This window comes from Tenrec ecaudatus, chromosome X (genome assembly GCF_050624435.1).
Source record: "Tenrec ecaudatus isolate mTenEca1 chromosome X, mTenEca1.hap1, whole genome shotgun sequence".
Lineage (NCBI taxonomy): Eukaryota > Metazoa > Chordata > Mammalia > Afrosoricida > Tenrecidae > Tenrec > Tenrec ecaudatus.
This window is the reverse complement of record NC_134548.1, coordinates 99,316,514-99,388,602: the sequence shown is the minus strand read 5'-3', so window position 1 is coordinate 99,388,602 and position 72,089 is coordinate 99,316,514. Positions and strand designations below refer to the sequence as shown.

The 72,089-nt window shown below is 37.7% G+C and overlaps 1 protein-coding gene and 1 pseudogene across 1 annotated transcript; one reads left to right on the top strand and one right to left on the bottom strand.

The window, feature by feature from the left end:
* Positions 1-28,156: 28,156 nt before the first annotated feature.
* On the top strand, positions 28,157-29,412 carry NAP1L3 (nucleosome assembly protein 1 like 3; the record flags this gene model as incomplete). Its single annotated transcript, XM_075538408.1, is given in 7 exon segments — positions 28,157-28,218; positions 28,220-28,487; positions 28,489-28,663; positions 28,666-28,781; positions 28,783-28,832; positions 28,834-29,141; positions 29,144-29,412. Coding segments are annotated over 7 exon segments (1,248 nt in total), but the record flags the coding sequence as incomplete, so codon positions are not given.
* Positions 29,413-50,129: 20,717 nt separating this feature from the next.
* Positions 50,130-52,651, bottom strand: LOC142434493 (putative ATP-dependent RNA helicase DDX5; annotated as a pseudogene).
* Positions 52,652-72,089: the final 19,438 nt, after the last annotated feature.

Below are 72,089 nucleotides of genomic sequence, written 5' to 3'. Positions count from 1 at the left end.
TATTATCCATACAGTCGAATACCTTGCATGGTTGATAAAATACAAGTAAACATCTTTCTGGTATTCTCTGCTTTCAGCTAAGATCCATCTGTCATCAGCAATGATATCCCCTGTTTCATGTCCTCTTCTGAATCCAACCTGAGCCTCTGGTAACTCCTGTCAACGTACTGCTGAAACCATTGTTAGATGATCTTCAGCAAAATTTTCCTTGCATGTGATATCTATGATGTTATTAAAATAATTTTAGCATTCAGTTGCATTACCTTTCTTTGGAATGGTACAAATATGGATACATGGATTTCTTCCAGTCAGTTGGTCAAGTAACTGTCTTTCAAATTTCCTGTCATAGACAAGTGAATGCTTCTAGTGCATCATCAGCTCACTGAAACATCGCAATAGGTGGTCCATCAATTCCTGGAGTCTTGTTTCTGGCTAATGTTTCAGTGCAGCTTGAACTTCTTCCTTCAGCACCATTGGTTCTTCCTCATATACTACCTCCTAAAATGGTTGAATCTTGACTGGTTCTTTTTGGTACCGTGATTCTATGTATTCTTGCTATCTTCGTTTGATGAATCCTGCATTGTTCAATATTTTACTCAGAGATTCTTTCGATATTGCAAATCAAGGCTTGATTTTTGTTTCTTGAGTTATTTCAGTTTAAGATGTGTTATCACTTCTTGGTTTTCTAACACTACACTAGGTCTTTGTACATTTCATTATAATATTTTACTTTGTCTTCTATAGCTGCCCTTTGAAATATTCTATTTAGCTCTTTTACCTCATCATTCATTCCATTTGTTTTTTCTACTCTATGATTGAAAGGAAAGACTCTGAAATTATGCCAGAGTGTCTTCTGACATCCACTTTGATCTTTTATTTCTTTCCTGTCATTTTAAGGACCAGGTATTCTGTCACTAACATCAATATGCCAAATCTATTCTTGTAATGTTCTCAATATTCAGGTTGGATAGACTCAAGGTCATATTTTGGTTCTCATGGATTTCTTTTAATTTTCTTCAGCTTTATCTTGAACTTACATATGAGCAATTGATGGTCTTTTCCACAGTCACCCCAGGACTGGCTTAAGCTGCTGATAGTGAGTTCCTCCATCTTCTTGTCTCACAGATGCAATCAGTTTGATTTCTGTGTATTCAATCTGGAGAAGTGTACATGACAAGTCACCTTTTGAGTTGTTGAAAAAAGGTATTTCATATGAACAAATTATTAGTATTGCACATTTTTTCATTTGATCACCAGCTTTATTTCTATAACCAAGATGATATTTTTCAATATTGTTCCTTCCTCATTTCCACCTTTGCATTACAATCACCAATAATTATCGACACCTCTTGATTGCACATTTGATCAATGTCTGATTGAAGTCATTGGTAAAATTCTTAAATTCCGTGATCACTAGCTTTTGTAGCTGGGACCTAAAGTTGATTAATAATTGTATTGTTTGAATTCCTTTGACGGTTACTAGGTAGCATCCTATTTAGAGCATAGTACTTCAAGATTGATTTGAAGTGTCCTTTTTGATAATAAGTGTTATGCCATTCCACTTGATTGTGTCTATCCTGCCAAAGTAAATCCTATGATTTCCTGAATCAAAATGCCCAACACCAGTTCGTTTCATCTCAGAAATGCCTAGAATATTGATTTTATACATGCCGTTTCACTTTTGATGACTTGTCATTTTCTCAGATTCATACTTCATACATTCCGCATTCTGACCATTAGCAGATTTCTGCAACGGTTTCTATTTGAGTCTTGCATCATTAGCCAAGGAAGATCTGAAAGGTTCCTCTCTCACACGCTTGTAGCTGACTTACATCATCCTGGTGTATTCCGCTCCCAAAAAGCTGCTCTTCCTCAGTCACATTTTCAGTGTCTCCCAATCCAAAGGACACATCCTTCAGGTTCTGCTTCCATTCGTTAGGCTTCCAGTATCTGACAATGTTTCAAAGCTGTGCATAAGATTTTCAGAAGCCACTTCCTTTGAAATTGGCAGCCAATTACTTCTCTGTTTATTCTTCTTCTGGAAGCTATTCTGAAATATTTTCACATTGGGTGAGCCTATTGGCATTTGAAATACCAGTGACATAGCTTCCAGCATCACAGCAAGACACAAGTCACCACAGTATAACAATCTGATAGACAAATTGTGGCTTCAAGGATGGGCACACATGAAAAACATAGCAATGCTAACTGATGGTCATGAAATTAAGGAGCCCTTAATTGAGTCGGTGCTGGCACTGACACAATGGTAGTGAGTTTGTTGTTGTTGTTTGGTGACATAGTGTATTATGGGTTGGGTTGCTAATCACTAGGTCAGCAGTTTGAAGCTGTCAGCCTCTCCTCGGGAGCATAAAGACATTTTCTACTCCCGTAGAAAGCTGTTGTTGTTAGGTACCATCACGTCAGTTCTGACTCATAGTGACCTTAATATGTCCGATCCCGCACCATCCTCACAAGTCTTCCTATCCTTGATCCCATTGTTTCTTCCATGATGTTAATCTAATTGAGGGCCTTTCCCTCTTTAACTTCCCCCTTTACTTAGCAAACATGAGATTCTGTTTGTAGCAATTACAGGCTTAGAAACCCACAAAAGCCAAGTTCACTCTGTCCATCATGTCACTACGATATGACAGTGAGGGTTTTGCTGTTGTTGTTGTTTGTTTGTTTTATGTAAGTTTGTGAAAAGTATGTTGTTTTCATTAGTTACCAAAAGTTGATTAAAACTCACTCCATTTGTGCAAAGTAAAACAGTTTCACAGAGTTTTCAGGGCTGCGATCTTTCAGAAGTAGCCCATCAGTGCTGTCTTTTGATCACCTCTGGGTGTGTTTAAACTGGAGCCATTCTGCTCAGAGTGAAGCCTATGTGCAGCTAATAAGATATTTACATAAATCGTTATCTTACTTTTTATAACAAATCTATAGAGTAGTTACTGTCATTAATATTAAATGTTCAAAAGCTAATTATGGTTAAAATACCATAGAGATTTAAAAAAGAATTTTAATGAGTAACTTAAGATCACACCCTCAGATCTATCAAAAAGGGGGTTCTTCTGCTGCCTGGGATACTTAAATTCCTAGGATATTTTTCACTAAATTGTGACTTGGATAGATTGCCTTGTGCATTGAGCTCTGACCTCCCAGTTTCTGGCACCTGACCAACAAAAGTAATTAAGCATATTAGAAGTGATTAAAACCATCTTTTTTCATTAAATGAGTTTGTTCTAGTATGCTTTATATGTTCAAGGTAAGACTATTGTGTAAGTCAGAGGAGCTTGAGGAATGGTGTCCCCAAAACTGCTGACACCATGAGAACAGGACACAAACTATAGCCAGAAAAATGTAAGAATAGGCATGGCTGTAACTTGATTCTAGTTCCAGCAACTGTGTCCAAGAACACATTCACTTTTCTTTATGAAATATGATATAGTAAAGAAGTTAAGAATTTCGCATCCAAAGTCAACCCATCTGGTTTCAGTTGAGCTCTTCCAATTATAAACTATATGACCTTGGATAAGTTACTACAATTTATTATACTCAATGACTTGGATGAAAATTAAAATTAAATGGTAAAAAGTAAAGTAATTGGCCATAAACGGACTACTGATTGCTAAGAAAAGTAGCTATCAATGGACTACTGATAGTAGATTCATTGGCTTGAGCCCAGAGTCATTTAAATTAGCATCTACCACCTGAGAAACTGAAAGTGAGCAATAAAGTTATAATTTTCCATTGACAGTTAAGGATCCTTACTATAGTAGTAAAAATGGTTTTGAGAATGATGATGATAACAAATGCACAAATGTGCTTGACACAATGGATGTCTGTATGGATTGTAATAAGAGTTGTACAAGCCCCCAATAAAATGATTTTTAAAAAAGAATCCTTTCTACAAAATGCTTAGGATAATTTCCCATTATAAAATAACCTGATTCATCTGTGATAGTTAGAGTCTATGTCAACCAAACAGGGTTAGTGCATTCTTAGTTGTATAAGTGTTAAGCATGTGTATGATTTTATTATATTGGTTTGGAGATTATGAATGGTTAAAGAATTGTGCAAAAGGGTCACATTGACAAGGGATGATTTCTGATGGTTAGCGTCTATATCACTAGATACTCCTAGGTCAACATAGGGGTGGAGTCTAACCTATCAATCAGGTCACACCTGATGACAACTTCTTGGGCTGTATCCTTTTGTATAAGAGAGAGACCAAGAAGAGTCCAGTTCTCTTTGGGCCTTCAACTTCTGCTAGAGCTGCATCTTGCATCTGGTTCTGCAGTCTCCTGATACATTGCCTGCCCATCTCATGAGCCATCAATGAACTACTCATAACAGATTCATTGGCTTGAGCTTAGATTAATTTATTTTTGCAACCACCAGCCTGTGGTCCCCGTCTGATTCCTCATCCTGCTTCCTGTTCATCGGCTTCTGCAGCTACATAAGACAGGAGAAACTACTTCTACAACTCTGTTTATAATATAAATTTCTTTCTATACACACATATACAAGCTCTTCTAGAGAACCCAACCTAAAACAATCATAATTTACTCCAAAATTTTCCCCTAAACACAAATTATTAACATTTAGCAAAAAGTTCTTTGAATGTATAATGATGTATGAAAACATGTTTTAATTGTAGAATTATTTATAGTGATAAGTACCTTAAATTAGCTAGATTGTCCATCAACAAGGAAAGCTTGAACTTCCCCAATATGTATAAGGACACTGGCTAAATGATGTCTAAAACCCCTTCCAGCTCCAACCAGGAAAAAGCTTTCAAACAGTTGTTATTCAGGTTATAAATCATTACTCAATCAATAAAAAAGTAAACCTATGATATTGATATATATTTAAAATTAAGTCACAAATGCATATTGCTCTAAACTTAACCAACACATAAAAGTAACTTCTAATAAAAAAAGCTGTTAGTATAATGAGCAGATCTCATTATTTAATAATTTTCTTATATTATAAGATACAGAAAACTAATTTTATTCAAATTTTATACTCAGCACTTCCTAAAGTTAAAAAAAATTGGGACAACTGGATTCCACAAACCTTTGTTTGAATAAAGTTACACTCATATTTCAAATCATATATAAAAATAACTCCCAAGACTAACAGTTCTTCAGGGACACAGGAGAAGGGGAGGTGGGAGAAAGGAAGGCGGCGGTGTCAAGCAACCCAGGGACAAGGGAACAACAGTGAACTAAAATCAATGGAGAAAATGGTGTTGGGTGACTAGTGGGGCTTAATCAAGGGCAATGTAACAGCAAGGAATTACTAATCCCAAATGAAGGTTGAACATGATGGTGGGACAAGAGGAAAGTAAAAGGAGATAGAGGTAGGGGAAAGAACTAGGATGAAAAGCACATTTATAGGGTCTAAATATAGGCATGCACATATATAAATATACTTATATATAATGATGGGGAACTAGAACTATGTACTTATATCTATGTGTTAAGAATTAAGGTAGCAAATGGACATTGGGCCTCAACTCAAGTACTCACTAACACAAGAACACTTTTTTTCTAAAAATCTGGAATTCTTTGATGCTCACCTTCCTGACATGATCGCAGAAGACAAAATGGATGCATAAGCAAATGTGGTTTAAAAAAAGACAGTTGGTGGTGCCCGGCTATCAAAGAATATAGCATCTGGGGTCTTAAAGGCTTGAAGATAAACAAGTGGCCATCTAGCTCAGAAGTAACAAAGTCCACATGGAAGAAGCACACCAGCTTATGGTGGGATCAGATAACAGGCATCTAAGACTCAGAACAAAATGATACCAATGTGATTGAGGGGTGGGGTGTGTGTGTGGAGTGGAGATCCAAAGCCCATCTGTAGACAATTGGACATCCCCTTAAAGAAGGGTCATAAGGAAGAGATGAGCCAGCCAGGGTGTAGTATTTTTTTTCCTTTTTCTGCTCCCCGTAGTGTGTAGTATTACATTGATGAAACATACAACTTTCCTCTAGTTCTTTAATGCTTCGTCCCCCCTCCCCTACTATCATGATCCCAATTCTACCTTACAAATCGGATTGGACCAGATCATGTTCACTGCTACAGATAAAAGCCCAAAACACAGGGAAACCAAGATAGATAAACCCCTCAGGGCCAAGAAAGATAGATAACAGGAGGATAGGAGAGTGTGGGGGGAGAAATGGGGAATCAATCACAAGGATAAATATGTAACCCCCTCCCAGTGGGATGAGCAACAGAAAAGTGGTTGAAAGGAGACAGAGGATGATGTAAGATAATCTATAACTTATCAAAGGTTCATGAGAGAGGAAAGGAAGGGGAGAGGGAATGAGGAGCTGAAAAGAGCTCAATTAGAAAGAAAATGCTTTGAAAAGGATGATGGTAACATATATACGAATGTGCTTGATACAATTGATGTATGGATTGTTATAAGAGGTGTAAGAGCCCGCAATAAAACGATTTACTTTGAAAAAAATACATACTTTGATAAAACATTGTGAAGGCAAGAAACCCTGAAATTGTTTCTTCTGCTGCTTTTTTCCAAACCATTTTATTAGCACATCCTCCGGACATCATCCCATTGAGCCATTCAACCATAATCCATTTTACTGTTTCTGCTTTTGAGAGTCGTAACTACATTCTGGTGTAGAGAAATTGCCATTGGAAAAACTGACAATTTTGGTTCTTGTCAGCATGATTAGAAACAAAATTTAAAAGTATTACTGGGGTGTTTTTATATCTTTTCATATCTCAAAACAATATCAAAATCTACTGGGTTTTGCCATTGAAGTGAAAATAGTGAAAAATTGGTTTTAAATGGGAAGAGTGCAACTAAACTTTTCTCTTGAACTGTTATAATTTTTATGTAATTTTACTGATTAATTTGTATTTGCAAAATTAAACAAACCCTCCAAAAATCCCCCAAATCTGAATAACAAACAGCAAAACTATTGTGCCTTCTATTTCTTTGATTTCATTCTTGACAATTGTTTAAAGAAAAATAACAAAAACAAAAACTCTAGATTAGTTTTATTAAGATTAGAGTATGTGGGGGATTTTATAGCCCCTCAGTGTCTAGCTTTTTATTTTCGTATTTGTTATCCCTTACTCTGAAATTGGGTCTCAAACTGGAATGCCATGGAAGCCCAATGCTTCTATAGGGGTCTTCTGACCTAAATATTTCAGTAATTGCTTCAGTCTCTTTTTTTGGTATCTCATCAGACTCCTAGCCCATATGAAGAAATGTGATTTTAATTGGACGTCACTGATATGCTGCAGTGTCTGCTAATTTGTTTGTTGGTTTTCCCTTTAATTCACTGTCATCTGAAAAGTTTGCTGTCTTGTTCTGGTTCTCTTTTGTTGATGGGTATACAGTGCATGTTGTTGGATGGACAATTTTTATTAAAATATTTTTGTAAGAAAATTTAATCTGGAAATTTTTAAAGTCACCTGAAAATGGGGAAAAAAAGAAAAAGACCGCCTTAAAACACTTCAGAAAGGGAAACAAGTTAAATCCAAAGTAGAAGAAAGTAAAATAACAAAAATAAAAACAAAGATAAATGAAATGATTAAAAAGAAGTCAATAGAGAAAATCAATGAAACAAAAGCCTAGATTTTTGGAAAGGTCACTAATGTGGATAAACCCATGGACATATAAATAGGAAAATCATGGCAATGAATGTCCAGATGTGCTTGACACAATGGATATATGTATGGATTGTGATAAGAGCTATAATATCCCCCAATGAAATGATAAAAAAGAAAAAAATTGACCCCAAACTTCAAGACATTCATTTTTGACAGTAGATTTACTTGATATGGAACAAAAATTACAAGTTACAAAAGAATATAATAAATGAACCAGACCTCATCTAAATTTAAAACTTCTGTTCATGAATGTACTTTAAGAAAATTAATAGACAACTTACTGAGTGGGAGAAAGTATTTGGGAACTATATATCTGATAAAGCTTGAATATTTATAATATTAAAAAAAGAAAAAAACAACTATGACTCAACAACAAAAATAAAATAACCCAAACAAAAATTGGGGAAAAGGTGCAATAGACATTTCCCCAAATAATATATACAAAGAAATAATATGCAGATTAAAATACTCAATTGTTAACGGTCATCAAGGAAATCAAAACCACAAGATACCACTTCACACCCATTAGAAAAGTTATTACCAAAAACAAACAGAAAATAACAAGTATTATCAATTCTATAGAGAAATTGAAGTTCTCCTGCAATGCTGATAAAAATGGTATAAGTCACTGTGGAAATCAGTTTGGTGGCACCTCAAAATATCAAGTCTAGAATAAACATGTGATCCAGAAATTCCACTCCTAAATATGTACCAAACAACTAGATAGCAGAGACTCATGCAGATATTCGTAAACCAATGTTTATTGTAGTATTATTTCACAATAGCCCAAAGGTGAAAATAACTCAGGTGCTATCAACAGATGATTGCATAGATAAATATGGTATTTCTGTCCATACAATGTAATATTATTCAACTGTAAAGGGGAATGAAGTTCTAATATATGCTATGATATTACTGGACCTTGAAACCATTATGCTAGATGAGAAAAGCTAGCCACAAGACAAATATTGTATGATACCATTTATATGAAATATCTAGAATAGACAAAGGCATAGAGACAAAAGTTTACCTAAGGGTTTCCAAAGTTTGGGGTAAGAAAGGGATGGAGAAGTGCTTAAGACATACTAAATTTTTGTTTGGAATGGCTACAGGGTTTAGAAATTGATAACTGTGATGATTGTACAACGTGGTGAAGATAATTCATGTCCCTAAGTTGTAAATTTTGAAAATTGTTAGAATTGAAAACATTATATATATTCACCACAATAAAATTACAAATACCAAATATTATTAAAAGATGAGTTAGAATAAAGTTTAAGTTCTTTTAAATTGTAAAATTTTAAAGAAATTAATTTTAGTTTGAAAAATCCTTTTATTGGAGGCTCTCACAGCTCTTATAACAATCCACACATCTATTGTATCGAGCAATATGTTGCCATCATCATTTTCAAAGAATTTTCTTTCTACCTGAGCCCTTGGTATCACACCTCTTTTTTCCCTCCCACCTTCACTTTCTCACCCTCATGAGCCCTTGATAAAAGATAAATTATTGTTAGTTTCATATTTTACACTCTCTGCTGTCTCCCTTAGCCCATGTTTCTTTTGTTCATCTCCCCCTTGATCATTGCAATCAGTCCCCTGACTGCTGGGGATACAGTTAGCTCTTCCAGGACTTGTCTGTCAATATGTAGTACTATAGTAGATTATATTTGCTGTGGTCCTGGAAGCTTTGTCACAGTAATTCAAGTACCAGCAGAGTTAATCAGGGTGGAAAGGTTTCAGTAGTTTCCAGACTAAGACCAGCCAGGAAGCAGCAGCAGCAGCAGCCGATCACTTCTGAAAGGTTAGCCACTGAAAACAAGTACATAGAGTTACTATGCATTGAAATCAACCGGAAGGTTTGTTACTGACAACAAGATAACTCTTGGCAAAGGCTACTGTGCAAATTGGATCTGTTAATAGGAGCTTTAGGAAATGCCTTCAAGGGAAGGTTTTTTTTAATATATTTAAAGCCAAGGTAGTAGACTTAGAAATGGAAGCTGCAACCAGTGTTTTGTGTGCCAGGAAATTTGGATTTGAAAAGGTACGTAATAGAACTTTTAGGAGACTGAAGGGGGGGAAAAGGCAACTTTGACTCTTTGAATCTCAAGCATGCAATTTACCTTGTGAATGCACCTAGAGAAGGTCTAGGCCCTGGAGACTTCTTTACCCTCTAGGACTGAAAGTTAAAGGTAACCAACCTACAGGTATCCTGGACCCACTTGTTTAGTCTAACTGTGGTAAAGACAGCAATGGAGAGGATGGTTGAATCTGGCAACTTATACCTGGTTCACAAGGACTAGAGGAGGGATGAAAATGGGCTGGTTAGTATGAAGTTAAAGAGTTGGTCAAAACCTGACACTATGGCATGGCCTACCCTGAGGATACTAGAGTTTTCAAGCATTTACAAAAGGGTCCATGGTATGAAGTGGAGGGAGTCATGAAGGAAAAAACTCTGACTTGCCCATTATCTTAGCTTGGAATGGCTAGGACTGAATGGATCAGAACCTGACCAAATGAAGATAAGATGCTTGACCCTGTTTGACCTTGTGAGCTAGTGCACGTTGCTGATGACTTGATGGATGGGCTCCCCTGATTTGAATTTGTGTATGGATACAGAAAGACAAGGTTCCCACTGGAATAAGATTCTTCACATCAAAGAACATACTTATCGCCTCAGAGCACTGGACTGATAAAAAGAGGCATCATAGATATTGGATACCAAAAATTGAAGGAGATAAGGGCATGAAGTGGCTGGCTTACAACCTTGGATTACACACATGGGTGGGAGAAGATGTTGATAAATTTGTAAGATTAGGGTGTAGGTGTTCACAAAACTGCAGTTATCAGGCATAGAATGCCTTTGTTTTATTCACTTAAAATGTTAAAACTGGGCTGGTACATTTTTTATTGTACGCATTTTAATTTTATCCTGATGGGCACAAATATTATTTTATTATTGATTTTGTTTAAAGATTATGTACGGTTAAAGAGTTGGGTGCAGATATCTCACTGACAAGGAGTAATCTGTGGCAGTTAGATTTTATGTCAACTTGAAGATAAATGAAAGCGTAGGGGGTGAATCCAACTTGTCAATCACGTCACAGCCTGATGATTTCGCCTTGGTGGTTTGGCCTTCTTATAAGTGGGGAAACTAGAAACCTCCCCCTCTCTCTGCCTCTTTAACTTGTAGCCTCCTAGGATTCTTCCTGTCTCTTTCAGCTTCACAGCAACACACAAGCCACGACTTGTCTGTCAATGTGTTGTACTGTGAAGGCTTGTGTGTTGCTGTGAAATTGGAATCTATGTCACTGGTATTTCAAATGCCAGCAGCATCACCCAACGTGAACAGATCTCAGAGGAGCTTCCAGACTAAGAGCAGACAACCAAGGAGGAATTGGTTGCACACTTAGGAAGAAGTAACTACTGAAAACTTTATGCATAATATTGAAACACTGTCAAACACAAAAGACCTAATGGGTGGAAACAGAGCATTACCATACATAGTGCTGGAGGACGGGTCCCTTGGATTACAAGGCCCTGGAAATTTGACTGAGGGGGAGTTACAGTCTCAAAGTCGAGCTGACCATGGTGGCATGATTGGAGTAAAACCAGTGGGAGTGGAACATTTGGGAATCTTCATTTGTTGTTGGAACAAAACTCAAAGTAAGAAGAAGGAACTGCAACATGTTATTAATAATCAGAACTTGAAATGTATGAAGTATGAATCTAGAAAAATTAGAATTCATCAAAAATGAAAACGAATGCATAAAGATCAATATCCTATGCATTTGTGAGTTGAACTGGTTGGATATTGGACATTTCAATTAGAAAATAATATGTTGTATTATACTGAGAATGACACCATCAAGAGGAAGAGTGTTGTATTCATTGTCCAAAAGGACATTCCAAGGGCCATTTGAAGTACAATGCTGTCTGATAGGATTTTATCTGCTCTCCTTCAAGGGAATCCAACCAATATGTTATTCATATGTATGCATCAACCACAAAAATTGGTGATAGATAAATTAAAGAACCAACATCTTCCATCTGAATTGATCAAACATGCCATCAAGATGCAGTGACAATTATTGGTGATTAGAATGCAGAAGCTGGAAACAAAGAGGAAGGAACAGTGGTTGAAAAATTTCTACATGATAAAAGCAAAGCTAGAGATCGCATGATAGAATTGTGTGAGACCTGAAGGCCTGTATCTTCTCATTATACTTAACAACTTGTTCATAGCACATACCTTGCTTCAACATTCTAAAAGACTTCTCCATAAAAGTTCATCCACATGGACTTCTCCAGATGGAATCTACAGAAATTAAATTGACTACATCTGTGGGAAGAGATGCTGGAGAAGCCCAATATTAGCAGCTAAAGGCGAGCCAGTTTGAAGCTGATTGTTTTAAAATATCTTGAGACCAAAAACACAACTTTGAATTTATCCTATCTGAATTTCAAGAATAGATCTGCTTCATTGAACGACAATGACAGAACATCTGATGAGTTGTGGGAGGACATCAAAAGATTGTTCAAAAAGAAGCCAACAGGTCACTAAAAATACAAGAAACAGAAAAGTTCAGTGTGGATGTCAGAAGATGATTTCAAACTAGCTGATAGTTGCAGTGTAGCTCAAGAAAGTGAAGGAAAGTTGAAGTGAAAGAGCTGAATAGAAAATTTCAAGAGCAGCTAGGAATGGAAAAGTCAAATATAAAGAGATGTGCAAACATTTAGTTAGAAAACCAGAAAGGAAGAACACACTCAGCATATCTAAACTGAAGGAAGTCATGAAAAAATTCAAGCCTTGATTTATAATATTCAAAGATTCTATGAACAAAATATTGAATGTTCATTGAAATGTTTCCACAACCCAATGTAGCACTGGAATAACTCACTCATCGATGGCAGAAAATTTGGAAGAGAACTACTTGGCCTACTGACTGGCATAGCTGTATATTTGTAAGCATTCTAAAGAAAAGTGACCTGACAGAATGCTCACATTGTAGAACATTGGTATCACATACAAGTAAAAGCTTCCTGAAGATAATTAAACAATGCTTCCAGCAATACATTGACAAGGAGCTGTCAGAAGTTAAGGCCAGATTCAGAAGAGGACATGAAAAAGAATGCCATTGCTGATGTCAGATGGATCTTGACTGAAATCTGAGAATATCAGAAATATATTTCCTAGTGTATTATTGACTTTCCCAATGCATTTGACTGTATGTATCATAATAAAGTATGGATAGCCTTAAGAAAATGGGAATTCCAGAACACTTCATTGTTCCCATGAGGAACTTGTATATGGATCAAGAAGCATGTGGGTAAACAGAGCAAGGGGCTACTGCTTGGTTTAAAATCAGGAAAGATGTGTGTCAGGGTTGCATCCTCTTATTATATTTATTAAAGCTGTATGTGAAGCTAATAATCATAGAAGCTGGAAGAATCTGGCATTGGGATTAGAGGAAGGCTTATTCATAACGTGCAGTATGCCAATGCCACATCTTTCTCTCTGAAAGTGAGGAGGACTTGAAATGCTTGCTGATGAAGGTCAAGAATTGCAGCCATCAGCATGGATTATAACTTAATGTAAAGAAGACCAAGCCCCTCACAATTGGACTTATAGGTAACATCATGATAAATGGAGAAAAGATTGAAGTTTTCAAGAATTTCTTCTTACTTCAATACACAATCAATGCTCATGGAATCAGCAGTTAAGAGACCATATGATGCATTGCATTGGGTAAATATGCTACTTAAGGGTTCTTCAGAATGCCATGCAAGGATAGGCGCCATGGAGTCAATCCTGGCACATAGTGACCCTATGCACAACAGAAGGAAAGATTGCACAGTCTCTTGGCATCCCTATCAATGTTTGTGTGCCAGAGCCCATTGGTTCAGCCATGATGTCAATCCATCACATTGAGGGCCTTCCTATTTTTAGCCACCCTTCCATTTACGAAGCATGATTTCCTTCTTCAGGGATTGCTCTCTCTTGACAACATGTCCAGAGTACATAAGAACATGTCCAGAGTACATAAGAACAATCTGCCTGTCCTTCTTCCCAAACAGATTTCATTGTCCTTGTAACACTCCGTGGTACTTTTGATATTCTTCTCCAGCACCACAATTCAAATGCATCAGTTTTTCTTCAGTCTTCCTTATTCAATAGCTAACTTTCACATTCATATGAAGCAGTCGAAATTACCATGTTTTGGGTCAGGCACACTTTTATCTCCAAAGTAAAAGCCTTGTTTTCAATGCTCTAAAGAGGTTTTGTGTAGCAGATTTGCCTAATGCAACACGAAGGGAAATGAAAAGGAGGAAGACCGTCAAGAAAATGAATTGGCACAGTGGCTGCAACGATAGGCTCAAATATAGCAATTGTGAGGATTGGGCAGGATCAAGCAGTGTGTCATTCTGTTATACAGAGTGGCTCTGAGTTGGAACCAACCAGTATTCTAGTCGCTGAAATGTAGATAGTCACATGCTGGCAAACCTCAAAGCAGAACTTTTCGATTTCTTGATCTGATTTGGTTTGTAGCTATCTGTTCTTTTCTCTTAGCTATTCAGGAGTAAAGGTGAAAAGCTGGGGAAGATCTAACTGCTGTAACTTTCTTATAATAAAATCTTGTTATCCACAATCTACTTCTCATTCCCTCACAAATATGTCTAATAAATTCATATTTACTAGTCGGGTGATGAAAATCAGTACACAATGTAACAGAATATACAATCGCAAAATAGTTCCATCTGTAAGAGCAAATTATTTTTTACACAAGTGAAAAGGAAATTCAGCGAGGGAAATGCTACCCCAAGGTCATGGATTTGGAAGTCAATTTAAAACTAACATATATTTGTCACATTTTTCTTAGCTTTTTAAAATGTGTCTTAGTTTTACAGACATCATTCAGCAGCAGCAAATGCGTGTTGTTTAACTTTGTACTATGTATCTAACCCTTTTTCATAAAACCATTTCAGTCTAAAAAGTTTTCCCATATATGAATACTCCCCCATCTCAATAATATGTTTATGTTATCATTCACTAGTTTAACAATACTATTATTAGACTTATCAAAGTCCCCTTTGAGGTTACTCATATTATCTCTCAAAAAGCTGATAATATTGTCACCAAAGTGGAATAGGATATATAGTTAAACCGGTATATGAATAGATTCTGAGTTTATGTTTAACCATAAACCCTAACCTGACAACAGTTCATTCTTGTATGTGGCCCTGCTTGATGCTTACCCCAATGAAGGGATCACTGAAGATACGGGTGCTATAGTAAAGGGTGGTAAATAAATTAAATGGTCCCAGGATAGCACCTGGGATATTTTAACAAGAAGCCACTTAAGTGAGGTGTCAGCTAAACCCACCCTGAAGAAGCACCACTCTGTGTGATCCAATGGTTTTAAATAACACAATCTAAGATCAGAGGAAGGGATTGGGTTAGAGCTTAAATTCTGAGCACTCGGTTTATAGAAGGCTATGGATACTGGTGAAAGCCCAAAGTCCTTGTGCAGAGTTCCCCAGGTCGATTAAGGTTTCACGGAATTGACCAGGGATAAATAGCTTTGACCTCAGATAGAGTCTATCAGAAAGTGAATCAATACAGTTATAAGTAGGTTAAAATATAACATTGTGCCATTTGCTTTCTGTCTTCACCCATTTTAAATTAGTTCTAGTTAGTATTTCTGCTTTCGTTTGGATTGAGGTTTTTCTGGGTTTTATTTTATTTTTGTTGGGGTACGATTTTCTTTATATAACCTCCAGGATAGGTAAATCCACAGAGACAGTGACAGGATTAATAGTTTCTTAGGGTTATGGCAGGGGAGACTGGAGGGAAATGGGGAGCTAATAAGTTCAAAAATGGAGAAAATGCTCTAAAACTGATTCTGGTGAAGATTGCACAATTCGTTTTAATATACTCAAACTACTTAACTGTACAATACATCAATTATATGTCAATAAAGCTGTTATATGCCAATTTTAAGGATAAAATAAAGTAAAAATTAACCAAAGATTTTAATAGTTTGCCAAGGAAAACATATGGATGGCAAATAAATACATGAAAAGGTGCTCTCCAACATTAATCATTAGGGGAATACAAAATAAAACTATAGTGAGATACAACTAAAACCTAGTTGAATATCTGAATTTATAAAGAATATACATAACAAGTGTTCTTACTGCTGGTAAGAATGCAAACTTTTACAATAATTTGGAAACGGACAGTTCCTTTGAAAGTTAAATGTATAGCTACCATATAGGATCCAGACATTCCTCTGATACATATTTACTTATCTAAATGAAATTCAACAGAGATCCATAAAAACACAAATGTTCATGGCAGTTTTACTCATAGCAATCCCAAACTAGAAACAATACAATTTTCTATCAATACATTGTGGTATATAAATATAATAGAAATCTACCTTATTTACATCAAGTAGATTATGATTCACTGGGTTTTTTAGGCTTTGTAAATTTTTATAGAAAGAGAAACCCTTATCTGCCTCCCAGAGTGTCTGGTGGGTTTGAACTGTCAACTTTGTGGTTAGTAGTCCAATGCTTAATTTAAATGCCATTAAGGCATTCAATTGCTGTTGATAGGTGCCACCGACTGGATTTTTGAGTACTAGGTGCCTATTGTGACAGAGTAGAAGTGCCTACAAGAATTTTCTAGGCTGTAATCTTTGCAGGAGCCCTTCACAGAGTTGTTTTTGGGTTCAAACTGCCAACCTTTCAGTTAGGAGCTGACTGCTTAGCCTTTGTGCAACCAGGTCTCCTTAAACAATAAGCAGGTAAAAGAAACAACTCTTGAGAAATGCACAACATAGATAAATCTCAAAATAATTATGGTGAGTTAAGAAATAAGCAAAAAGAGGGGGGGAAACATCATGCAACCTATTGGAATCAAAAGTATATCTACGGTTACATGGAAAGAGGTTGAAGGTTTATAAAGAGTCATGAGGAAATTATTTGCATGATGAAAATATCCTTATCTGGAGTGTGGCAATATTTCACAGGCATTTATATGTAGTTACTAAAACTAATCAAGTTGTACATGTTATGTATGGTTTTTGTATTTCAATTATACACCAGTAAAGTTATTAGAAAAAAAAAGAAATCAAATTTTGTATTAAAAAACTTGACTACAAACAAACAAAACAAAAATATATATTTTTACATATGCTCTCATAAGGAAGCATTTGCAAGGTTTTAAGAATCTACAACTTGGGTGAGAAGGAAGACAATCTACAGAAAAAGCAGGTTTGTTTTTTGAAACGATGGAAGCAGGAAAAGACACTGAAAGGTTACAGCTTGAAAGAGTTACAGACAACAGAGGTAAATATTGTTATGCACAATTCTGAAATAACTGCCATCTACCTGTAGATACACGGATAGTCATGCAGGCTGATGAGGTGTGGGAGGGATAGTGGGCAAATATCCAATGTATATATAGATTTGACAGAGGATATATACATTAACATATGCATATGCACATAGATATACATACACATATTTAACTATGCTGCAAATACATCCATGAATGTGAATATGGTGAAGTATACAGGGACAAAGTTATGAACATGTCTTAGTCATAACCGAATATCTTGAGAGAATGAATAGCTGTGCCTGAGGAATCAGGGTCATTGTCTCTGGGGACACAAAGGTCAATTGAGATAACAGAGCTCAGCACATGTGTTCTACATGCTACTTTGTTGAGTAGCAGCTGGTGTCTTAAAAACTCTTGAATGGCCATGTATGCTGCAAATATGGTTTTCTTTTCATCTAGAGGAAAGAAGAGTGATTAAAATCAAGACACCTGGAAACAATTACTCTATGGACTAGTAGATTATACTAGTATCAGTCTCCAGGATCCTGACATCATACCATCTGTTCTGAAAAAGCAGCCAAAAAATGAGCAATAAACTTAAAATCATATAAGAAACCAATTTATTTGTTGAATAGTGGTGGAATTAACCCCACCCCCACCCCTAACCCATAGACTATGAATATTTGTCATCCTTCAGGTCTAAAACTAAAATCACTCATGTAACTTAATTTTCAGTCAAACAGTACACATATCTATAAAGAAAACAATAGCACTAGTTATGTATGCCCACATCAGAATACTAAATCATTTGATATCAAAGGGGCAATATCTACGTAAGGATAAAATGTAGAAGGATTAGGAAAGAAGAAAAAATGGAAATCAGAGGCACCGGAAGGTGGGATAAGTGAATTATACTGAGAAGATTACAATGAATGAGATAAAACAAGATGTATATGAATGTAAAACTGACTGCTCTGTATGACTTTGCTCAGTTACGATTAAAAGCATTTTTAAATGGCAGTATAGCATAGGAGCTCTGATGGTGTAGTGGTTACTTGTGGGAAAAATACAGGACTTTCTACTCCCATAAACAGTTTTATTCTCAGAAACCAGGGGGTCACTATGGTTCTGCAATGACAGGGTGGCAGCGAGTTTGTTGTTGCTGCTGTTGTTGTTATAGCAGTATTATATTGTGTGTTTATATGGTGTGCTGGCCAATATGTGGAAGAGTAGATATGCACTTACCAGGGAAGGTGTAAACAGATGTCCAAAAGTCAGGTTTAGCCTGAGAATATCAATATATTCTGTGTGAAGCATCATTGTATGTAGCATTATAAACACTTAGTTCCAAAATGAATATGATAAAAGAATAGAAAAAGTGCACAGTACTATACAAGTATTTTATATATAGTTTTAAATAGTTCAGGTGTATTGTGCCAACCTGACTGATAAACACATGTGGGGTTAATTGAAGGGTGGAGAGATAAATGGCACGGTGAACCTCGCCTTACTAGTTTTCAGGTCTCTTGCTTTGTGATGGTTGGACCAGGGTGCAGTTGCCTTAGCCAGTTCCCTGCTTCAACTGGCAAGGCTCACTTCCTGAAAGACAACTCTGAGGAAAAGCCACATGGACCTACCCCAAATGCAACCCTGGGTGTTTGAGAAGCCATGGGGTTCTGGAGCAGCCGTGTGGAGATCCCTGCCAGTGCTGAGATGTTTACACGTTCACTGATTTGGCTTTCCTCCTGTAGTCGGCATCATGGTGTATTTTGTGAGATTGAGGAGGACTTTGTAGATCAGTGTTGGACATATGGACTAATGTTGGACTTGTGGGTTTGGAGAGCATTGTGTTGGGATGCTTTCTTAATATAAGCTTGCCCTTTATATAAAACTCTCTCTTATACATATGAGTTTCTGTTGATTTTGTTTCTAATGTCCCCAGACTAACACATAACTTTATGAAGAAAATAAGAACTTTTACTTATATATGTAGTATAAAATATAAGATACAATGCAAATGTTAAATCTATTATATGATGAAAATGATTTTGTTTTAGTAACATACTACAATAAAATAAGTTATCTAATAGACAAATCAACTAAAAAATATAGCAAGTTACTAGGCAGCATAGGGCAATGCATACACATAAAAAATAGAGCACTGTAGTTGGACAAAGTCACCGATTTCCAACTATTTTCATAGTCGATAGCTAGAAAAATACTTATAAATTGATAATCAGAATTTTTCAATAAAATTATATCTTTATATGTTAGCTTAAATATTTTTTTCTCTTTGTACCAACGCAAAATTTTCTATGGTGAGTGATAAAGCAGTGATGCTTCAAATCATCCGGTAAAGCATTTTACAATGAAAATGACACTTTAGTCACCTTCGACTAATATGATCTTATCAATGAGGAAAATTTTCCAAGGAAAATAAAACCCTCACTGTGACAAAATGCACATTTGGGCAGGGTGGGGGGGGGGTCTACATTTTCTCATATGAGAGAGAACAGAGACCATTTTAAAGTAATCATATCCCTTGCCTTTGAGTCGATTCTGACTCATAACAGCCCTGTAGGACGGAGGAAGAAAAATGCATCTGGATTTTTGAAGCTGAGCATCTTTACAGGAGCAGAAAGCCTCTTCTTTATCCTGCATCACTGTGCAAAGAATAAAAATGTGAATAGTAGTGATTACCTCACTGCTATTTTTAAAAATCATTTTAATGGGGTCTCTTTCAGCTCTTGTAACATTCCATACATCAATTGTATCAAGCATATTCATACACGTTGCCACCATCATTTCCACAACATTTTCTACTTGAACCCTTGGTATAAGCTCCTCTTTTTCCCCTCTCTCACCCACCCTCCCATCCTTGTGAATCCTTGATCAATTCTATATTGTTATTATTATTTTGTATTTTACACTGTCCATTGTCTCTCTTATCCCACATTTTTAGTCTTTGAGTATCAGTGTTGCTTTTGTTAATTTGTCCCTCATGTCCATTCCATTTCACAGCAACCCTGAAACCCCTTGGGGTTTCGAAAGTAGATTGCACTTACTTCTCTGTGCAGCAGCTGGTGGGTTTGCACTGATAGCTGTTCAGTTCACAGCCGAGAGTTGTAACCACTGAACCACCTGGGCTCCTTGGATTTCAGTTTACTGCTGTTGGATGCTTGTTTTTGTGATTTTTTTCACTAAGCCTATACCATATTGACAACATAGAAAGTTATTTAAAAGAAAAATAAATGTCTAATTAGCAGTTTGCAGAAAAATTGGGGATGAATAGATAAAAAATTATTCAGAATGATATGCAAGCAATTTACTTTATATGCTCGAGGTGAGAGACAGAGATGATCAAATATAACATAGTAGAAAAATGGCTAATAAAAATAAAATTTTGAAAATGAATCTCTAACTAATTGCTGCTTCTTTAATATTGATTATTGGTGGTACAAAATTTCAGTGTATATGAAAATATTAAAGTACCATAAAAGATAAATACAACCAATACCAAAATATTCACCATTGTTAAGAGATTGTTCAAAGACAGTTGATTATTTTGTATGAAATCATTGTCATCTTAATGTATTTTGCATGAAATATATTATTATATTAATAACACCAACATTAATAATCCATAATATATAATTATTGTATAAAACATAATATTATATCATGTTGTTATTGTTAGGTGACACCAAATTTAGTTGACCTACAACAACCACACACACAATAGAATGAAACAATGTACAGTCCTGCACTGTCCTCACAATTGTTCCTATGCAGGAAACCTAAGATGCAGCCAAGGTATCAATCCAACTCCTTGCGTGGACCTTCCTCTTTTTCTCTGCCCCTTCACTTAAACAAGCATGATGTCCTTGTCCAGAGACTGGTCTCTCCTGACAATCTCCAAAGTATTTAGGCAAAGTCTTGCCATCCTTGCCATTAAGCAGTAGCGTGGCCATACTTCTTCCAGGACAGGTCTGTTTCTACTTTTAGCAATACATTGTACTATCAATATTCTTCTCTAGCGCCACAATTAAAATGCGTCGATTCTTCTTGGATTTTCCTTATTCAATATCCAATTTTGCATGCATATGAGGCAATGGATAATACCATGGCTTGGGTCAGGCACATTTTAGTCCTTAGAGTAATGTCTTTGCTTTTCAATATTCTAAAAAGATCTTGTGCAGCAGATTTACCTAGTGCAACTTGTCTTGATCTCTGTACTGTGGCTTCCATGAGCATTGATTGTGGATACAAGTAAGACAAAATCCTTGACAATGTCAACATTTTCTCCCTTATCTTAATGTTAACTTTTGGTCTAGTTGTGAAGATTTGGGTCTTTACATTGTGCTGTAATCCACACTGAAAGCTGAAATCCATGATCTTCATCAATGAGCACTACTATATCACATAGGTAAACTGATATACACACACCCATATACATAAATGATTTGGAGGGGTACCCCTTCATATGTTGGCCTTCAGCTAACATAGATGATAGATAGATAGATAGATAGATAGATAGATAGATAGATAGATAGATAGATAGAGATAGATATTTGTATACACAAAGAAACTTCTGGAAGTATATGCATACAAATACTATCATTCATTGGTTAATAATATTTGTATTTTGACACAAATTGATCAAAATAAATAACATTAAGAAGTACACAAGAATAATGATGAATTTGGTAAAATCTGAGACATAAAATTTACAATGACAGTAATAAAAAAAACACAGGTGTGGTTGCAAAAATAGATATGTATGCAAATATTTGTTTCATAACAACCCTATAGGGCAAAATATAATTGCTTCTATTGATTTCTAAGACTGTAAATATTTATGGCAGAAGAAAGCCTCATCTTTCTCCAGCAGAGTGGCTGGTGAGTTTGAACAGCTGACCTTGTGATTAGCAGCCCGATGTATGTATAGACAATAGGTTTGTTTTTTGTGTATATATATATATATATATATATATATATATATATATATATATATATATATCAACTCACTGTCAGCCAGTCAATTCCAACTCATAGGTAAGCATATATGACTATAAAGGTATGCGTGTATGGGTGTTTCTGTAGACAAATGTATATACATGTACACTAAGTATGCAATCAAAGGAGAGATATTTATGGATACTACTTGCTAGCTATAACCATGCACCTTGCAGGATTGAGTTAATACTGGGTTTATGGACTAATGACCATAGTATCATGGGGTAATTTGCTCAATTGGCATAGCATAGCTCATAAAGTTAATGTTACCCATCTTAGCTTGGTTAGTCACATCTGGGGTCTTAAAAGCTTGTGAGTGGCCTTTTAAAATGTAATCATTGATCTCTGCATGTCTGAAGCAAAAGAAAAAGATGAAAACTGAAGATTCAAAAAATAATAATCTATAGGGTTATAGTCTACTATGTTGATGAGAATAACTTGATGGTACTTGGTTATCATTACTGATCACCCACATAAAGAAAAATAAAACCTTAAATTTCTGGAAAAGCCCAAAACGTACTGGACCAGAAGAGTCTAGAGGAACCCCAGAGACTATTGCCCTGGGATAGACTTTAAGATAAGAACTTAAACCACTCTCAAGTGGTCATCTATCAGATAGAGTGGTTCAAAAAAGAAATAATAACATCTGTGAATAGTTTTCTCCATATATATATATATATATATATATATATCTGATAGCTGAAGGCCAACATATGAGGGGGTACCCCCCTCAAAATCGGAAAAGGTTTTGTTGGCTGACATATTCATATTACACGTTTTTCCCACTAGGCAAGCATCTGGTAACTCCCTCTGAGTTAGTGCACCCTGTGGCATCGTCTGGAAAGGTCTCTCTGATCACAATTAATTTTTTGTAATAGCAGTTTTGTTCAACCTCATTTTTTGTGATGGCTGATTCCAGAGAACAGTGTGCAGCTTTGAAATCCTTTTTTCTTGCTCAGGAAAATTGCCACCATGACTGTTTTGATGTTGAACACAGTTTATAAAGACAGCATTATGTATGAGTGCTTTTCTCATTTCAAAAAAGGTGAAATATCAATTGATGATAAACTTCATTCTGGACATCTGTCAACTTCCCAGATGGTTGATAATGTCTACAAATTTGTGCACTTGTGCTTGAAGACTGACAATGAACCACTGAAGTGATGAGTAAGTTATCTGTACCTTCTTGGAGCTTGGTTCAGTGAATTTTAACAGATGATTTGGGAATGAGAAGGTCGCTGAAAAATCTGTGCCTCTGGTTCTGATTGGCCAAAAAAAAGAGTGTCCAGTGGAAACAAGCTGCATTGTGAAAGAACAGCTCCAAAGCGACCCAGACTTTTTTCCCAAGGTCTTTACTGGTGATGAGACATGGAGCTATTCTTATCACCCTGAAAATAAACATCAATTAATCCAGGAGAAGATGCCATAGTCACATTGACCCCCAGAAGCTCATCAAATGAAAACAAAGATCAAGATGATGCTCATTTGTGGTTTTTTTAAAATTTGTTTGTTTCTGATGTGAGGGGGATAGTGCATTTGGAGTTCATTCCACCAGGTCAGATTGTTAATCAAGCTTTCTATTCAGAGGTTCTTAAAAGATTGCAAAACAGCGTGTGACCAAAAAAAGGCTTGATTTGTGGTAGATGTGGGACTGGTTTGGGCACTACAACAATGAACCTGCTCATGCAGCCACCTGAGTGTACCAATTTGGGGCCCAAACCAGCATGACTCCCTTGCCCTAAGCACCTGACTCACCTTACTTGTTCCATGCAACTTTTCTTGTTTCAGCATATGAAGAAAGATATGAAAGGACAACGATCTGATAACGTAGAAGAGGTGAAGAAAAACTTGTGGGAGGTGCTCTAAGCCATCCAAACAGATGAGTTCGAAAAATGTTTCCAAGAATGGGATTATAGATTTGACAAATATATTAAGCATTATGGAGTCTACCTTGATGGTGATAAGGCTGTTTTGTGAAAACAAACACATAGCTTTGAAAAAAAATCTGTGTATTTTTTGGGGTGGCATCCACTTGTATACCCAAGACCAAAGTTGAGAAGGTGAGGAAGGACAAGGAATCTATATTAAAAGAAATAGGATGACCAAAATAGAAATAATGAGAATGCGGATGCATTGTGAAAAGTGTAAGCAATGTCACTGCATTATATGGACAAAAGTTGTGAAATGAACATTTAATTTGCTATGTAAATTTTCTCTAAAATTGTAATGAATTATTACTTTTTAGTTTTTATTTTAGTTTTAGTCATTTTATTAGGGGCGCATACAACTCTTTTCACAATCCCTATATATATCAATTGTGTAAAAACATTTTTACATTCATTGCCCTCATCATTCTCAAAATATTTGCTCTTCACTTAAGCCCTTGGCATCAGATACTCATTTTTTCCTCCCTCCCCGCTCCCCCTCCCCCATGAACCCCAGATAATTTATGAGTTATTGTTTTGTCATATCTTGCACTGTCCGATGTCTCCCTTCACCCATTTTTCTGTTGTCCATCCCCCAGGAAAGAGGCTAGATGAGGATCCTTATAATCGATTCGCCTTTCCACTCCACCCTCCTTCCACCACGACCCGATATGGCCACTCACACCACTAGTCCTTAAGGGATCGTCTGTCCTGGATTCCCTCCCGATGTTACCAGTTCCTGCCTTTACCAGTGTACATCTTCTAGTCTAGCCAGAGTTGTAAGGTAGAATTGGGATCATGATAGTGGGTGGGGAGGAAGCATTTAGGAACTAGAGGAAAGTTGTATGTTTCATCATTGCTACACTGCACACTGACTGGCTCATCTCTTCCCCACAATCCTTCTGTAAGGGGATGTCCAATTGCCTACAGATGGGCTTTGGAGCTCCACTTTGCACTCCCCCCCATTCACAATAATATGATTTTTTGTTCTGATGATGCCTAATCCCTTCGAAACCTCATGATCGCATAGGCTGGTGTGTTTCTTCCATGTGGGCTTTGTTGCTTCTGAGCTAAATGGCCACTTGTTTACCTCCAAACCTTTAAGACCCCAGACACTATATCTTTCGATAGCCAGGTACCATCAGCTTTCTTCACCACATTTGCTTATGCACTCGCTTTGTCTTCAGTGATTGTGTCAGGAAAGTGAGCATCATGGAATGCCAGTTTAATAAAACAAAGTATTCTTGCATTGAGGGAGTACTTGAGTGGAGGTACAATGTCAATCTGCTATCTTAATACTAAATCTATACATATATGCACATAAATCTGACATCCTCATAAATAAATATATTTACATATGTACATGCCTTTATTTAGACCTCTATATATCCCCTTTGCCTTCTAGCTCTTTCCTCTATATCCTCTGACTTTCCTCTTGTCCCACTATCATGTTCAGACTTCATTTGGGTTTCAGTAATTCCTTTCGGTTACATTATCCTTGGTCACACTCTACCAGGCCTCCTACACTGTCCTCACCACCGATTTGGATCACTCGTTGTTCGTGTCCCTGGGTTTGTTAACACCACTTCCTTTCCCCAACTTCCCCCTTTCATATGTCTCCCCAGAACTGTCAGTCCCATTGCTTTCTCCTTCGGATGGTTCATCCAGCCTATCTTATTTAGACAAACCTGCGGAGATAATAGCATCCACAAAAACAAGACAGAGCAAAAAAAGAAAGCAAAATAACAGCAACAACAAGCTAATGACAAAAAAACAAAAAACCACAACAAGAAAGAAAAGCTTGTAGTTAGTTCAAGGACTGTTTGTTGGCCTTTAGGAGTGTTTTCCGGTTGAGTCTGATGGGGCACCAAGCCCTGGCCCCTAAAGTCTATTTTTGGTACTCTCTACAAACTTCATTGCTTTGTTCCCCTTGCTGTTATGCTGCATGCCCTTCGTGGTTTGCCTCGATGTGGTGGGGTCAGATCAAGTGGAATTCCCACTGTGTTCCCAGTGTTGTCCCCTGTAGGGCTATGGGTCAGTGAGGGATGTTGTGGCACATAGTGGGGCCAGCCATATGGTCTTCTCTGTGGATTGGCTGCTCTCAGTGGGAATATTCTCAAGGTTTCGTGGGCCAGGATGTGCTCCACTCTCTCTTCCTCCTCTTTCATTTGCTCCCTTGTGCTCTTATCAGACATGTCTCTCTCCTTGAGCTTCAGATTCAGTGCTATCCTCTGAAATAAATTCTTCTGGGTGGAGAGGCAGGTGTCTACATAGTTGGGACTGGGGCTGGCCCCTGAGACCTCTCCTCTGGTTCCCTACTCCATGCTGGCATGTTGCATTCATATCTTGGAGCACTGGGTTGAAGTCTGGTCCCTCTTTCCCTGTGGAGATATAAACAATATCCTCTCTTTGGGTGGGTTAGTGCCCTGCTACCCATTTCTTTTCTTTTTCCTTCTTCCCCCCTCCTTTTCCGTTGGCTACCATGTGTATCCCTGGATTTGGTCTGGCTCGTGCCACACTACCTGGTCCTCACCCGTGGAGTGTGTGTATACAGGAGCTTTTCCCTATGCTCCTTTTGCATTTAATTTTTAAAGCATATCTCAGCGGATTCATGTTGTACTTGTCCTGTTTGCTTGGCTTACTTTGCTTAGCATGATTTCCTCCAGTTCTTCCCATGCAGCGATGTGCTTCATACGTTTATCACTGCTTTTTAGTGATGTATAGTGCTCGATTGCATGTATGTACCCCTGTGATTTTTTTAATTCAAACACAGCTGAGTAATTTTTGTCATTCGTAACAGCGGGCTAAATATTTTCCTTACCTTTCAATGAAATGTAAACACTGTTCTTGTTAGTTGTACCAAGGGATTTGTTCCATTTATTCTGTAGTAAAAAATAATCCTGTAACTAGAAATGGTATATTTGTGTTTAACTTCATTTTGCAAACATTTGTTCAAATATCACTGGACATGTAAACTATAAGTTGGCATGGCTAGAATTGTAGTGTTAGAAAAACTTGTGGAAGATGAGTGTAAAGTATACACTGGCAGAATATGCACATAAATGCCCTTTCCTGTTCTGCTATTCTTTCCCCCCACCTGTTATTCTTTGTGCACAAAGCTATAGAGTAACCTCATGCCTTTTAGTAGTACTACCTGACATTTGAATACTCTCTGTTTGAACTTCAAGGTTGTTGCAAACATTGAGAAGTGTTATGTGGCAAGTTCAGCAGCAAGGTTGGGGTACTATGCTGTGCCAGCTTGAAAAGGAAAAAAATCATAAAAACCATATAACTGACTCACAGTATTATGGATTCACAAGCTATGTACCTGGAAGGAAACTAGGGTTGCCAAACATCACATACAACACATACTAAAACTGCTATATGGAATGTAATATTCCTGCTCTCTAGCCCTTCCTCCTATTTGCAATAAATAATTCACCCATTCTTGTCCCCCACTCTGCACCATCCCAGTAAAATAATACAGACCTATGGAATATTCAGAAAATGAAGGCTTGTTTTAAAAATCACCCATAGTCACACTATATGATGATGTCATTTGGAGTGTCTTCCACCAGTCCAACAAAAAATTATTTTTATACAGATTTTTTTTTGCCAGGAGGCCCTTGACAAACTAAATGAGATTTCAGGATAGGCAGATAGATTATATTTTAACCACATGTCTATGCTTTTAAAAATTCTCAAACTATAAATATTGCATTTGGGAGGAGAGAGGAGCTACCTTTCAAGGAGAGGTGCCTTAACCACTTAGAAGCTTTCTGTTAAGGGTGGGTGGATACATGTGGGCATTGACTTGGGTCATTCATTGCGATGAGCTTTGTCAATCAACCTTGCCTAGCAAATGAGAAGCGAAGTAAGGTCACACTGGGGGCAACATTAATGCGAAAGCTGGCTACAATAAGAGGGGGCTTGAGATCTGAATCAAGAAGACAATCTCCTGGTCTCATTCGGCACTATTTGGTTACCACATGGCCTCTGCTGCAGTGGAGAGAGACCTTGCTACCTCTGTTATAGCCCAGATGTGACACCTCAGTTTGAGGCACTGCACCCCAAGCCCCATTGAGCCCTGTGCTGCTACTTTTGCCATTGCTGCTGCCACCGCCACAACCCAGCCTTCATCTTTGTTGTCCCCACTGCTGCCCAAGCATCCGTCAGTCATTTTCTGTCCATCTCCGGGTGCACTGTCTGTCTCTGAGATAGTTGCCATCTTAAGAGGCTTCAAGAATTGGAACCTGCCACCCAGGGTGTTGCTGAAGAGATCCAGTGAGTCTGGGGAGCAATCTGACATGAGTTGTGCGAGTTGCAGCAGCAGTGGCAGCCACAGCAGCCAATGCAATAAGAGGGTACCTTGGCCCATGAGATGGCAGGCTTGCTCAGGTAACCATTTCCTGGATAAGCTGCTTCAGACAAATAGAAATCATGCGCTGGTGCTCTGAAATATTTAAGATGAATGAGTCAAGGTATATGCCCTGTTTTAAAGGGCAACTCATGACCTTGAAACAAAATATGCTGAACTCAATAAGCCTGCTATGTGATAGGCTATTTCAAATCATCAATGTAGAATACGAACCTACAGAAGAAGAATGTGAATGTAATTCAGGAGGCGCCGAGTTCAGCAGTGTTGGGGAGGTGGAGGGTAACACCTCTATGGAAATGGGTGCTTTCCAGGGTAAGGAAGGTGAAGACCCTAAAGAAAATCAGAAGATGCTGAAGGAAAAGAAGTTCACAAAGAACCTCCTGAGGCAAACTCCAAAGAGAAAGCAGATTCTAATGATTTTTGAGAAGCAAAGACCAATGTAATGGAAGATCCAAAGCAAATTCCCCCAGCTAAAGAAAGAAGGTAAAGAACAGCCTAGAGCAATAGAAGGGAAAAACAATAAAAGAGGCTCCTAAAAGAATTCCCAAGGCAAGGCCTAAAGGGAGAATTAATCTTAAAAGAGCTCTTAAAGGAAAGCTTAATAAAAAAGATCCAGAAGGCATCCCTGACTATTGGTTGACTCTTCAAAAGAATATTGATGTGCTCCCCCTCTATCATTCAAAGCATGATGAGCCCATTCTGAAGTTCTTGTCAGATGTTAGCTTGAAGTTTTCAAAGCCTGGACAGCCTATATATTACGCATTTAAACTTCATTTTCTTCCCAATCCATACTTCAAAAATGAAGTGCTAACAAAGATATATGTTAAAAGAAAAAACCAGATCACGGTGATCACATTTTCTGATTTGGATGGCTAATTGAAGAATGCAAAGGTGGTAAGATCAATTGGAGAATAGGAAAGGATGTTACTGTAAGAACCACTCCTGGTTGAACAACAGTTACTGAAGACAATGAAATCCAGCCAAGAGCGTTTCCCAATGCATCATTCTTCAATGATTGCAATCCTTCTGAGATTCCCAAAATCAGAAAACTGGAGCCAGAAGATGTCATCCTTGACATGATACAGTCATCCTGAATTAAATTTATTAATAATCAGGAGAAACAAAAAGTACATATGAAAATGATAAAGCATGTGGAAATAGGAAATATCAAAAATAAAAATAAAGATTATTCAAAAACTAATTATTGTCAGAAAATTTGTTCCAAAAAACCCACAAAACTTTTTGTAGAATTGAACAGATTTGTGTAGCCTTGGGGAAACAAAACAAAAGAAACCAGCCTGTGTGATCGAGTGGTCCCGAAGGGATCAGTTACCAGGCATCAAAGAACAAAAAATCATATCATTGACTGCACACCTCCATGATAGGATCGCTGAAGACAAATGGGTGCATAAGCAAATGTGAAGAAAGCTGATGGTGCCTGGCTATCAAAAGAGATAGTGTCTGGGGTCTTAAAGGCTTGAAGGTGAACAAGCGGCCATCTAGCTCAGAAGCAAAAAAAACCCACATGGAAGAAGCGCACCGGCCAGTGCGATCACGAGGTGCCAAGGGACCAGGTATAAGGCATCATGCAAATATATATATATATATATATATATATATATATATATATATATGTGTGTGTGTGTGTGTGTGTATATGTATATGTGTGTGTTTGTGTGTGTGTATATGTATATATATATATATATATATATATATATATATATATATATATATATATACATACATATACACACACACACACACCATATTGAATGAAGGGGGAAGTGCAGAGGAGTCCCGAGGCCCAAGTGTCGGCCAATGGAGATCCCCTCATAGAGGGGTTTAGGAGAGGAGATGGGTCAGTCAGGGTGCGAGGTAGTACCAATGAAGAACACAGCTTTCCCCCAGATCCTGGATGCTTCCTCCCCCCAACTACCATGATCCGAAGTCTACCTTGCAGGGCTGGATAGGGCAGAGGCTGTACACTGGTACATATGAGGGCTGGAGGTACAGGGAATCCAGGGTGGATGGTACCTTCAGGACCAAGGGTGTGAGGGGCGATGCTGGGAGAGTGGAGGGTGAGTGGGTTGGAAACGGGGAATTGATTACAAGGATCCATATGTGACTTCTTCCCTGGGAAAGGGACAGCAGAGAAGGGGGGGAAGGGAGACTCCGGATAGGGCAAGATATGACAAAATAACGATATATAAATTACCAAGGGCACATGAGGGAGGGGGGAGAGGAGAGGGAGGGGAAAAAAAAAGAGGACCTGATGCAAAGGGCTTAAGTGGAGAGCAAATGCTTTGAGAATGATTGGGGCAGGGAATGTACAGATGTGCTTTATACAATTGATGTATGTATATGTATGAACTGTGATAAGAGTTGTATGAGCCCCTAATAAATTGTTTAAAAAAATCATCCAAGAGTTAAAAAAAAAGAAACTCTGCCATATAATTGAACATTAGTGTTCCTTAGAGTTTTGTGTTTTAATATTGTATTGTGAGTCTATTATTTAAATTGTCCAAAAAGTACCTCTGTATTAGTTTATTCTATCTAGCCTGTTTTACAGTAATAGTTTCCAACATGTATAGATTGCCATCATTTATCTAAAAGTATGTTAGTTTGGTACTACAGAGTATTGTTTGTGTGTGTGTGTATGTGCAATCCCCTTTCCTAAGGTGACCAGATTTTAACATTGGTAAAGCGGGACACCATTGTTGGGGGGTGGGGTTCTTGATTAAAGATTTGGTTTATATGGAGCAACAAAAATTTTCATAGAAAGTAAAAATAGTATTGTGATATATTTTTAATTTTACCATAAGTACAATTAAAAATATAATACATTAAAAATTATGCATAGTATTATTTTATTCTTTGGCATATTTCTCATTTGAGTGAATTTTTTAGTAGATTGGTTTAAAAGGTCATGAAGTTTTTAACAAGAATTTGTTAAATTATATTTCACACATAAAATAGCTTTCAAAGTCTTAATACTGAATTGTGATTTTTCTGATGTCCACACTTTATATACCTTAGAAAAAATGTGTTCAGTCACAGCATTAGTTCCTGGTAAGGACAGCATGTATTCCACAATTTTCAGTGCATTATTGTATGGAACATGGTTTGTTTCAAAATTATGAAATAGTTCTAACCATTTTTTCTCTTTTGTGATTTTTGCCGATGCACAAGATTTAACCTTTTCCTTCTCAATATATATTTTTAATAATGATACCTTATTAAAAGGTCATGTTTGGAAATATTACTATGTGGAAAATTTTGGATACTATAATCAAATGAATTTTGAACATCATTCCAATTAAGTTCTTGTTTTAATGTAACCCTATGAAAATGTTCAATATCATTGTAATGTACTGTCCATTCTTCTAAATAATCTATGCAGTTCCTAAAGAACTTTTAACGTGATTCATGATGATATCTGCATGATTTCTTGCACCTTGTTCTTCTAGCTGGCTTATACTATTAGGCATAGTTAACGGAAGAAAATTATTTTATAACCACTCTTGACACTGGAATTTTAAATTATTAGCTTCATTTGCTATTTCTATTACTGAAATTTTGTCACCTTCAATAAGTTTTATAGCATTTTGACTGGGGGAGTGCAGCGGGACAGCAAGGGAATAGAGTAGCAAGGCCCCCAGAGAATGCTGAAGGTGGACTTTGGGGCAAGAGCGTGGTGCCCCAACAGACTGGACTGAAAAACACTCCTAAATGCCAACATACGATCCTTGAACTAACTACAAGCTTTTCTTTCTTGTTGTGTTATGTTTTGTTCTTTGTCAGTGGTTTGTTGTATATCGTTGCTTGGTTTTTCTCTGTTTTCTTTTGTGCATGTTACTATCTCACAGGTCAGTCTGAGTAAGATAGGCTGGATGAACAATCTGGAGGAAAAACAACAGGACCAACAGTTCCAGTGTGAGGTGGGATGGGGGGAAGTGGGGGGTAAGGATGTAGCGTTAACAAACCCAGGGACAAGGGAACAACAAGTGACCCAAATTGGTGGTGAGGTGGGTGTGGGAGTCCTGGTAGGACATGATCAAGGGTAATATAACGAAGAGGTATTGCTGAAACCTAGGTGGGGGCGGAGCATGATATTGGGACAGGAGGAAAGTCAAGGGAAATAGATGAAAGAACTGGGAGTCAAAGGCATTTATAGAGGTCTAGACAAAGACACATACATATGAAAATATATATATGAGGATGGGGAAATAGATCTATGTACCTATAATTATAGGTTTAGTATTAAGGTGGCAGAAGGACATTGGGCCTCCACTCAAGTACTCCCTCAATGCAAGAATACTTTCTTCTATTAAATTGGCATTCTATGATGCTCACCCTCCCAACACAACTGCTGAAGACAAAGCAGGTGAATAAGCAAATGTGGTGAAGAAAGCTGATGATGTCCAGCTATCAAAAGATATAGAATCTGGTATCTTAAAGGGTTGAAAATAAACAAGGTGCCATCTAGCTCAGAAGCAACAAAGCCCACATGGAAGAACACACCAGCCTGTGTGATCACGAGGTTCCGAAGGAATCAGTTATCAGGCATCAAAGAACAAAACATCATATCATTGGGTGCACACCTCCACGATAGAATCACTGAGGACAAATGGGTGCATAAGCAAATGTGGCGAAGAAAGCTGATGGTGCCAGCTATCAAAAGGTATAGCATCTGGGGTCTTAAAGGCTTGAAGGTAAACAAGCGGCCATCTAGCTCAGAAGCACCAAATCCCACATGGAAGGAGCACACCAGCCTGTATGATCACGAGGTGTCGAAGGGATCCAGTATAAGGCATCATCAGAACAAAAAAATCTTACCATAGTGAATGAAGGGGGAAGTGCAGAGTGGAGACCCAAAGCCCATTTGTCGGCCACTGGAGATCCCCTTGCAGAGGGGTCTAGGGGAGGAGATGAGTTAGCCAGAGTGTGATGTAGCACTGATGAAGAATACAGCTTTCCTCTAGTTCCTAAATGCTTCCTCCTCACCACCCCCACTCCCACTATCAGATCCGAATTCTACCTTGCAAGTCTGGCTAGACCAGACTTAACCTTAAACTGGTGCAGATGGGAGCTGGAAGCACAGGGAATCCAGGGCGGATGATACCTTTAGGACCAGAGCTGTGAGTGGCAATACTGGGAGGGTAGAGGGAGAGTGGGTTGGAAAGAGGGAACCGATTACAGGGATCCGCATGTGATCTCCTCCCTGGGGGACAGACAACAGAAAAGAGGGTGAAGGGAGACGTCAGACAGGGTAGGATGTGACAAAATGATAATTCATAAATTATCAAGGGCTCATGAGGGAAGGGGGATCGTGGGAGGGGGAAAAAAAGAAGACCTGATGCCAAGGGTTTAAGTGGAGAGCAAATGCTTTGAAAATGATGAAGGCAATGAATGGACAAGGGTGCTTCATACAATTCATGTATGTATGGATTGTGATAAGAGTTGTATGAGTCCCTAATAAAACGTTTAAAACAAACAAACAACAACAAAAAAAGTTTCATAGCATTTTGGAAAAGATCTGCTTGATTGTGAACAAACTCTAGCCAAAATTTTGAAGATTCGTTTTCAAAAACCTCATCTAAAATTCTAGGACATTTATCCTGTGATAGAAAGTAGGATTTCAAAGAATCGTATATTTTCAAAATTCTTTCAACAGTTGGCAAAAGAGCTAACCAGTGCGTTTTACTGTATCCAAGTATTTTCTGATAGCTGACTTCTGCAGTTTCACAAAATTCTTTAAGCATTTCAATGCGCATAGTGTATATATAGAAATAAGAATATAGTTTAATAACAATATTTTCCACATCTATGGGCAACAAATCAGCAGCTGTTTGAATGGCATTATGTATTATGTGTGCTGCACAACCAACACCAATAATGTTTTGAGTAAGGTTTTTGCTTAATTGATAAAAAATATTATTTGTACCTCTTCTCACTTTTCCTCCAAAATTTGCATTCATGATGTCTGCACAATATGCATTCATTTTATATTTTAAATTGTTTTTTTCAAAAATATTAATAATGGAACTGAAAAGTACTTTAGAATTTTTTCTAGGCAAAGAAATAAAATCTAAAATTCTAATTTTTATTCTAGTTTCCCAATCAAAAAATCTAATAATGGTTGGAAATAACTTTATATCCTTATGATTAGATGCATCAGAATATATGGATATAAAATTGATTTTTTGTCTAGATTTTGTTTAATTCTGAGAATGCATATGGGGAAAGCACATTACACCCAATTGCCTCAGATTTTGTTCTAGCACAGACAAATTTTCTGTTGATTAACTTTTTGACAACTTGTGATGTACAGTCCATAGATCTGAAGGAATGATTATGATTAATAGCCTGAAAAGACATAAATCCTTCTGCTAATGCTAATTTCTTTTCTTCTTCTCCATAAGTTGTTTTCCCAAAGAATTCCTGCATTTTGGAGGAAGCTGCAGCAGTATTTAAATATTTTTTATGATTCTGTGTCTCCGAGTACTTTGAAATACCATTCTTCCCGCTGTGCAAAATAAAAAATTCACCATTAGGTTTCTCACATTTTACCATGTAATCGCTTTTGTTTTGTTTTTTAATAAAAGTCAATTCACTTCTTAGATAATCGTTGAATTTTATTCCTCTTTTCTCACTCATTATGTTAAAAATCTAAATAACATATTTATAATTATATTATAAATTATTATATACATATTACTTAAAAACACAGCAAGTAGGTACATAATTACATGAACATATTTTATCGTTAGCTTATAAATTAAATTAATTTGATTGTTTTAAAATAACTATATTTAAAAATTATTTTAATTCTATATTTCTTTCTAAATAATAACAATACTAACTTGCATTATTTTTTCACTGAATTTGCCGTAACGTAAGTTGTGTCACTTTCAAGGCTGGTGCTAGACTTTTTGCCGCCACCATAAAATATAAATAATATGAGTACTGTCTGCTAAATTCAAGAAAATTTGTGTATTTATGAAATAAATAAATAGCCTAAATTATCTGAATAGCTGAATTTTTTACATCACTTGTTTAACTAGCACTAGCATGCAGTATGATGTGTATCATCTGAAAGACAGTTACAAATGTTTTCCTCGTTGCCAATGCCAAAAAATGCCATTGTTCATTAAGTCCAAACAATGGTGGTCGAATCCTAACAACTGATCAACAATGTGAACTTTGATAAGCAGTTCTTGATAATCAGTTCTCAACAATTATTTGTTTGTATAAATTTTAACTTTATAAAATTAACAAAAGTAATATAAAACTCATATCCTGGCGAAATAGCCACATGGAAACCGAAAACCATGCATTCCCTTCCTGTTCTCCTGCCGTTCCCTAGCTTGTTGTGCATTCTTTCCAAAAATCGGCACTTTTTAAAAACACCCCGGATGCGAGACAAATTGTTAAAAATTGGGACTGTCCCGCCAAAAGCGGGACGTCTGGTCACCTTACTCTTGCTGTGAAAACCAGCAATATTATTTACTGTGAAATGTTTACTTGAAAAACAAAGTTGCTGAAATATTCATGCAAGTGTTTTGTTGTTGTTTGCCTATTTCAGTCCAGAAGAGTAGGGGTGTGAGTGAGTATGCTTGCACCACTGGGCCTTCATTACTTTGCTATGGAAGTGCAGTCCTTAATACAAAGCAGACTGCTTGGGAAAAGAAAGGATTTGAATATTTTAAAGGATGTCAATAAATACCATATATGTTATTACTATGAACTTGTTTATTTTACAATGTTAAATTATTATATGCAACTTAGATATTACTAGAACAGTATTTTTAGAATATTACTCGTATTGTGCAATTGTAAATCAAAGTTACTAATCACATTTTTGTAATAAAGTCTGCTGTGCCTTTCACTAAAAATGATCACTGTACATCATTTGATACTTTATCGTGTTCTTTGATTGCAACCTAAAATAACTAAATAAATGAAAGAAAAATACTACATGTTATAAAAAGCCAGCATTTTGTCCTAATTATAAAAATCTGTTGGTTTTCTTAATAAAGGAAAGTGCTGAGGAAAAAGAAAATATAAAACCAAAAGATCATTCTTGTTCGAATCCTATGTTCACAGCTCTCAGATCTTTTACTAGAGGATATACATTCAAGTACCTGGAAAATTATTGCATTGGAGAGTAAAAAAGTGAAGGTGAGGAGGTGAGGGAGACGAAAAAGAAGAGAAGGAATGGAGAATTGGAGGGAGGGTGAGGGAAGCCTAGCAGGGTGGAGAAGAAGGAGGGAAGGGTAGGATAACAAGAGGGGTGGAAGGGAGAGAGAGCGATAGAACAGGGGGCATTTACCATTTTCACTCCACATATATTTTCCTTCAAAGCCTAACAAGGAAGAATTGTGTCCTAAGAAATACAGGATTTGAGAATTTCTGAATCCCTGAGCTGCTAACTACAAGATCAGCAGTTTGAACCCACCAGCTGCTCTGCGATATAAAGATGGGGCTTTCTACTCTTATAAAGATTTATAGTCTCAGAAACACACAAGAAGCAGTTTTACTCTGTTCTATAGAAGTACTATGAGTCATAATCAACAGGATAACAGTGAGTTATAAAAATGGTGGTGCTGCAGGATAAGCTTTGTACTGCTTACCACAGGTTGGGAGTTCAAATCCCCCAGCCACATAGCAAAAGCAAGATGAATCAGCTTTCTCACTAAAGTTTTACAGCCTCTGCAACCCTACAAAGGGTCGTAAGGAGTCAGGATTGACTGATGACAGTGGTTTTGGTTTTTTTCATTTAGTTATAAAATTACTTAATAGTCATCTGAAATTCCATCATAAATGGTTCCATAACTCACTTTAATCCCTGATTGCCAATAGTTTTCCCTTCCATGTCTATAAATGTAATAATATTTCAATCAGTGAACCTACTACAACATTTACAACAAGTCACATATGGTTAGGTATTTAGCTTGTTTATTGTGTTTGGGTAGACGAGAGAAACAAATGCATAGATACTCACATTTGTATAAGAAAGAGCTTTATATACAACAGCAATTGAATATTAAGAAACATCCCAGTCAATCTAGATCAAGTCCATAAGTCCAATCTTAGCCTATATATCCGATATGACTCTATAAAATCCTCTTTAGATTCATGAAACACATACAATGATGCCGAATGTGGGAAGATCACAGGCCAGTGGGTGGAAAGTCTTATGGATCCAGTGGTAGTAGAAGCATCTCAGCACTGGCAGAGGTCTCCATGTGGCTCCTACAACTCTCAGGGCTCTGGTTCCAACAGCCTCTCTCCATGTGGCTTGTCAACAGCAATGTCTTATAGGGAGTGAGCGAGTGTGCGCTTATCTCCTTAGTGCCTTGAAATGAGGTCATCAAGCTGCCACCTGATAGACAGGCTAAATTCCACCCCTTCAATCTTAAATCTCAAATTGACAACAGATTATGTATCTACCACAGACCACCTCTTGTCAATCTGATACCTTCACAAAACTCTTTAGCCACATCTAATTCTCAAATAAACAACAATAAAATCATATCTGTACCTGAGACCAAAACTAAAATGCATAAAATTCAATATGTGCCACCCTCATTTAAACATAACATTCTATAAGTGAAAAAAACAAAAATATCCTATGCCTAACAATTGCAGTGAAGTAACACGTACACCATAATTCTATGAACATATTCCCCCACTTATGAAAGTTTGTAAGCCAGTCACTTCATGCCTTTATCCACCCCATTTTGGGTATGCAATTTCTATTACTGCCCATTTACATCAATCAATCCAGTGCTCTGAGGAGACAATCGTATTCTTTGACATGAAGAATCTTTATTCCAGTTGGAACCTTGTGCGTCTGCATCCATAAGCAAAGTCAAATCAGGATAAGCCATCCAAAAAGTCGGCAATATGCACCAGTTCAGTCTCAAAAATCTTCTCTTCATTTGGTGGGATTCTGCTCAACTGAATGTGGGCTGCCTCACTTAGCCTTACCAGGGTGCCGATTGGCTGCCTTGCCTTTATACCATCACACGTTCTCACTAACGCTAGCCCCCTTGGGCAAGGCCATGAGCTTCAGACCAGTCGACCTGAGGCAGAGATAGAACAAGTATTCACTCTCCATCTTCATGATTCGTTTCTCTAGTACCCTACTCCCAAGGTGCCATGATGAGTTAGTGTGGGTTGACTAGAGAAACAAATTCATAAACACTCATATGTGTATAAGAAAGAGCTTTATATACAAGAGTAATTGACTATTGAGAAAACATCCCAGCCCAGTCCAGATCAAGTCCATAAGTTCAATATTAGCCCATATGTCTAATTCTTCTTCAGACTCATGAACACATGCAATGACGCCTAATGCAGGAAGATGACATGGTGGCTGGGGACGCATCACAGCACTGGCAGGGGTCTTCATGCGACTCCTACAGCTTCCAGGACTCTGACTCCATCAGCCTTTCTCCATATGGGTTGTTAACAGCAATGTCTTGTAGGGAGTGAGCAAGTGTCTGCGTATCTCCTTAGCACCCTCAACTTAGGTCTTCAAAGTGTAACCTGATAGACAGGCGAAACTCCACCCCTTCCCTCTTAAGTCTCAAATTGACTTCAGATTATGTTACTACCACATTTATTTATACAAATCTGGAAGCCAATTGTTGCTTTCAGTGTTGTTTCTGAGATTTTTGCACCCATTAAGGCAGGGTATGGCAGTAGATTTGCATGTGTGCCTGGGTTAAAATGAAGACTATAATAAATATGAGGAATCTGGATGCGTCCATCCATTGTTTCCAAAGCATACACATCACATAAAGTAGAGCTCTCATAGCTCCTACATGAACTGCAGTATCAGTATTGTATCATAGAACTCTTACTAATGTATGTTGTCCCTTCCCTCTCTGGGTTTTTCAGGATTTAACAAATGCATGCTCATTTTATGGACTATTTATTAAATAGAAGCAGCAATGCAGAAGATGAAAAAAAATCACTCAAAACACACAGCCTGAAAATACGCCCTGTATGTTGAATAAAGTACATGATCCCAGTTTTTGCAAGCACTTGTCAAAAGTTCCTTGCTCAAATCAAAAGTTGAAATCAAGTTGTGGAAGGATAAGAGAAGCTAATAGAAAGAGAGTTTATGGTATTTATAACTTGTGTGGTGAAAACGACGATTAGGAACAAGAGCTGTGTTGTGGATTTATGCGCCAGTAAAACTAGGATTCTAGAAATGCTAACAGTCTGGAGTAGGTGTGTCCCTCACCTTGGCAGGTACAGTTGAGCTCAAACATTCTTTAGGCCAGGGTTGTCAAACTGGAAGTCCGCAGGCCACATGCAGCCCCCGGGTTAATTTTTTTGTGGTCTGCGATGCTCTGAAATAAAATGAAAATAGAAAAAAATTGTTATGAAGAAAACAGCACTTAGGGGAGATTGAGGCAATATCATACACACAATTCCTTCATTAACACTTTAACTACTAAAGACAAGTAGGCATGTGGCCCAGTGCCTTTCTGGGGGCCTGTGGACGTGTATAACAGCGGACTCAGTTCCAACGACGTGTGGAAGCGATATGTCTGCCACTCTCAGTGTCACGTCATGTAAACAGATCCCAGTAGCGAAAAGGTTAAAAAGAGCACCGTGGGTGGTGCTGTTGTGAATCATACCTAGTGGCAGCACTAGTTAACACTTTTAGAGGGAAGCCATTATGATTGTGCATCACATTTGTCAGCTGCCCAACATTTTGTGGTTTTTTTTCATTTTGTGTTTTTTATTAGTTACTTTGTTATATTTTCCTGTCTCAACAAAATTGGTAAGTGAAAACTAGTAGGAGGAAAGCACTGGCAAGTTTCAGGTAAAAGACAGTAAGTTTAGTTTTGTAAATACACTAAATAAAACGAATGTTTAAATAAAAGCAATTACATAGTGTTTTAATTATCCTATCCATTTTCCTGAATCTTCAGTTCAAAATATAAATTTAACAAAATTTGTAAATGTGACATGGCCTGCGTGAATCTTCCCTGCTGCACCAAATGGTCCACATTTTAATTGAGATTGACACGCCTGCTTTAGACTATAGATGTCTGTCTGATCACCAATCAATGATGTTACAAGAAGCCTCTTGGGAATGAAGTTAAGGAGTGACGGTGTTAGCTCGAACAAAATGTTCTTAACGAGGTCTTCCATACCTTCTTTCTGTTGTGCAATTTCCTTCTGATATGATTCAGGGAAGAGGCCAGCAGCCCCATTTGCTGACCCCATCTTGACTGCTGCCTCTACTTCTTCCTGCTGCTGTTCCTCTTTCTTCACCTTGGAAGCCATTGATGCTTCATCTATGAGTTCTTGCCAGTTCTGAGTTAGATCGTACTTGTCCATTTCAGCCAACCTAAAGGGTTGCGCCTTTCCATTAATGTGCTCATATAAGAAGGGACTTTAACAAGCAGGTGAAAAATAGCTTATAACCTGTTGAATTGAATAAGAAAAATACGAAGAGGTACTCCAAAACAAAACAAGAAAAAAAGTTCCACTGGTTGGACCTTTCATCATGCGCATTTTACCTGCTAGTCGAGCATCAAACAACTAGCTCTGATTGGCCTTGCTTGGGAAGCATCTCTCTGATCACAGTGATTTTTTTCATAAAAGCAGTTTCTCTCAAACCTCTTTTTTTTAAAGACTGATTTAAGAGAATAGCAGGCACCTGTGAAATTTTGTTTTCCCAACTCGGGAAAAATGCTAAAGAAACTGTTGTGATGATGAACATAGTTTACAAGGACAGCAATATGGGAAAACATCAAGTGTGCGAGTGGTTTTCTCATTTCACAAAAGATGAAATATTGATTGCTGATAAACCTCATTCTGGACTTCCATCAACTTCCCGAATGGAGAAAAATGTCAACTTGTAGTGCATTGGAGTTAGTTTCACCAGGTCAGACTGTTCATCAAGCTTTCCATTTAGAGGTTCTGAAAAGATTGCATGAAAGTGTGCAGCAAGGCCTGATCGGTGGCAGGCAGGGTCCTGGTTTTGACACCACAACAATGTACTGGCTCACACAGCCATCTCAGTGAGGCAGTTGTTGGCAAAAATCAGCATGCCTCTGTTGTCACACATACCTTCCCTATCTGACCTTACTCCTTGTGACTTCTTCTTGTTTCTGAGAATGAAGAGGGTCATGAAAGGACAGTAATTTGACAAAGTAGAAGAGGTGAAGAAAAAAACAAGGCCATGTAAACAGATGAGATTGAAAAAATGTTTCCACGAAGGGTATCACAGACTTGACAATTATATTAAGTGCAAAGGAGAATATCTGGAAGGTGACAAGGTTGTTTTGTAAAAAGATAAATGCATATCTTTGAACAAATTCTGTCTTGGGGGACAGTACCCCCTTGTAACAACCAAATTGGTCAAATAATGCAAATGTACCAGTCTCCTGGAATGCTCTGAATACTGTCTGAGGTTGCTGATGGCCTTGCCCTCCAAAGCTTCAGGAGTGATGTGAATAAAGAAATCGAATTTGAAAAGTAATTGAAACTTCCTAGGAAGGAAGCCTAAACGCTTCCAAAATGAGAGGCTTGAGTGCACCGGCACACATATTAGGAGTGGGTGCGTGCTCATGTCCACAGATTGCATATGGAGCATTGAGAAGGTGATGAAGTTTTGAAGATTTGAAAGGAGGCATCTGGTTTAAAAAAAGGGAGAAGAGAAAACGTTGGAAAAGGAGAAAAAAGGTTCAAGAAAATCAAGTCTGAATACGTCTTGACTTTTCAAAGTAATATAATTAAATTTCATTTTAATAAAATGTACAGTTCAAAACCAAAATGTTGGTGAAGATAGAACCTAACATTAAAATGAAATATCCTGACCCCTTTCCCTGTTAAGAAGTTCAGGTATGAAAATAGGTAAACTAGAGAAAAATAAGAAAATGTCCCTATAGGGGTCACAGTAATCATATTTCACATGTGACACTCCAAACCCAAATTCCAAACCAAACGTGTGTTCATGCTTGTACACACACGCACACACTCACCCACAGAGTTATATTTATTTATGACTTTGTAATTGCTAGATTTTAACATGCCTTTCTAATTTCTCTCACTCTCTGCTATGGAGTCTATGCTGACTCACAGTGACCTCCTGTGGGTTTCTGAGCCTAACCGCTTGCAGGAGTAGAAAGCCCAGGTTTTTTCCTGCAGTGCTACTGGTGCTATCGAACTGCCGATCATGCAGATTGCAGCTCAACTCATAACAAGTACACCACCAGGGCTTTCTAATTTAGGGGCAAGAATATGAGAACTACTCCTCACAGGAGAGTATGTTGGAACTAAATATGAGAACAAACCGAGAGCCTGATGGACATTCTAACCTAAACTACAGGCAGGAGAACTGTATTTTCAAGAGCTGAGAAACACGTGAAACGTCTGAGCTTAAAAACAATATGATTTGGTGAAGTAGCGTGCATAGCCTGCATCATAATAAGTCTAACACAATTATACTGCTGTGCTTTGTATTTCTGTAGATACTTTTTAATGAGGCACAAAATACATGTCGTAGGTATTAAAATACAATATTTAGAAATGTAGTATTCCTTGAGAAACTCTGAGATTGTTTGTCTTCTGTCAGAGGAAACCAGCCTCCAACAACGGGAGGGCCAGTACGCACAGATGTATGGCAATACTATATAAGGGTTATAGTAAAGTCATAGAGGAAAAGAAAGATAGGAGAGAGTAAAATAAAGGAGTCAGATACATTTTATGGTACCATGCTCACCCCAGCCCTTCTTGATGGTCCACGTGGAACTGGGAAGAAAGAGAATGAACATTCACTATCTTGGGACATTTATAGATAGCCATAGTACATGCCAGTTACATGCATGACAAGGTGGGTGGCAACTACATTAAGGTCCCTGAGCTCACAGGTGGCGACACATAATACCTGTATTGGGGGAAGGGATGAGGAGGACTGGGAAGAGAGAAGAGGATGTCTGGTTCTATAGAAAGCTATAATCAACCAAGAGGTAACGTTAAGGTAAGAGGTGACTTTAAGGTAGCACTACTATGGGAAGGAATTGTGGGGAACAATATTAATTATGAGAATATGATTGGGATTTAACTCCACTTCACAAGAGTGAAGGCCTCCCTTCATCCCCAAAACCCAGTCTTCCAGGCTCCTTAACATATGAGAATAAAGGATTCATTTGTATAAACTCTCTTCCCGTTCTCTGCTCCACACATTCTTCCAATCAGTTCTGCTTCATAGAGACCTTATGCGTCAGAGTAGGATTTCCAAGACTGTAATGTTACTGATTAGAAAATCCCTATCAAATAATTCATTGTACACACTCCCTAAATCATGCTTACGCAGAACTTATACATGGATCAAGAAGCAGTCGAATAAACAGAACAAGGGAACTCTCTGTGGATTAAAATCAGGAAAGATATGCTGCAGAGTTGTATCCTTTCACCATGTTTATTCAATCTATGCTGAGCAAATAATATGAGAAGGAAGACTACATTAAGCAGATTGAAAGATCAGGATTGGAGGAAGGCTGATAAACAGCCTTTGATATGCAGATAACATAACCTTGTTTGCTGAAAGAGAGGTGAACTTGAAGAACTTATCGAAGAAAATCAAAGACTGTAGCGTTCAGTAATGATTGCAATTCACTGTAATGAAACCCAAATCCTCACAGCTAGAGCAATAGGTAACATGATAAATGGAGAACGATTTCAGTTGTCAGGATTTCATTTTGCTTGGATTCCCAATCAATGTCAATGGAAGCAGCAGCCAGGAAATCAAAGGACATGTTGTACTGAACAAATTTTACACACAAGACAACTTTAAAAGAATAGTTTCTGGGATATTAAAAGATTGTCTAAAAATAAGCAGCCATTTCAGTTGCCTGCTATGTTCACACAGAAGGAGCACACTAGTCCATGTAAACCAAGGGTTGTAAATAATAAAATGCAGGACTAAGGGATGGAATTTCTCATATGCGTTGGATATGTTATCAGGAGAGATCAGTCCCTGCAAAGGACATCATGCTTGGGAAAGTGTAAGGCAGTGAAAAAGAGGAAGGCCCTCAAGAAGATGGATGGACATAATGGCTGCAACAATAGGCTCAACGATAACTACAGCAGTGAGCTGGCACAGGACCAGGCAGCGCTCTTTCTGTTATACTCAGGCCTGCTATGATTAAGAACCACCTCGGCAGTCTCTAAGAAGGAGAACAACAACAACAACACACACAAACACACAGTGAAACTGACAAGTAGTTTTCCTATATAGGCTGCTTGTCTCAGAGAAACTTTGGGAGCTTCCTGATCTATAAGGGCCAGGAAGGGTGAATTTCCTTAGGCCATGAGGTCTTAGGTTGAGAAACTCCTAGAATGGCTGTAATATAGACTTACTGTCTTGTAATGCTAAGTGGTGTACTCATTGGTCAAAATACTGAGCTGGTAACACTCACTGATCTGATAAAACTGAAGACCTAGAATAATGATAGCAAGAACAGGAAAGCTGAGTAGCAGAGAAATGGCAGCTGGGATGTGAATGGTGTGAATCATGAGACATGAAACTGGCAGATGGTGATGGAGGGCTGGTGGGCCCAGGAAGTAGAGATGGGCACCTCCTGGCAAGAGGTTGCCAATCAAGCAGAGGCTTGCGCATAAACCATATTGGTGTTACATGTAAAGTTTTGACTCAAGAATTGAAATGTTGGCCTAACCCTGGCATTGGCCCATGGTTGTCACAAAGTTACTCTGTGAGAACTGGACCAGAAAGGGAAGGCAAGAAAATTTGGCTAGGAGAGCCATTGTTAAGATACACAGAGAGCGAGTGAGGGCAAACACAACTACATCGCATCTTATTTCATCTAAGACATACCTGCTGACACCTGTTTTAGGGAGTCCTGCCCATGAATTCAAAGATAAGCATAGGTAATTTGGCAAAGGTGAGCAGGTCCCTTTTAGACATAAATGCTTTCCTGTCCAATGATGCTAAGGGAGGTAATGTGGGGTTGGAGGAGACTGGTTCACGTCAGTTGTGTTCGTGTTGTTTACTCATTGTTGTCTAAATAACAATAATGACTTTCAGTAGCCAACACGGTCTTGTTTCTATGACCTAAGACGTTTGCATAGGAGAGCCCTCGTTCTAGCAGTTTTACCACTGCTTGGAACCTAGAGGCAACTGGCATTTGTTTAAGCTCAGACTCCACCAAGGGGGGCGGGGCAATGAAGCAACTAAGTATTAGGTTACATCGAACCCTTGGAGAAGTATTAATTAACCCAGCAATTTAATTTTCAATTCAAGATACTTTTATAAGGAAGCAAGTGATTACAAATGGTATTGGCAAACCTCAATTACCTGAAGATGATGACATTAATACATTAACATCAGCACCTTCTTTGGCAGACAATGCCAGAAAAATTGAATGATCCCCAACATAGAAATCAAAAGAGAATAAATTTTTATGTCAAATATAGTTTATGTTCTTTTTCCATTCTTCACTCATAGTCTTCAGATTATTTTGTCCTTCATAGAATGTTTCCTAAAGTTTCAATATCTCTGAAACCTTTTAAAATAATACTGAAGTACAAGGAATGCAGACAGTCTCTACTCCACTCTTCCCACACCCCACCCACAAGATCAAAGGTGAAGAAATAAAGAACTTCTCTTCATCCAGGGTAATTTCTAACTGTCTTGCAAATCTTTTAAAAATAACATTCTTACTATTGTCACAGGTATGCGCAACCATCATTATAACGAACAATTTCAAAACTCCAAAAGAAATACTGCAACCATTTGCAGTCACTCCTCATTTCTTTCTCCCTGCCCTCATGCTCATATCTCGGCAATAATTATGCTATAGACTTAACTGCTATCGACATTGCATGTAAATGAAATCAGACAATGTCAGATGTTTTGTGGCTTAGGTTAGCATAATTTTTCAAAGTTCAGCCGTGTTATACATGTATTGGAATTCTATTTCTTTTGGTAGTTAATAACATTCTATTGTATAGATATGCCACATTTTATGTATCCATTCGCCAGTTCTTTGGCTCCTCTCCACTTTGGGGTTATTATGAACAATGCTGCTATAAACATATGTGTTTAAGTGTTTTGTGAACATAAATGTTCATTTCTGTTAAGTATGTACCTAGGAGTGGAATTGCTGGGTCATATGACCACCCTACTTTTAATAATTTGTGGCACTACTAGACTGTTTTTAAAAGTAGCATTACCATTTTTAATTCCTACCAACAATGAGGGAGGGTTTCTCTTTCTCAAAATCATTGTTTAACCCTCAACTATTTATTTTTGATTATAATCATACTAGTGAATCTGATATGGTAACTCATTGTAGTTTTGGTTTGCATTTCTTTAATATAAATAATGTAGAGTATAGTTTATGTGTTTATTGACCATTTTTATATTTCTGTACAAATGTCTATTTAGACTTTTTGATTGTCTTTTTGTTGTTGTGCTGTAAGATTTATTAATATATTTTGGATACAATTTCCTTATCAGATTTTAGGGAAAAAGTTTCTCTAATTATGAAAGTTGTCTTTTCAATGGCTTGAGGGTGTCCTTTGACAAACAAAAGTTTTAAATTTTATTCAAGTCCTATTTATCTATCTATCTATTTATTTATTACCTCACATGCTTGTGGTATCTTATCTAGCATGTCTTAATCCAAGGTCATGAAGATTTATACCCATGTTTCCTTCTTAGAATTTAGAGTTACTGCTCTTACATTTTGGTCTATGACACGCACGCAATTAATTATGTGTAAAGTGTGAACTATAAGGAAGTGCAAGCCGTGAAGTGTAGGGCAGCTTTGATGGCATAGTGGTTATACATTGGGCTACTAACTACATGGTCAGCAGTTCTAAACCATCAATTCTCTTCAGAGAAAGACTTTACTTCCTAATCCCTTAAATAGTTTTAGTCTCTGAAACCCACAGAGGCAATTCTACCCTGTCCTATAAGGTTGTTCCGAGTTGGCCTTTACTCAATGACAGTAAATTTGATTTTTGAGAAAGTGTGAAATTTTTTTTGCATGTGATAGTATAGTTATATCAGCATTATCTGTTGAAAAGGTTATTCTTGACTATGGAATTGTTTTAGAATACTTGTCAAAAATCTAATGACCCTAAATGTAAGGGTTTATTTCTGGACTCTCAATTCTATTCCATTGAAGTTGCATCTATCCTTATGCTAGTACATAGGAGTTTGGTAGTAAATTTTGAAATTAATGTGAGTGATACAACTTTGTTCTTTTTAAATATTGTTTTGGCTATTATGAGCTCTTTAAATTACCATAAAATTTTAAGATTAGAATGGCATTGTCTGCAAATAAAATAGAAGATAATTAGAAAGAGATGTTGAATCTGTAGACCAATCTGGGGAGTATGGCCATCTTAACATATGAGGCTTTCTGAGCCATAAATGTGGGAAGTCTTTTGATTTACTAAAGTCTCCTTATTCCTTTCAGCAATATTTTGCAGTTTTTCATGTGGTAATGATTTCTTTTAGAAGAATGAACCCTAGACCCGTCCCAAGATGTTGTAGATTAAAGATGTCTCAAATGCCCATGATGCTGTTATGCTCTATTTTCCCTTCACCTTTGAGTGTCTTCCCTCAGAAACTCACAAATACTTAAGGAAATGTTTCACATGGTGGTGGATACTGTTCAGTCAGAAATCTGAAGGTCAGTGAAAAGTGAGCCATTAGTTATAGCAGGTCTTTTGCTTCTACCAAAGCTCAGTAAGGAAATAGAGATATGGATTTCCAGGTGATGATGTGTAAGCATTGTCTAGCAGTACCAGCAGTTATACCCCATTCAAGTAAAACAAAGGATGATGGCTTCAGTCAGGGCCCTAGGAAACAAAGGGTGTGACTTGGTTTACACCTCTACTAAGGTAAAGTCTAAAGATTCCCAGAAAACAAAGAGTATGACTTGGTTCACACCCTCTACTAAAGTCAGATCTTAATACCACCATAGACATTGTAGAGAAGACCCTCCAAAATGGGACTACAGCCACAAGCATAAAGTCTAGAATTATAGTATATAATATAAGGAATTATGGCTAGAAGAGCCATATTAATTTACTACAATTCATTCAGAAAATGTGTTTCATAATTCATTTGTTAAATGTATTTTAATATAGATCTGCCTATCTATATATCTTCTTATATGTATAATTACTGGAATGGTTTTCTTAATTTCATCTTTGGAATGAAATTTGATTATTTAAATATTTTGTTTACTAATGTTTTTGTTGTCTCTATATTTTTCTTCATTCAAGCAAAGCTCTTATGATTTTATAAATTATTTGTTCTTCTAAAGTAATCCTGCATTACAATACCATCTAGTCCAGGGCTCAGCAAACTTTTGAGACAATAGAGCCAATCTTGTTTTTTGCAAAAAATTAAAAAAATGATTTGAGAAGCTTAAATAAAGTTTACAAACTGATGAAAAAAAACATTACCTGAATAACATCCTTTGAAACTTTTAAATTTCACTGCAGAGCTATATGTATGGAAGAGCATCATATTTCTCAGAAGGTGTATTTTGCTGACCCCTGATGTACATCATGCTGATTCTCCTTTGCACAATGATACTTAGTTGCCCAACCCATTAATATTTTATCAGTAAAATATGTATAGTACAAAATTTTTGTGCAAATACATTATTCCACAAATAGTGTCCTCCTTGTACTATAAACATAGAAACATTAGTTTGTTACTCTTCTCTTACTATAGCAGAATTGTAAAATAATGAACAGTTCATGACCTTTCCCAGTATATTTAAGTTCCTATTTGATTGCTTTTTATGTTTCATAAAATTGTTTTTTCTTCTCTTTTCCTATGTAAGTTTTATCAGCTATGTGTAAGAATCTGAATTTATTCCTTAATAAGTTATTAATTATAATGAACTTTTCCTTCCTCTTGGAGAGCAGTGCAAAAGGAGATTGGGACAACTATGCTTTAGGGATTCAGTCATAGAGTTATTGCCTTCCAGGTGGGAGAGCTTAGATTCACGGACAATGCACTTCATGTGCGGTTGCCAATCATCAGTGGGAGCTTTTGTGTTGCTATGATGTTGAGTATATTTTATCAGAGTTTTAACACAGGGAGGACAGTGGTGATTATCTAATTCTGAAAGTCAGTCAATAAAAACCCCATGGATCACAATAGTCCTGTCCACAACAGCTTATGGAGATAGCATAAGCTAAAGCAGCATTAATTGCGTGGTGGGGAGGCCACTTTGAGTTAAGGGACAACTCAGTGACAGGTAGTTGATGATCATTTTCAATGACAGTCCCCTTTTTCATATAGGCCTTTAGATTCAGCACAGAGATTCCTTACTTTTGTAATAATCTAGGTTGAAAAGGTAGTGCTGGGCTACTACCTTATTAACCCAAATTCTTACAAAAGAGATAGGGGGTAAATATACTATTTTGATGGGCAATATCTTCCCAATATAGTGTGTGAGAATGAAGCTAATTCTTGGAAGCAACAGTTGAAGAATATGTTATTTATTGTTCTCTACTTGGTCCATGCTCAGGTGGCTATTACAAATAACTCTGTAACAGCAATTCTTAGAGGGAAATACTTAATGCTGGTGACATATTTTAACAGATCTGAGACATGATGCTACTGGTATAGCAGCTAACACTTTACATTTGAGCACATGCCCATTACCTAATTGCTCTAGTCATTTATGTTTTCCCCATGTTTCTTAATTAACAATAGTGTCTGATAACACACAGTATAAAGAGCAAATGTGAAAAACAGACATTTGCATATGCTTATAAGATTTTATTGAGAATATCCTGTTGGCATTGGATAACCAATCATAGGTACAGCTGCAGTAGCAGGATATGCATATGTCATCTATCGGTTAATATCATTGTGCATATTAGGAACATTAGTTCCATTTTGCTGAGTGCTATCATAACCATTCTGGTAAGTCCCTGCTGGATTTCCAGTTCTAAAACTGGTCTGTACAAAATGGTTGCATAAGCAAACGTAGTGCCCGGCTATCAAAAGATATAGTGTCTGGGGTCTTAAAAGCTTGAAGATAAACAAGGGGTCATCTAGTTGAGAAGGAACAAAGCCCACAAGGAAGAAGCACAGCTGCCCATATGATCATGAGGTTTTGATTGGATCAGGCATCAGTATCTAAGATCCAGAACAAAATCATACCCAATGTGAATGGGTAGAGGGTGGGGGTGTAGACAATTGGACATCCCCTCATAGAAGGGTCACAAGAAAGAGATGAGCCAGTCAGGGTGCAGTATAGCAGCGACGAAACACACAACATTCCTCTAGTTCTTTAATGCTTCCTCCCCCTCACTATCATCACCTCAGTTCTACCTTACAAATTGGATTAGACCAGAATATGCACACTGCTACAGATAAGAGCCCACAACACAGGGAATCCAAGGTAGATAAACCCCTCAGGGTCAACAATGAGAATAGAGATACCAGGAAGATTAGGAGAAGGTGGGGGGAGAACGGAGGAAATGATCACAAGGACCAACATAGAATCCCCCTTCCAGGGGGATGAACAAAAAAGGGGTTGAAGGGTGACAGAGGATAATGTAAGATATGAAAATAATAATCTATAACTTATCAAGGGTACATGATGGAGGGAGGGGGAATGAGGAGATGATAGCAAGGGCTCAAGTAGAAAGAAAATGATGATGGCAGCATATGTGCAAATGTGCTTGACACAATGGATGAATGTATGGATTGTGATAAGAGTTGTAAGATCCACCAATAAAAGTATTTAATAAAAAAACTGGTCTGTATGCCAACAGACACAAAAGAATTTTCAAAGCTCCCATTCATGTAATTTGCAGCAGTGTAAACACTATTTCGGGTTTGTAGTCACAAAATGTCTCATAAGCAGACTGGAGTGACCTCGGTCTTTGATTTCCCTGTCTTTAAATGTATCGAATCCCCCCCTTTGGCCTCATAGTAACTGTCCTGATGAACATTCTTCATGCTTCCTCTACCCCTGAAACGATCTGAACCTCTGTCTTAGATCAGCTTAAGCAACTTGGGATTAATTGTCTGATTGGCTTTACAAAGCACAGAGATAAGGTTGATCACTTGCTTTATGCTATTGGATGTAAAGAAAAGTTTAACACTGTACTCATTCTGGTACTGTGAGCAGTTCTTCCAATTCGATAAATACAATCCTCTGAGAAGTTAGGGTAGTCATAATTGATGAAAATTTCACATCTACGACGTATAGCCTTCTGGCGGTCACATCTGTAGCAATCAGAATAGGAGTTTTGCCCATGTTTGAAATCACTTAGAACCCTGTCTCCCTTCTGTTGACAATTGTCACCATGGATACTCATAACACGCCACCCATTTCTCCCGTAAATTCATCACATCTTCTTTTGGTTTCACAAAAACAATGGTTTTATTCCCTTTCTCATACATGATCTCTTCTATTAAAGGAATTAGTTGTTCATCCTTCTCTACATCGTGACACACATCTTCAATGTGAGGGGTGTCATGGTTTGAATTCAGTTCCAGGTCACCAATGTTTATAGGAATGTAATCTTTCACGAAATCTTCAGCAAGTTGTCTTACTTCTTTTGGCCATGTTGCACTCCACATGAAGGTTTGACCTTTGATTCTGATCTGGTCTACAATCTTCATTATTTGGGGCTCAAAGCCCATATCAAGTATTCTATCAGCCTCATTAAGGGCAAGGTAGATTGTTCTCAGATTGGTTTCCTCACACTCTAAAAAGCCTTCCAGGCATTGCAATATGAATTTCCACACCTCTCTAAAAATCACAGAACTTTGGTCCCTTGGGAACTTCATCACCTCACTCTAGGAATGTCTGATGATTAATATGGACAAAGACAGGCAGCAAGTAAGACAATGTTTTCCAAGATCCCCTCTGAGCTACTCTGATCACATGCAATCCACTTAGAAAACTGACCAGACCTGAACTTGAATAGCAGTAAATTCTGTGAAGTTCCGTCTTGCAAGCACATTCATGACCTTTTCAGGGAAGTGTGCTTCATTAAAATTCCAAACTGGCTTCAGGCAGTTGTGTTCTGTGCTGTAACTTCCTTGCTTCTTCTCTATGTCTCCACAACTTGTCTTGTATACCTAGCCAAATCAGGATGTTCTTTTAAAATATTCTTCTCAAATGTGCATAGTTCATAGAGATTCCACTTATTTTTAACTAGTTTTCCCCAAGAATTTCCAAATGTCTTTCCAGACAGAGACCCTGCTCTACTTCCTGCAGAATGAGGCCTCCCAAACCCTCAATCCCGGCCGTGGTCTCGGTAACTGGAATAACCCAACATGACATCAATGGTTGCGGTTAGTGAGGAGTGAAGCAAAGAGAATCTGGTGGGAAGAGTCACTAGCGCTGGGGACTGCAAAGCCTTGCAGGAGTGGTGGTGGAAGACAGCTGGCAATGATAGGAACTAGAGCTATGCAACCAGAAACCAGTGGAAATGAATGAGGCCAGGGTTGGGTTTTATAACACACACTTGTATATATGAAAAAATAAACCAAAACTGATTTGAGGGCCATACAGAAGTAAATATGTAAAGCAACTTATTTGAATGTATCCAAAATAATTTTGATCTTTAGTTAGTGGAGATAACAATAGTATCTATCTTATATATTTGTGTGCAATAAATGAGCTAATATGTGACATAGATTTCCTGTCACATAGAAAATGATCAATAACTTATAACTCCTATTATTAGTAAGATTATTGTTATTCAGCCGACAGGGGATCGAGGTAATCATATCCATTTTATCTCTATGTGGAGGTTACATGATCTACTGTCAACTTGAGGAAGGGGTGGAGTCTAGCCTGTCAATCAGATTGCAGCTTGATGACCTAATTTGGAGGTGTGATGGAGATAAAATAGCTCACTGAAGGCGGGACACACTCTCTCCCTGCAAAACATTCCTGTTGACAAGACACATGGACCAACGCAAATGGAACCATGGCCCTGGAGCTTGAGGAGCTACGTGGAGGCCATGTCAAGGTGGAGATGCTTCCACTGCTACTTGAGTCACAAGACTTTCCACCTCCTGGCCTGTGATCTTCCTGCGTTGAACATTATTGCATGTGCTGCCTGAGTCTAAAGAATTATGGACTAGTATTGGACATATGGGCTAATATTGGATGTATGGACTTGATCTGGACTGATCTGGGGTGTTTTCTCAATATACAATTACTCTTTGATATAATGTTCTCTCTTACACATATATGAGTGTCCATAAATTTGTTTCTCTTGTCCACCCAGAGTAACACACTCTAGATTGTTGGCTAGTCTCTTTAGATTAAATAATTCTCTACAGACTCTAATTCATCTTCCCTAACTTCTATCCATAAAGAATATACTCAGATGTTGTCAAGAATTGTAGTGGGCATTCAGTAAATAATGTTATTAACTTAAATTTATTATGATTCTCTGCAGAAAAGGTATGTTTTTCTGATAGAACAAGCAATAAAATGAATTATTGCAAAGTACATACCTAAGATATTCTATTAAAATTCTGGTTAATTATGAGGGAATTCAAGATGAAAATTTCCCAAATAGACAATTGTATTATTAGCCACTAAGCAATAATCATTTAGTGTACACTAAACAAGCATCCCTCTTTCAAGAGAATAAAAATACATAGAAAACATTATCTGATTTTGAAGATTTCTAAGCAAAGAGAATTATGTTATATTTCAGTGGCTTAAATCGACCGTAGTCTAACTCAATTCACTGCTGACTCAGAGTGACCCTATCATACAGGATAAACAATAAAACTGCCCACGTGAGTTTCTGATATTAGAACTCTTTATGGAAATGTAAAGCTCCATCTTTCTCCTGCGTAGTTGTACTTTTATAAAAATTAAAATTCATGCATAAGCTTTACCTAACAAATGCACGGGTGTATATTCTTAGCAAAACACTAATAGAGTTGAAGTTTAGAAATCCAAGCACATTTATCCTTTTTTGATAAATTATCACTGTAACAGTTTTATTTGATTATATTCAATTTCTGATTTTTCAAATATGACAGAATTAGGGTATTCACATAAAGTTCATTTATTCTAGGAAATGAAAGGATTCAAATGGTCATTTGAACCCAACACTTTTCAGATAGAGAAATTGACTTATCAAATTATATCTAGGTAATAATTGACTAAACCAAGCAAATTAATATGTACCAATTTTTGAAATAAATGTTTGGGAGATTTTTATGGTATTTAGTAACCCTAGTGCCAAAATGGGTTAAGTGGTGGGCTGCTAACTGAAAAAGTGGCGGTTCAAACCCACAAGCTGCTCCAAAGGAAAAGATGAGGCAGTATAATTCTGAAAATATCCTGTGAAGTTGTGCTGACTCAGAAACTGTGAGTCATAGGTAACATGACAACTGTAGATTTAGCTTGGTTCTGCCACGGTGCTTATTCATGAATTAAGTTTGTGTAAGAAGAGATACCTTATCAGGAGGACTCAGTTGCTGAAAATATGACACTATGCTTGATAAAATATTGGGTCAGCAAAAATAGGAGGATCCTTAATGAGATGGATCGACACTGGTTGCAACAATGGACTCCGACATTAGAACAATTGTCAGGATTGTGCAAACCAGGAAGGGTTTTATTCTGTTGTGCATAGGATTGCTATGAGTCAGAACCAACTCAACGGCATCTGACAACTTTGTTCAATCCCTGGCCTGCTACAATTCCCTTCTCTTAATCTCCATTTGCTTGATGCAAATGGGCTTTGGGTTTTCCCAGGCCCTGTCTTCACACATTCTTTTCTACTTACTGTGAGGTTCAGCACATTTAAAATATTTAATATAGGAGTTGCTTATTTCGTTCTTCCAGTCAAATTGTGAATAATTGCATGGAGGAAAATAATTCATATTAATTGAATCTATTGAGGTACTTGATATAAGGAAAGGACTTTAAATTTTAGTATTAATCGGTATTTATTTCTAGGTTTCTGGCTTCAAATGTTGTCTTTGAAAAAAATCAGTTTGGAAGTAGCAACCCCAAACCAAGATTTTAGCAACTTTGATTAAAATAAAAGAATGTTCTGATAGGAAATCTCCGGACAAATAGCATACAACTTCAACCAAACATTTTCATTAGAAATAGAATCCGTCAAAACATATTTTCTATTGAGTACTATCAACTCAAACTAAAGAATATCTTATTCACTGTGACCTAGTAAGATGACACTATGAGTTGGAATCAACTTAATGACAGTGGGTTTAGCTTGGGGTGCCAAGGTGATTAGAAAGGATAAATGTTACAATCCCTACTGTTGGGCTGGGCCAGGGCCAATCAAGACAACTGAATGTTTTATTCTATATAATTTTCTTGTGTTTCCCCATGTGTGAACACAGTTTAATAACAGTAGTAACAGCATATGTTCTCTAAATTGTCCAGAACTTCTATGATGAGCTTATTTTATGACAAGGAATTATTCCATTTTATGGAGGACGTTAGAATAGATCTTTCCTTAGAAGCTGAGATTTCAATGTCTCTACAGTACAAATGTGCATAGAGAGTCACTTTTATACTGAGGATTTTCAGAGTAGAAACCTGTCAGGCTTTCAGTGAAGGGAAAAATGTTCTTAGGGGGAAACATTCATGGAGATTCTTAGTATGGAAGGATAGGCCAGTCAATAATTATTATCCAGATCATTTTAGCTCTTTTCACACAACAGAAGTAACTAAGTACTTAAAATGAGAGTATTCTATAGTCTGACTCTGTATTACATCCTGTCAGTCTCAGGAAGTGACAGAATTCTTGTAATTTTTCTGTGGCTACATGTCTTACAATTTCATGGGTCTTCAAATTTTCATGGGAAAATTTATGGGACCTACAAGATATTCTTTAATAAGAAGACATAAAGTCTCCCTATATATCAGGAAAGGACTTCTCAGGAGAACATAATGTAATCCAGAAGTGTATTGTTATAAGTAATTTTCTCCTGTGCTGAAGTGTTTTGGCTGGTTTATCTAGTGCAGTAATTAATATGGATTTCAATGCCTGGGGTCCAGAGATAAGAACCCTTGGCAGGTAGATGTTTGATCCTACATGTTGAGGTGCATATGGCAAGCTTTTGAGCATTTTAGGCGAATCTGGTATAGAGATAAGCATTAGCCAAGAATAATAATAATAATATGTTGTTGCTAGGTGCCGTTGCGTCAATTCTGACTCACCTTGACTCTACATACAACAGAAGGAAACGCTGTCCAGGGCGGCTCCAGACTGAAAATGGTTCTTGTGTTTGAGGCTATCGCTGTAACCTCTGTGTCAGTCCATATCATTGAGAATCTTCCTCTTTTTCACTGACACTCTATTTTACTAAGTCTGATGTCCTTTTCCAGAAATTGGTTTACCCTGACATGTACAAAATACATGAGACAAGTCTTGCCATCTTTGCTTCCAAGGTGCATTTATAGTATAGGCATCTATTATAATTGATATGGATCCCAGATGCCATCATAGTTTTGTGCTGTGTTGCAATCTGCAAGGTCAGTAGTTTGAAACCACCAGCCACTGCAAAGGAGAAAGACCGACCTTTCTACTTCTATAAAGAATTACAGTCTTAGAAGCTCAGAAGGGCAGTTCTATCCAGTACTGTAGGGCAGCTTTGAGCGGTCATTGACTCCATGTCAGTGAGTTATTCTTGTTGATATTTAAAACCTCTAATATATTGGTATGAGTAATAGAATGACACTGGGAAGATAGAGTAATATTATTTAGTGAGTGCTTAAGTACTAGAAACTTAATTACCAACAATACTTTTGCTGTCATAATTACAAAGGGAAGAACATGCAATGTTTATGTGTGCTTTGGGATAGATTTCTAGAAAGTTTATCAAATTAATTCCTGCAAAACCTAGATTTGAAAGCTCAAGCATTTAGTTTGTTATACTATAACATATATCTAAATCGAATCAGTTGCTAAATCTTTTCTAATTTTTCCTCTATAGTATTTCTCAAACTCATTACTTTCTTCAAATTTTCTTGGTGTAAGATCCACTTGAACACTAAAAACAGACAACTTGATGAGATGAAATCAAGAATGTCATACATGGTATTGCTATTCCCACTCCTATTCCGGGATTTCAAGCGTCATGAGCTTTTGTCTCTTATCTGTACCTGGGTACACGCTCCAGTCTAGCCCACAGTGAAAGGCATAACTGGGGGTATGATAGTGGGGGGTGTGGAAGCCTAAAGGAACCAGAGGAATACTGTGTGTTTCATCTTTGCAGAGATAAGAGATAAGAGCTCACAACACATGGACTCCAGGAACAGGAATGGGCGTATAGATACCAGGATGATAGGGGGAAGCTGTGGAGAGGAAGGGAAAATGGATTGCAATGTATCATGATCAATAATTACTTAATGCTCTTTGACATTTTCGAATGCTCAGTTTATTCACTGCACATACACATCAAACAATCTAACAATCCTATTTTTAACTCAAACTATACTATCATTTCAAACAAATATCAGGTATAGGGGCATAATACATTATTTCACTACATGAAAGTCAAGATAGTTTACTCATCAGAAACAGTAACAGGAGTAATGGGTCCCTGAGTATACGGGAAGAGAAAGGGGTCAGGGAGAAGGGGGTTATGAAGAGCTGTTAGCATTGATGACTGTATAACCCCACTCAGAGGGACAGAACAGCAGAATTGTATGTGAATGTATACATTGGATTGTGTTAGATATGGGGGGGGAGTATTATAGGATAAAAAAGGAATAAGGGTTCCTGGGGCTATGGTGGGGGAGGGGGGATATAGGTGAGCTGATATCAAGGAGTTCAAGAATAAAGAAAATGTTTTGCAATTGATGGTGGTAGCAATTTTACAACACTGCTTGATATGATTGAACAATGGAATGTTATGATATTTCTTAGAGCCCCCCAGAAGAATGATTTTAAAAATAACTAAAATCAATACTTCCTTCATTAGGTGCACATGCTTCTATATGTCCCACAGCACAAAACTAAATACTCAGTACAAGAGTTAAATGATTGAATGGCTCTCTACATGTTATGGATTGAATTGTGACCCTCTACATAAGTGCTGTGAATCTTAAACTCTTTGCCTGTTGTTATAATTTGGTTCTGCAAAAGATTAACTTTGTTAGAATTACTGTCTTTAATAAATTTCTTTCAGCTATAAAATAGGCTAAGCAAGCAAATCAGAGAAGCAGAAATGAGAGAGAAGCATGTCAACGCATATGTAGCTTTCCAAGGAAGTAGATGCTGAACAGAAAAATATCTTCCAGAGCTGACCAAAAGCATTCCCCTGGAGCTAGCACCCTGAAATTGAACTTCTAGCCTCCTTACAAAAACCAAAACCTAACTCATTGCCGTCAAGTCATTGATAACTCATAGCAACCTATAGGACAGAGTAGAATTGCCCTCTTTGAGTGTCTAAGATGGTAACTTTTACAGGAGCAGAAATCCCCGTCTTTCTCCAGCGGAGGGCTGGTGATTTCAAACTGCCGACCTTGCGTTTTACAGCCCAATATGGAACTATTATACCACCAGGGCTCCCTCTAGCCTCCGTAAGGCTGAGAAAACAAGTTTCTGTTCACTAAAGCCATCCATCTGTGGAATTTCTTTTATAGCAGCACCAGATAACTAAAGCAATAGTGCATGTTTAAAAACTGACTCATCCTAATCAGGCCTCTGCCACAGTGCTCACTCACTGCTATTACATATTGATTCCAATGTAGCCCCTAAATCAAACCCATTGCTCTCAAATTGGTTCAGCCTCATATTGACCCTATAGGACAAAGTAGGACTGCCCCATAGGGTTTCCAAGGTTGAAAATGTTGACAGGAGCAGTCTAGTCCACCTTTGTCACTTCGTGCAGCGTGTGAGTTAGCAGTCGAGTGCTTTCACCGCAGTTCCACCAAGCTCCTTTGCTACATGCTTACTGAGTCATCGGCCTGGTTTGGTGGATAAATCTGCATGACTTTCAAATATATACGTACAGAGAAATAGAAACATGCATTTGAAAGAAAAGATGTACATGCGTTTTGTTTTCTTTTATAGAGTCAACAAAATGGTCACAGCTGCAGCTATTTTTATCTAACACTCGCAATGTGTCCAGCACAGGGTTACAAACTTGTGAAGGGAGGAAAACATGTTATGCAATCTCTGAGCTTAATGAGTTCAATACCTAATTAGGAAATCAGAACATACATACATGACATAATTATCTATACATAAAATGTTCAACAGTAATGCAAAAATGTCTGAAAGGATACACAAAGAACATTAATAGTATTACTTGTGTGAAGTAGGGGAAGGTTTATAGTTCATGGATACTATTCTTTCTATACCATGTGTTATAATTGCTCTTTCTTATTATTACTTTAATATTTATGTTAAACATCAAATCCAAGAATATAGTGTGAGATACCAAAATATAGTTTATGGTTAAATTCCCATGCTTAGCACAGAAAATAAGTATTCTTTCAAGGATAGAGGATTCTTCAGCCTATAGCATATCATGTACTCATTATTTATCCAGAAAACATTTTTGGAACGCTTCCCCAGCACTATGAATGAGACTGAACTTTGGAGACGCAAAATGGAAAAAAATTCTTTCTTTTCCTTAAGAAAGCCCTTTAGTTGGACAGGAAGACAAGCACAAAGATATAGATACATCTGTCACAGGCTAGATGTGAAGAGGAACACACATAAGCTGAAACAATATTTTGAGTCTTATTCATTAAACATTTATAATTCTATACTGCAGTGTGTACTAAATAAATATACTCATCTTCGAGGAGTGCATTAAAGATTACCAATACAGAAGGTTTCGATGTAGGAGACCTGTTGGTGCAATGGCTATACATCCAGCTGCTAACTGCAAGGTCAGCAGTTCAAAAGGACCATACTCTTCAGGAAAAAAGAGTAGGCTTTCTATGACCTTAAACAGTACTAGTCTTAGAAGCATGCCATATAGGATCGCTATGGCAATGGAATCAACTCTATGGCAATGAATGAATTTAACATTGTGGTTAGCAGTCCAAAGCTCACTGATAGTGCCCCCAGGGCTCCTTATAGACTAGATGAGACTGGATGACATATGTCTTGTATGCATACTCAAGTTTTCTAAACTTAAAATGCAAAACAAATTTGCTACCAAAGAGTAAACCACTCTGCCATCAGGACTCTTATCACAAAGCAGTTGTTTAAAACCACTAAATGCTTTATGGAAAGAGATGAGGTCAAAAGTTCCTGTAAAAACGTATAGCCTTGGGCTGGGCGTGAGCTGTTGCTCGCGTGGAGCCAAGGACCGACCGAGGCACACCTGTCCCGGGAGAGGTCTACCAGGAGCGGTGCTGTGTGACAGGGAGCTATGAGGTAAGCCGGCCCCAGGAATGGGCCCTCCCATGCTGGCCTCATGGGTTGCGGGCCCCTCTGGGCTCCTTTCACCTCATCATCGTCGGGAGAATGGTTGAGTTGAATTCACCTGGCCTAGGTGAGCCAATCCATGTGCCGCGCCCACCCCACACCTTGGAGGCCCCTGGGGACACTCACAGCGTGTTGTCTGTCTTTGTGCCATTTCCTGGCAGTGTGCGGGGCTGGGCGTGCCTCTCAGTGCCTGCCTTCCCAGGAACTCGCCTGCCTGCCCAGGCTGCATTTGGGGAGGGGGCTGGGACGCTGCTGCCGGGAGGCAGGGAGGATTTCGAATCCCAAAGCCTTCTGGGGGCTCAGCGGTATGCTGGGGACTCTGGCCAGCAGGATGGCTGGGGGCGCCGGCATCCACCCTGTTGGCTTCAGCAGGACTCTGGCTCGGTGGCTGGCCCCAGGCTGGCTTTGGGCTAGGCCCGTAACCTGCCGCCTCCGTTTTCCCAGCCACTGGACCCGACTCCCAGGCAGAATGGCGCCACCTGTGTCTGTTGTAGCTACTGTCAGAAAAAAAAAGAAAAAAAAAAGTATAGCCTTGGAAAACCTATATAAGATCACTATAAGTCAAATTCAACTTGATGGCAATGAAGCGGTTTACTTTGGGATTTTGCTAAAAACAACAAACAAAACAAAGCGAAAACACTAAAAACCACAGCCCTCATGTGCACAGAATGGTTTGGGTTGAAATAATTACATTCTTTCGCAAGGAGCTGTTTACTTCTCATCACCAGAGCACTTTTATCTAAGTCCTTTAGAATTGCTATTCACCCTAACCCACGAGATTTACCCTAGATCAAGTGCCACCATTTCTCTAATATCTTTTCCTCTTGAAATATTTAAAGAGAGTTATTGAAAACAAAGACACCACAACCTTACCTTTATTATTCTGCTCATAGACTTGTATTGTTTAAACCACTTACACAGGAAAAGCATAAAAAGAAGTAACTGAATTTCCCGGAACAAATAAATATCTGTAAAGAAATGATGTCACGATTTCATAACCTAATCACAACTTTCTGAAATTGTTCATTGCATGTATATTTTGAAAACTATAATTTGAAGTACTAGCAGATAAATGAAGTTCAATTCTATAGCATTGAAATGGAGTGTTCTATGCTTATTTAAGAAGCCCTGGTGGTGTGATGGTTCAGTTCTCAGCTGTTAATCATTGGTGAAAACCTCAGGGACTCTGCAGGGGGAAATGATCTAGCAATCAGGTCCAATAAAGATTATACCCTAGGAAACAAAGTGAGGCAGCTATACTCTGCTCTCTGTGGGAGTGTTTTAGGGTACAAAAGAGACCCAAACTCATATGTAATTTGAAGAGAACATTTATTAAGTCTTAACAAGGGCAAAGACAGGACAAAGACAAATACACACAATCCAGATTAGGGAGACCATTGGCACAAGGTCATAATGGTATCCAAAGATCCATAGGCATAGAGCCACTAAAATAAGACACAGGGAATAAAGGAAACTGTCACAAAATCGTGATTGCTGGTGGATCAATACATCACATCTATAAATGGGACTAAAAAAGCAGGAATAGGACTATGACTGGGACACATATATTATGTTAGCCAGAAGAGCCAAAAAGATTGATCCAGGGCCTTCTAACCAAGGCAGTCAAGCCATGAATCATGACTATTAAACCTCCAGTAGAGTGATCTCCATCAAGGACACACTGAGATAAACAAGCTTCCAAGGAAGAATGCCCCTCCCTGGACTGGCTGGTGGGAGTGGAGGTAATCCATTTTCTAATACAATGTCCGAAGGCAAGACTGCTCACATCACTGGTTAATGGTCAGAAAAAATTCAGTGGAGGCTTATATCATGTACCATTTAACCCATTTTGAGCCCTCATGCCTAGTGGTTCTGCAGTGGCTGCAATCCTCGTCGTATGCAGTTCAAAACCATGAGCCTGTCCAGAGAAATACAGGATTTTCTACTGCCATGAACAGTTGCCCTGTCATATAGGGTCTCTATGAGTTGACATTGATTCAATGGCAGGGAGTGAGTTTTGACCCATTAGAAAGTTATTTCAGGTTTAAAAAAGAGAGAGAAATACATGTAGATGAGCCTCCAGTGAACTCCCCTCACCATGGACCAGGCAAGTGAGTAGCCTTGGAATGTGGACTGTCGCAAATGCAGTTAGGTCGACATTGAACAGCTTATCATTTGATCTTCCTTTTGACCTATTTTAATGTTGTTCTAATTTTAATGTTTTTTGTTTTCTCTTTGGTTGAATTTCTTCTCTATTTCATGCTATTGTTGCTGGCATTTGGGGGTCTTTGTTTTTTTTATTCTATCTTTTGTCAGTATGTGATATACAGGATGGGTGAATCTATAGAGACCATAACTAGATTAATGGTTTCTTGGGGGAATGGCAGCAGAGGTTGTGGGGAAATAGAGTATTAATCATGTGAATACAGGAAAGAAAAAAATGTCCTAAAATCAATTATGGTACTGATGGTACAACTCTTTGCAGATCCCCTCTAGCCACAGGTGAGGGACTCACACAGCTTTACTATCAGAGATTACTGTAATCTTGATTATGGTGGGTTGAACTAGGGTATAGTATGATACTTGTTCAGCTGATCTCCCTCAATACAATCTGAATTTGCTCTTGGCTCAAATATTTCTTGCTTTTTCTATGACAGAACTTTCTTCTCTGGCTTTTTCAATATTTCTAGTGGTCTTTTATTTCTTACCCTTTATTTTTATCACCTTGATATTATTAATTTCTTATTTCAGTTTCATTTTATTTTCTGTTTGTTTTCCCAGTTTACAAAGCTCAGGAGTGGATGCATAGAGACAATAACTGGTGCAATGGTTTATCAGAATGGGAGGTGGGGCTAGAAGGGTAAGGGGAATTGGGTAGCAAGCAATGAATGTGGGAGGGGGCAGAAGCATTAAAACTGATTGTGATGATGTATGTCAACTCTTTTAAAAAGTGATTTAACTATAGAAGTGTATACTATGTGAATATTATATCAAGAAAATACAAAAGAAAGAAATAAAGAAAGACAGAAAGAAAGAAAGAAAGAAAGAAAGAAAGAAAGAAAGAAAGAAAGAAAGAAAAAGAAACCAAACTTGCCCTGTGATTACCATGGGTGAAGGAGAAAGTGTTGTTGGTTAGGGATCATTGAGTGTATGTTAATGATGGTGGAATAATTTGGAAAAAGATTTCAATAATAGTTGAGCAACACGAAGAGTATAATCATTGGGACTGAATTATACATGTAAAAGTTATAGAATTTTAGAATTTTAGTTGTGTATATTTTTGCCACAAATAAAAGAATAGTTATATGAATAACAATGAATAAAATAAGGAGATATTCTAAAATGGATTGTGGTATGGATTTTACAGCTCTTCTTTGTATGATTAAAATATTGAATGTTGTGATATATGGATTAAATGCCAATAAAACTGTTTTAAAAAGATGTACACTCTTAGAAACCCCCAGAGGAAGTTCTAGTCTGTCCTTCCTATAGAGTCTTTGAGTCAGAACAGACATGATGGCTATGAGTTTTGGCTACACCAGCATTTTACATAGCAGACTTTGATGCTTCAGTATGTAACCACACAGATAACAGTGGGATATCTATGTATCCAGGGAGACCTTAATCACTGTCATATCTGGGGACAAACACTGATGTATACACATTCTACAGATAGGTATTTTTATTGAGGCTTGATATCCTCTACCAAGGGACTTACACACACCCACAAAAATTCTCTCCAGGTCGCCCCTTTGGAAGTTCTGTGAGGAAGCAGAATTTAGAAAATGTATGAAAACAGAGATCTCATAAACTCACTTATCTAGAGTCATTAATTTGATCTTTAGATGGGTTCAGGACATGCCTCAAAAGAAGACTCTGAAAGGATAAGCCCCACCCAGTGCTTTGGAGTATTCAGGATATTTGCATTCTAAGAGATCTTTGTCTAAGGGTAAGATTGACAGATTGAAGAAAAAAGGAACTCTGAATTTAGAGAATATATTAGGGTAGATTAGAGAAACAAATTCATGGACACTGATAGATGTATAAGTACAGAGCTTTACATAGAAGAGTAACTGAATATTGAGGACACATCCCAGCCCAGTCCAGATCAAGCTTATAAGTCCGATGACAGTGAATGCAGAAAGATCACAGGCCAGTGAATACTCCAAAGCACTGAGTGGGGCTTATCTTTTCAGAGCCTTATTTGCAGGCCTGTTCTAACTCATTATAAAGATTCAAATTTTAATAGTTCAAGGCAAGTGGACTTACAAGCTCTCTATTTTCATACTTCTGATAATCATTTCTATCAATCATTGTATCAACAATAATAACAGGAGAAATCAGTATAAACAAAGTAGAATCAGGCACTTATCTCAACTCTTAAAACAGTTACGTTTAATTCTTGTTTAGCTTATCTTAATCCTTGTCTAAACTATTCTATTGATACAAAAACACAGGATTAGGCCTCTGACAGTATCAAGCCAGATCCAGGGTTTCTGTCAGCCATTTTGACTTTCTGTCGTCCATTTTCCATAAGGAGCATTGTTTCTGAGAAATTCAAGGGGTGATTTCTACCCCTGAGCCCAAAATAAACATTAACAACGTTCATTTTCTTAATTTCACACAGGAATAACCAAAGACTAGAAACAAACAAAATAATACAAACGTTAATTTCCCATGTTATTTTCAGGAAAAAAAACGGTAAACTGCAAGGTCATATCTGACCTCTGGTGAGCCCAAGAAGAAACACCACCTTGAAGCAGAAGTCAAATAAACATCCACTCTTCATCTTTATGATTTATTTCTCTAGTACCTCACTCCTGGTACCATAATATGTTAGTCTGGTTGACTAGAGAAACAAAGTCATATGCACTCACATATGTATTAGAAAGAGCTTTATACAAAGAGTAATTGGACATTAAGAAAACATCTCAACCTAGTCCAGATTAAGTCCATAAGTTCGATATTAGCCCATTTATCTGATACCAATCTATAAAGTACTCTTAAGATTCATGAAATACATGCAATGACACTGACTGCAGGAAGTTCACAGGCCAATAGGTAGGAAGTCTTGTGTTGTAAGCATCTCAGCACTGGCAAGGGTCTCCACGTGGCTTCTCCAGTTCAGGGCACTAGTGTAACTCCATGTGTCTTGTCAACTTCAATGTCTCCCAGGGAGCAAGTATGTGTCCTACCTCCAATGAGCTATTATCTCTTTAGTGCCTCCAAATGATGTCACCAAGCTGTGACCTGATTGGCAAGTTAAACTCCACTCCTTTGCTCTTAAGACTACCAAATTGATAAAATGTTATGTAACTACAACAGTCCTTATACCAGTATTTATCTAAAAACTGAGATAAATCACCAAAAATTAATATATGAACCCTATTGTTATTGCTAGACAATGTCCCTGGAAGATCTCATACACCATGCAAGAATCAGAGGGAGACTAAATGAAATAACTTGACCAAACCTCTTTATAATCAGTTTCTGTCTGGGATCTAAGCAGACAAATCCTAATAGCAATCTCAATCTTCTCCAAAATCCTTCAGATGTTCAGTTTACACAACAAAACTGTTAAATAATTGTTATTGGGCTATTTTTACAGATCAGGAAATAGAAGCATAGAGACCAAGTGACCAAAATGCCTTCTAAGACTTATATTTTAAATATGCACGGTTAGATCCTTCTACATAACTTAGCCTCAAAAACCAAACACTTACAACCATTCCATCTATTTCAACTCATGGTGACCCTGATAGGACAGGGTAAATCTGCCCCCTGGGGATTTCTGAGCCTGTAATGCTTAACTGGAATGGAAACCTTCATAGTTCTCCTGTGGAGTGGCTGGTGGTTTCATCTGTTAACTTTGCAGTTAGCAACCTAAGGCATACCCACTATGCCATCACGGCTACTTCTAAACTTTGCCTAAGGGAACCTTGATGGTGCTTTGGGTTAGATATTAGGCTAGTAGGTGAAAGATCAGTGGTTCAAATCCAGTCACTGCTCCATAGACGATAAATGAAGCTATCAGTTCCTGTAAATATTTAGAGTCTCCAAGACTGTATTTAGGGTCACTATAAAGTGACATTGACTCAGTGGCAGTGGGTTCAGATTATGGTTTAGATGATGCAGTAGGGTAAGCATTGGGCTGTTAACCACATGTTCTGAGGTTCAAACCCACCATTCTCTCTGCAGGAGAAAGATGAGACTTTCTGCTCCCATAAATATTTACAGTCTCATTAATCCTAAGGAACAGTTCTACTCTGTCCTATAAGAGTTCTATGAGTTGGAATCAAATATATAGCAATGAGTTTGGGTTTGGCTTAGTCTTCCAATTAGATTATATGTACTCTTCATATACATACCCCTAATAATAACTGAAAGAGAGGCTCTGCTTGCGTAGTGGGTTATGCTTGGGGCTGCTAGCCACAAGGTCAGCATTTCAGAAACCACTCCTGTCAGATGTACAGTCTTGGAAATCCACAGAGTCACTTCTATCACATCTTATGGGTTTGCTATGTATCAAAATTGACTCAATGATAGTGAGTTTGAGCTGGATAAGAAACTTAATCTCTCCTAGTGGTGCACAGGTATGAACAATTTAAAAGGAATTTATTCTCGAACCTCAACTTCTAAATGTATTCCTTGTCTTCCCTAAAATTGATCACTTGCTAGGTCTCTTTCACTATCAGCCTGCACCTTCTCCTATTTTCAGAGCCAAAACATGTGGATTATCCATCCCGAAACGGATTTATAATGGTTTTCCAAGTTGTACAACCTTCAAGAAATGTTAGAGTATGTATGCACTTTAAAAGTCTTTTGTTCAGTTAAAGAAGCCTGCCACAAAAATACTAGAAATGTCCAGAGAAGATAAATCTCTACGGACAGTAAGCACAACAGTGGTTTCTTGGGGTTGGGAGTAGGAATAGTGATTGATGACAAATGTGCATAAGCAAAAAAATTGAGTGACGGAAATGTTCTAAAACTAGAAGTATGATGACAATTGTATAAACCTATACATTTATTTAAAAACATTACGTTCTTTACTTTCAAAGGAAAAATTATATATATAATTTTCTTTATATGTGTATACAGTATATATATAAAGTATACCTAAATAAAGCAAATTTTTAAAATACAACACTAAGATATAAAGGAAAGGAGCATTTAGAAAGAGTGGGACTATAATATTTGAGAAAATAAGTCATCTCCAATTCTTTGCTTTCAACAAAATTGTTAGATGACAGGTGGTTCAAAATAATTCCTGATCATAAATTACACTGAATTTTGGCACATAACTCTGAAGGAAGTCAAAGAATAAGGTGATATTTGTTATTGTAAAAAAGGCCTGTATACTCACATTTGCTAAGTACATTTCTTTGGGGTTTCTATTTACAAAAACAGCTAAAGAGAACCAAATTTGAAGATAAATTGTATCATTATGTCAATGAGTAATATGAATACAAATATATTATAGAAAACTACATTCAGAAAAAACATTTCATATTGCATATTTGATAATTATTTACTAAAGCTATACTTGAGATTTAAAAAATAATTTCATATTTAAATATGTGATTTTTGCATATTAATCTGATCTAGAATTTTTTTAACGTAGATCATTATAATCAAGGGTTATATACAGCCTGGAATGCTATGTTCATATTTATGTTGTTCAAGTGTATGATAACATGAAGAATAAAACAAATTCTAGTATAAAAATATAGTATAATACCAAAGTCACTGCCATAAAGTCTATGCCAACTCATAGCCACCCTATAGGACACAGTAGAACTGCCTCTGTGGGTTTCTGAGTGTGCAGCTATTTAGTGGAGTCGAAAACCCTGCTGATCTACTTTGAGCAGGAGTGGAAAACTGGGGGGGTTCAAATTGCTGACCTTGTAGTTAGTAGACCAATGTTAGCCACTATGCCATTGAATACATTTCTGAGGAGAAAAAAATAATAGAAGTACAATTTCAAACAAAAAAATGATGTATAATTTCCAAATTTTAAAAAAGATATTTTTGTGAGTTTAAACAAATGATTAAAGAGCTTTTCATAAATTTTGAATGGACGGTAAAAGTTTTCACTGAAGTATTCAGCTTCCAATTTGTACACTTATAAAAATGATGCCATATTTTGTTTATGAATTGTTGGTTCATGAATATCAAGGACAGGCAAAGTAATATATTCTGATAAAAGTCAAAATAGTGTCTAATTGTGGAGTATTTTGGCTGGGAACCCGCTGGATTGCCATCAAGTTGATTTGTACTCACAGCAAAGTCATAGGACAAAGTAGATCTGCCCCTTAGATTCCAAGAGTGACTCTTTTCAGGTGCAAACTGCCACACTGTTTGCTAGGTTTGAACTACCAATCTTAGTTAGCAGCTAAGTGTTAAACCCCTGTGAAATAAGGCCTCTTTATTGAATCCTTTGTGACTATTACAAGAATTAGCAAGACATCTTCAAAGTCTGAAAAGTTGCATACTAATTTCTCAGAAGCCTTTTTTATCGTTTTATTAGAGATACATACAACTCATCACAATCCATACATACATCAATTGTGTAAAGCACATTTGCACAATCATTGCCCTCATCATTCTCAAAACATTTGCTCTCCACTTAAGCCCCTGACATCAGTTTCTCATTTTTCCCCTCCCTCCTCGCTTCCCCCTCCTTCATGAACCCTTGATAATTTATAAATTATCATTTTGTCACATCCTGCCCTGTGTGTCATCTTCCTGCACCCACTTTTCTGTTGTCCGTCCCCCATGGAGGAGGTCACATGTAGATCATTGTAATTGGTTCCCCCTTTCCACCCCACTCTTCCTTTATGCTCCCAGTATCACCACTCACACCACTGGTCCTGAAGGGATTATCCACCCTGGATTCCCTGTGTTTCCAATTCCTATCTGTACTAGTGTACATCTTCTGGTCTAGCCAGACTTGCAAGGTAGAATTGGGATCATAATAGTGAGGGGGTGGGGAGGAAGAATTTAGGCAGTAGAAGAAAGTTGTATTTTTCATCGTCGCTACATCGCACCCTGTCTGGCTCGTTTCCTCCCTGAGACCCCTCTGCAAGGGGATCTCCAGCGGCCTACAAATGGGCTTTGGGTCTTAAGGAATGGCGTGATTTAAACACTGTAAGAACCATCAAATGGACCTTCCTGATCAAAATAACTTTAGCCAATTCCTCCGCTGTAACAGAGTAGTTTATTTCTGTTCTTCTCTAGACTCCCAAATCTGCGTCTGTGCACCAGCCAGTAGCACACTGTCCACATTCACTTTAAGGACTACATTTTCCAGTAATGGAAAGTGGCCAGTGCTGGAAATTTACATTTCTCATAGTGCATTCATAACTGTGAAATCCCTAACTCGATACCATAAGGGGTGAAAATAAGCAGAAATGTAAGAACTTTGCATCCTGGGATTTGTAGTCTCCTATGCACTCATTCTGACAAGGAAGGAACTAAATAAGTTTTCAGATCTTCAAACCAAAACTCAAGCTCACTGCCATGGAGTCAGTATTGAGTTGACTCATAGCAAACCCCTTTTGGTTTCTGAGGGTGTAACTGTTTCTAGGAATAGAAAGCCCAGTCTTTCTCCTGAGGAGCTGCTGATGGTTTTGAATTGCTGACCAAACCCAATGCGTAACCATTACACTACCAGAGTTACATCTTCAAATCTGCAAGAGGGGGAAAATGCACACACACACACAAACACAACCACATGTGGACAGAGCCTTCGCGTGGCGCTAAGACAATGAACAGGAAATCAGCAACTGAACCAAGAGATTAAGAATGAAATAGATGATTTTTGAAAATAATTTTTTATCAATGAAATGCTTACTTATGGTAGAAAATATTGAAAAATATGCCCATGAAAAGGAAACTAAAAATTCCACCGAGAGACACACATTTATATAATTGTATACATTAGGATATATTTCATCCTGTTCTCAAATTAAACTCTGCATAACTATTGCAATAGAGTAGTAGCAGTATTAAAAATGAATTAAGCAAAATGAGTTATAATGTCAGAAACCCATGGGGGCTGTTCTCCTCTGTCCTATGTGGGTCTCTAGGAGTTAGAAGCAACTTGATGACCATCAAGGGGCTTTAGCATCCCAGCCCAAATGTCTGGTCATCAAAATAAGGTGAACCTTCAAAAGCCAAAACAATAACTAAGTTTTCTCTTATGAAATTTAGTATAATGTTTTTTTTTCTTTCTTGGAAAGAGATCAAATAATCTTTTTTATGCTTACCTTTGATCAGATATCTAAATTCTTTAACAATGCTCAAATATAAACTGCTGGGATGGGTATTGCTATAGCATTTGGAAGTACGCTTAACAGATGGACCAGAGGTGGATTATTCGGCTTGGTTTGGAGCAATATGTCCCATATTGTAGAAATGGCATAGTTCTTATGATCCGTGAATGAACATAAATAATTCTCGGTCCATGGGAAAATGTATTTATTACAATGATTCTAATTTACCATAAAGAAAGTATTCTCCTCTGAGCACCACCACACCACCAGAAAAATAAGAAGCAAAATTGTTTGTAAATGATATAATGGCATATCAAGGAAAATCCAATAACATAAGCTATTATAACAGTTTAGCCGGGAGAGGAGGTGGGGAAAATGGGGGAGGAGGTGTGGAAAGGAAAATAAAAGGATGAATATAAGGAAGAAAAGGGGAGTGGGGGCATGGGGTGCTAACCCACCCAAGGGGAAGATATTGTTTATATCTCCACAAAGAAAGTGGGACCAGACTTCAACCCAGTGCCGCAAGGTATGAATGCAATATCCCGGCATGGAGTAGGGAACCAGTGGAGAGGTCTGGGAGGCTGGCCCCAGCACCATAAATTAAGTGGATTCCTGCCCCTCCCCCAAAAAGAATTTGTTCCAAAGGACGACATTGACTCTGCAGCTCTGGGAGATGGACATAACTGATCAGAGCACACGGGAGCAGATGAAGGGGCAGGAGGAGACAGTGGAACACAGCCTGGCCCACCAGGCCGTGAGGATGATGTTCCTGAGTAGAGCAGCCAGTCCACAGAGAGAACAACATGGCAGGCCCCACTATGAGAAATGATGCCCCTCAGTGGCTAAGGGCGATACAGGGGACAGCACCGGAGACACAGTGTGGGAATTGCACCTGACCTGATCCCACCACACCGAGACAAAGCACGGGGGGAGTGCAGCGGAACAGCAAGGGAATGGAGTGGCAAGGTCCCCAGGGAATGCTGAAAGTGGACTTTGGCGCCAGGGCGTGGTCCTCCAACAGACTGGACTGGAAAACACTCCTA